Source organism: Drosophila willistoni (genome assembly GCF_018902025.1).
Source record: "Drosophila willistoni isolate 14030-0811.24 chromosome 2L unlocalized genomic scaffold, UCI_dwil_1.1 Seg168, whole genome shotgun sequence".
NCBI lineage: Eukaryota > Metazoa > Arthropoda > Insecta > Diptera > Drosophilidae > Drosophila > Drosophila willistoni.
This window is the reverse complement of record NW_025814047.1, coordinates 15,331,609-15,392,556: the sequence shown is the minus strand read 5'-3', so window position 1 is coordinate 15,392,556 and position 60,948 is coordinate 15,331,609. Positions and strand designations below refer to the sequence as shown.

The window sequence follows — 60,948 nt, the reverse complement described above, 5'->3', positions numbered from 1 at the left end:
TATGGCGTTTTAAAATCATATATATATTATATAGAATAAAAGTCCGATATATAAACTAGTTATTGATAAAAACAGTACATTTGCCAGAATCAGACGGATCAGAATACTATATCATATAGCTAATGGTAGCTAATGGACAAACGATGAAATGAACAATCATAATTGAAAGTCTAAACCAATCAACATTTTTGGTGAAAAAAAAGTTTTTTTATAAAACAAGTTTTTTAATATTAATCTATATTTAGTTTTTTTTTTTTTTAAATCGCTTTTTTTTATATAAAAAACTTGTAAAACAACGATGCGCCACATTGCCCCGCGATTTTTGACAACGCCAATTTCGGGTATGTTCGAAAAAACCGCTATAGCTTTGTAACGGTAAATTATATCGAAACGTATCTTTGAACAACAATTCGACAATGAATTAACCTTTCATTTAAGTGCTCATATGAGAGGATACGAGCTCCCGATCAGGATATATGAAGGGTTAAAAAATATGCGCCGATTAGCCCCACTCTCCCCTATGTATAGAATATATACGTAAACATAGGTTAAGCGAAATAATAATTTTGAGAATAAAATTAATCAGAAAACTACAATCAACTGACACTGGCGTGTCCCTATCAATATTATTTTCATCGACTGGAACCCTGTCATTACAGCAGGCCTCGCCCTTGCCATTGCCTTCGCCAATTGATGAGTGCTTGCATTTTGCGGAAGACCACGGCATGGTCGCTATATTGCGAATTCAGCGGTTTCGCAAGCCGAGGCACTGGGGCGGTTTCAAATTTTCGGTACGACGTTCCCCCGTGGCCCAGTGCCCTATTGTTTTAGGTTTCTCATTCGTTGCGCTTTAGAGATAGGTCAGTTTCAAAGTGAAATGTGGGTCCCTGCTCGAGCGCCTGATACGATTCCACATGTGCCAAATTCTATCTTACCATAGTTTTCCCTATAGTAATGAAGGATAAGACACTTGGAATTCAAGGTTATTAGTTTATTAATTCACAACACAGGTTTTACGTTATAAGACTTACTTTATTCACTTAGTAATTACCAGTTCTGTGTCCAACTTAATGCTGCCTTCACTTTGGAGAGTGTTCCTTTAAATATACCCAAGAAGCGTCTATTAGATCTTTCTGTAATATGAACGGTCTGGGTGCGTGGCAGAGCCCTGATTGTAAGGGGAATGATGCTCCACGGAGTGGTGTTGCATGGGATGATGAGAATTAGGTTTCGAGTGAAGATGCGTGTGCTAACTTACATTTGCACATACATACATGCATACAATATTTTATATAAATACATATGTACAAGTTCAATTTAGTTGAAACACTACTAAATAGATACTTATAGAAATATGTACATACATACATACATATGTACGTACAATAACACATACATATTCATATATATATATATACATGGGGATAGGCCTACAGATAAATGAATGTATTATGGGGCTATTTAAAATCTTTAAATATGCCAAATTTTTAAAGTTACTAATTATATATGTAATATATAAATTTTTATACCCTTGCAAAAAGGGTATATTATTTTGGTCAGAAGTGTGCAACGTATACAAGGAAGCATCTCCGACCATATAAAGTATATATATTCTTGATCAGCACGAGGAGTCGAGTTCAAATAGCCATGTCCGTCCGTCCGTCCGTCTGGATCAACGCAAACTCCTCCTAGACCGTTGGAGCTACAGAGCTGAAATTTTGCATGTAGGCTTGTATATACTGGTTGTATATCTCGGATTCAGCCGGATCGGATCACTATATCATATAGCTCCCATACAAACTTTTCTCAATAACTTCGTTATTTTCTGAGCTGTTGTCGTGAAATTTAGTATTGGTTAGTTTATTACACCTATAAACTTCTGTGCCAAATTTGATCAAGATCGGGTGACTATATCATATAGCTCCCATAGGAACGATCGTTCGAAAATAGTGACTTTCCGCAATAACTTCGTAACTTTTGACGAAATTAAACATTTGTTAGTTTAATATATCTGTTAATGAAAGTGCCAAATTTGATTTTCCAGGATCCAGTAACTATATCATATATAGTTCGCTCCCATAGGAACGATCGGTGGAAAACAGTGACTTTGATCAATATCTTTATTTATTTCCTATGCTAAGATTGTAGACCGTTCTTTCGCCTTTTTCGATAAAACGTTTTTCCACTTTGATGGCTATAGGTAAGGAAAAAGTTACCAAAAACGTTGAAAGGGTATACAAACTTTGACGCGGTCCAAGTTAGCCCCGGCCTTCTGGTTTTTAAGTTAAAACAATTGCAGAAATTAAAAGTTATTTATTGTTCTCGCTACATTTTGCAAAAAGTCTGCCTATGGCAGCTGTAAACTCAGTTAGACTAAGACATGGTGGATGGTTCCAGTGGGAATCGCTGTTTCACATCCTCCGCTGTAAAATCAGTTCATGGTGAAATAAGTACAAGGTGGTCCCGTCGGCAAATCGTACGGTCCTAAGCAGGATAAAAAAAAAACCGTCAACTGACAACTGTCGACGAAGCCGTACGACAACAGAAATAAGACCTCGTCGTGAGCAGCGCTGCTGCCGACGGGACCACCCTGTACTTATTTCACCATGAATCAGCTGTTAAAAGATTTTGGATGAAGGATGGTGCCAGCGGCAAACACTATTTGACATCCACCGTTAATACCATCCATTTCCCGGTGATGGATTTAGTGGGAATCGGGCGTATGTTTTCTATATGTTAAAATTTTAATATACATATGCTCAAAAACGAGTGTAAGGCCCTATTCGCAACCGATTCATCTCTTTAAAATGCTTGGGAATAACGGTGGATGTGAAACAGCGGTTTACACTGGCACCATCCTACTTCTCGTAACAGCTGATTTTACAGGTGCCACAGGCAGACTTGTAGCAGAGTGCTGCAAAAAAATGCATTGTTGCGCAAATGCAAGTTCTGCAGATGTTTTAACATAAAAATTATCTATATTTTACATATGTATATAGTTAGTAACATATTTAAAGACTTTAAATAGCCCCATAATACATTTACATATCTATACAACCCTTACAACCCTTTAGTACAAAAGTCGCCGGAGAAAAAAACGCCACATATTCCAGGCCACCGATGTCTGCTAGCGTATTTTATGCTGAAGTTCGCCGACGGCACCCGAACGAGCTACTGTCGTCATCGAAACTCGATCGGCTGCCGAAAAGAAACAATATTTGTTATTTCTGCACTGTTGTTATTGTATTCTTACATTTCTACACGCGGCGCTTAGTACTTTTCGTTGTTTGTTCAATTGCGATTGAGTTTCGTAAGGGCACGAGCTAGCTCAAATTTGTACATACATTTTATTGTGATTTTTTTTTTAATTCCGATTTCTCTAAATACTTCGCAATATAAAAAGAAAATTCTATTCCATCCGTGGCTAATGTTTTGCTTAGTATGAAATTTTTATTTATTTTCCAATTTGCGTCAATTTTGCATCGGCGCTGTTTTTCCACTCCTTAAAAGTTTTGGAAATGTTTTTTTCTCAATTGCCGTTGGTATTTAAGTTTGGAATAAGCAGGGCAAACCTAAACAAAAAATCTGAGTAGGTAGGGTTGAAACTTTTCCTAATAAGCAATTCAAATTCATTTAATGTCATCACAGTAAAAAACAACACATATTTTGCGATGATACTCCGATGATCACCCCACTTTGGTCAGAAAATACTAACTGGTGAAAAATTAAATTGCAGAACTTATTTTTAAACAGTCTCATACAAAAGGTTCATAAAGTTTGCTCAAAAGGTTCAAAAAGAAAACTTATTTTGAGACAGCAAGAATGTGGTAGAACCAGAACGTAGTGGTCCATATGTATGCTACTCTGTGGAAATAGGCTCTGTGGAAATTGACTACTTTTGGACTCTGACTCGTTAATTTTTGTTTACTAATGGCCTTAAGAAAACCATTTGCAGTTGGCATTATTGATAGCATGTTGTAAGCCGCTACAGTAATTTCGCCAATATAATCTCTTATAACTGTTAGTGTTTGACATTACTTTTATTGCGATTAATTATTGTATTTAACTCACGAAAATTTTTGCAAATATTACACATTCAGTAAATTATTTAAAATAGTTTTTGTGCAAAGAAACGTTTGGGTTTCTTGAATTTTTAAATATTACAGGTTTATATCTGCATATTTGTTGTAAATGAGTCAACGGACTATGATGACGGAAAAAGTTACTTCTGGTCATACCAATTTGTTAAATAAAGGGTTTGTATTGCTTATAGATTAACACCATAAATTACATAAATTTTATTCAAGTTGGTATATGCAATGTACAGTGGTAGTCAATTAATATGAATGTTTGTGCAATATTTGTTCCGAAATTTGTACAGAAGTATATATGTACATACATACATACGTACGTACATACATATGTATGTATATATGTACCTCTTTATGTACTACTACAAAAAAAGTTTGTAAATCTATGTATGTACAGTCAGACTGTATCTACATTTATCTATGTATGTACATATGCACAGTGGCTTAAAGCAAAACCTACAACTAAAATTAATTTCAATTCAATTAACGTGAACAAATTTTGGACAAATGGCCTCGGTACCAGATCACATGAACAAAGGGGGTTTTAAACAAAAGGGTCACATAAGGGGGTTTCTGTTATACATTCTTAACTTTTTCGTTAACACAGCTATAATTAAATGAAAAATTACATTTATTAAACTCATATATTATATTTAATCTTAAACAAAAAAAAAAAAATAATTTCAGCTTTGGTTCATTTGCAAAATACAAAAATGTAAATATAGGCACAAATTTTCATCAAAAAAGTTTTGGCACGCGAAACGTAATCAGTTTTATCCAAGGCAACTGAAACACGCTAATTTTTTGTTGTTCCTCCTTTCGACTGTAAGCCTGCAAACGTTTCCGAAGTGGTGATTTTGCTCCATTCAGCGCGTAGGGCCTCTTTGAGGGTATCCTTTGACGTATGTAGTAGGAACGGATTATTCGTTCCAATAAGTGCCACACATGTTCGATGGAATTTAAATCCGGTGATTGGGGGGGATTTTTGAACTTCTTGTAATGATATATGAGCCACTCCTGCACAAGATAAAACGAATGTTTGGGGTTATTATCTTGCTGAAACTGCCAATTTGTGCCTTGAGACCCAGTTTTTCAGCACTTGGTCTTAAATTCTCTTTGAGAATGTCTCTATAAAGGTGCTTGTCCATTGTTTCATCAATAAACACTAGGGTTTCAACTCCAGAGCCAGCAGAACTCCCCCAAACCATCTCATTGCCTCCTCCGTGTTTAACCGTTTTGAGCAAGTTATTTTCTTGAAGCTTTTTATTGGGTTTCAGCAAGATTTTTTGCGCTCCATCAGACCCAAATAAATTAAATTTAGACTCGTCACTAAATATGATTGTGTTCCAAAATGAGTCTGGCTTATTTACATGTTGTTTCGCAAATTCTAGCTTTTTTGCTTGTTTACCTTAGAAATGAAAGTCTTGCGCCGAGGAACACTTCCATGATACCCGGTCTTATGTAAGATATTTCGAACAGTTTTGGGGGGCGAAATTACAGCCAAAGTATGAGGATTTTGGGCAACAGTGGACACCACAATCCGTTCCTGGCGATCTGAAAATTTTTTTAGCCGGCCTGTCCTGGGTTCTGGAGCTATTTTTCCAGTTTGTGTGTAATGCATAATAATATTTCTTACACTAGACCATGAGCTGTCCACAGGAGTGCCAATTTCCCGATAAGATTTATTTTCCAAATAGAGTTTAACGATCAGTTTTCGGATCTCCAAAAAAATTTCTGCACCTCTAGCCATTTTGCTCTTGTCTTCTTAAATTTGTGAAAATTTGTGCCTATAATTACATTTTTGTATTTTGCAAATGAACCAAAGCTGAAATTATATTTTTTTTGTTTAAGATTAAATATAATATATGAGTTTAATAAATGTAATTTTTCATTTACATATAGCTGTGTTAACAAAAAAGTTACAGCTCTTAGAAATTGGATTTTTTAAGTGTACCAATACTTTTTTGACTCACTGTATGTAGATCGTCGGAGCACAAAGCAATAGCAAGAGCAAAAAATTTGCAATCTGCTATTTGTAGTTGTAGCAATAGCACAGGCAACAAATGTTGGGCTACTGCTACAGAGCATTTTCCTTTTCTGTTGCTCTAGTAGCAACTTCGTAGTCGCTCTCATAGTATTTTAGTAGTTGCTCTCATAGCAGATCTGTACCAAATATTGCCGTTTAAGCAGTTAATCTCAAATTATAAGAATTTATTTTTCAAAAATTGTCTACAATACATACTATACTATTGAAGACGAAAATAACAATGAAAATTAGAATTTGAAATAACTGCTTGTTTAAAATATAATTTTTTATTTTTTAATATACTTTATTCGTATACATACAAGGTGGCGAAAAGAAGTCATCCGGGCCAAAAGAAGTCATCCGATGTTGTTTGGCTCTCCTTTTTTTCTATATAAAAAAAACTTATGTTTATTTGTCCAATAAATTTCTCAATGTTTAAACAAACATAATTTGATATCATTTTGGGAATAGTCTTATCAATAGATTTTGTATCTCAACAATGTGATAGGAATTGTTGCTAATATTTTTTATGGCATTGAGGGAGGAGAAAGAATCTGAACAAATAACAAATTTTCTTTTTCGTTCTTTTAAGAGTAATATGGCTTCGTGTATGGCTAATAATTCTGAAGAAAACACAGTTGAGTATGTCGGAAGAAGGCCAATTTTTAAGACGTCAGTATCAGTGGTTATAGCGTAACCTGTCGATTCATTTATTTGCGAACCATCTGTATACAGTTGCGAACTTAAAAATAGCACCACTTGCTGAGGTTATGTTTCCAAGGTTTCTTGGCTTCAATTTAAGGCTTAAGGACCATGTGAATACGTTTTTGAATGTTTCAATATTTACTACTAATGGAAGCAAAACAAAATTTTAATAATATTCAACGTATTCAAAGTTTTTCAAGGATTTTCTTCAAATACCCAAAAAATGTGGGTGTTCCACGTGTGTTTCTTGTTAAATGTAACACCTAAAAGTTTCAAGAAATCTACATTCGGAATTTGAAAGTTGCCGGTAGATACTTTGCATGAGCAATTGTGTTTGTTGCAGATGTGCATATATTTACATTTTGCGGGCGCAATACTTCCCCCGGAGTAGAGACACCAATCAGCTATATTGCTAAATAAAGAGTCGAGGTCTATTGTTTTATTTTTTGTTTTGTATAATTTAATCATAAGATTAAAATAGTCGGCATATGCGCTTATGCTTATTTCCTTATGTAGATCAATGATTTCTGTAAGTTTTTGATATGCAATGACGAACAGAATCACTGAGAGTGGCGATCCTTGAGGAATACCATTCTCGAATGGAAGTGATTTTGAATAGAACTTTCCTACTTTAACTGTTATTTTTTTGTTTGTCATGAAGTTCTTGACGTAATTAAGTATAATTGGGCCAACTTACCACTTAATAAGCTGATCTTTTACGACATGTATTCCTATTTTATCAAACGCCTTAGCAAAGTCGAGAGATATTATTGAAATATGTTTTTTTGTGTCCAAAGATTTAGGCACCAGGTGATCTATAAATAGGAGACAGTCCATAACAGATTTACCTTTTTTAAGCATGAGTTAAGGGAAATTGGTCTATAAAACGAGACATTTGTTTTTTCTTTGTTAGGTTTTAATATTGGTATAATCATGCTCAGTTTGTATTGTTGTGGTATACTGCCACCCAGTATTGCGTGGTATAGGTTTATAAGTCTGTTCTGGACTTCTCTAGGTAGTGCTTTAATCATGGGGTAAGTTATTCGATCTAAGCCTGGTGTGTTGCCTTTTAGAGAATCAAGGGCAGAGGAAAATTCAATGAAATTTATTTCTTGTTCTATTGGGCAATAGCATTTTTTCCTGGGGCATACAATAAATCGTCCGCTAATATCCTACTTTTGTTGGACTTAAAAAGGTTGGTGAAGTTGGAGTTACTTGCTTCCATAGACCAGTTACTTGCGAAGATATCAGTAATTTCTTGTTGTTGCGTAATATTTTCAGTTGTTTTTGGTTTTTGAATACAGTGTAGTCCCTTTGAGGGGTTCAGACCGCAGAGTCTGCAAATGTTGTTCCAAATTTGTGGAATCGGTGTTAACGGGTTGATTTCTTCGGTAAATTTTGGTAAAGATTCTTTCTTAGTTTTTTCAGAGTTCGTCTAAAAAGTGTTTTTTTTTTTTTTTTGTAATCTATTATATTTTCGTTAGAAATGTTTCTCTTAAGTTTTTGCCAGGCTGTGTTTTTGTGTTTGTCTCAAGTTCCTTGCTCCACCAAGGCACGCAATACGATGTTTTGGGAGAGGACTTTGGGATACTTTCGTGCGCGCTTCTTAAAATGATTTTGCTTAGGTTGGCTGATTCTTTGTTAATGTTTTGGCTTACTGGTATGGAATAGTTGTGGCTGATAGAGAGAGTTGTATAAAGGTTCCAGTGAGCTGCATTTCTTTTAAAAAGAGGTCTATGGGTTGGTTTCTGAGGTTGGACTCTCTTAAATATATCACAAGAAATTGGCAAGTGGTCGCTACCAAAAAAGTCTGTTTCAATTGACCATTCAGATTCTAATGCAAGATCGGTTGTGCAAAGAGTGAGATCAATGTGAGTTAGTGTGTTGTGTGTGCTAAGGTGTGTTGGACTACCATCGTTTAAAATAATTAGGTTGGACTGAGTAATAAATTTCTCTAAAGTAACCCCTTTCCTATTATTAGTAGGGGAGCCTCATCTTCTATGCCAACAGTTGAAGTCGCCTGTTATTAAAGTCGGAAGGTTATTTGGAATGCTTAGAACTGAGAAGACGTTGTTTAGGTTAAACTTTGCACTAGGTTTAATGTATGCAGAAATTATTTGAAGCTTTTTCTTTGAACAGATTTCAACGCAGGTGGCATCAAAGTCCGATCTAAGAATTCTTTCTTTATATTCTATAGACTTATGGATGAGAATCGCTACTCCACCATATGATGGAGAGGAGTTAAGAGGAAGTTAAGGAAGTTTGTAATCATTACATAGTTGGTGGGGGTGGGGTGCATATTGTGTGCTAAAATATGTGTCTTGTAGGGCTATGACATGTGGCCTGTATTTTGTTATAAGGACTTGGAGTTCACTGTAGTTGTTGTTGTAGCCGTTAATATTCCATTGTATCACTTTCAGAGACATTGAGATAGTTAGAGAGTTCTATGGAAATGGGTATCGTAACACAGGAGTTACGATACGTAAAACAAAGTTTGTTTTTATTTGAGTTCATATTCTGCATTGGAGCATTCCATTTGCTCATCTGAGGACGAGCAGCTATCGTTATTTTCATTTGACAGAAGTTCTTGTGATAAGATTATGTTATTGTTTGGTTTTGTTTGTGTTTTTACTTTAGCTTTAAGTTGTGACTTAAGTCTATTTGAAATATTTAAATAAATTTCTTGGTAGCAGTCGATGTTTGCAGCTACCGCCTGGGATACCTTAAAACTTCTGTCAGGATCGTTTTTTATAAAAATCTCCATTGCTTCGTCAATCAAGCCAATTGCTTTTAAAATTTGTTTAGATGTTAAACACTGTTCTTCAAACATTTCTACTAAACCGTCACTGTCATCCTCTTCATTAACAACTGGTAGATCCAGTTCCAAAAGTTCTTCATTCGACAATTCTTGATTGTGCGAGGTTAGCAATTCTTTTATGTCAGTCTCCTCCATACCTTTAAAACTAGCCTCAACTTAGAGATTTCACGGCAAACAGCTGGTGTACCATCAATTTCTGCAGCGTATTTTCGGTAAACACATTCAGGCCATATTTTCGCCAAACACCATTCATCCTTATGGAAGCCCTACCGTTCGCACATGAAGTCTGATCCAAAAACGAAAATTTTTACTTAATACAGACACTTTTCCGCAGCGCTGGTAGTAGAACGTGCAAAAAAGAAATTTTTTAAATTTAATTTAGAAAAAAATTGATTTTTTGCTTATTTTTCATTACTAATTAATTTTTTAAATTAACAATTATGCCAATTCTACTACCAACGCTGAACAATAGCCTAAAGAACATGTGTAACAAATTTCATAGCGATTGGTTAATTTTTGCGCCCTGTAGGACTTCCATGAGCTCCAAAAATGAAGTTTTGAGAAAAACGCGTTTGAAAATTTGCGCTACGTCACAGCGCGCTTGGCGCCCTCCACTTAACGGTCGACAACTTTCGTAATTTTACAGATTTTAACTTGAAATTTGTATACAGTATTCTTGAAATAAAAATTCGAATAAAAATTCGAATTTTTTTATAACACAATGTAGAATAATTTATTATTTGAGACATAGAAAAAGACTTAAAGACTTCTTGGGAAATACACGAAAACTACGCAATTTATTAAAAAGATAAAAGCGTCACTTAATTAAGAATACTTTTATTTATGTTGTAAAACACTTACTTTAGTAAATACCAAATAATTAAAACAATGATTTCAATTTCGCTTTTCGAACTGGACTATGTGGCAACCATGTTGTTGTCAGTGGATTTATGTCTGATAAAATTTCTGGTGATCTGGTGTTAAAACGTTACAAAAATAATTGCATCAAACCTTTCATAATGCAGAATCATTAGTAACTAAACCATTTATCTTCCGACATTAAATTTTTTAATAAATATCAAAGAAGCAGAAGGTATTATGACGTCGCGTCGTAGGCAGCAAACAGCGCTGCCGGCAGCGCTTGAACCGATTTATATTGACTGTAACTTTTGTTATATTTATCCGATCACATTCAAATTTTGGGATCTGGGGTTTTATATCCAATATTATCACATATGTAAATTTCATAGCATACTCCAATTTTTATGAAAATGTTTCTTCTAGTTCTTCTAGAGCTATATGATATAGTGGTCCGATCCTGATGGTTTTCATACTTTATTTTTCCCGGGTAATAAAAAACACCGACAAAAAATTTCAGCCCGATAGCTCTTAAGACTGCTGAGTAAAACGCATACACACAGACTGACGGACGGACGGACAGACGGACATGGCTATATCAACTCAGCTTCTCATGCTGATCAAGAACATATACTTTATGGGGTCGGAAACGTCTTCTGTGCGTTACAAACATCTGACCAATTTTATAATACCCTCTGCAAGGGTATAAAAACGTTGTAAGTTCCCTGTAGTAGACCATTTACCCAGCACTTTTGAGACCGGATTTAAAATCGCTTGAACTGTCGGTCGGGGGCACCTAAATTTCAGCATTTACTAAAATTCAAGCTGAATCGAATTCTGTAGCACACCTGATAATCTTCCTTTTTCATTATGCCATTTATCCGGACCATTGGACCGACGTTTCACTAGGTAAAGCACCCCACCCAACCTGTTGTTTTTCGTTGTTATTAATGGATTCTTGTTAAAAATTTTGAATCGATGAATGCATTTATCTGGGTTTTGCAGCCACTCAAAGTCATGATTCTGCATGTGCTCGTCACTGCACAGTAATTAATTAATAACTTTTGTAAAAACGATGCTATTTTTGTACGGATAAATGTTCATTTGGAAATAAATGTATAACACATCAAAATTAAAAGTTACATTAATTTTTTTTTTTTTTTTTGATATTGTTTTCTATTCTATTCTGTTCTATTCGTTGTTTGTTCGAATTCGTAATTTTTTCCTTTGTATTATTTAGGAAATATACAGGTGTGTGAAAGCTCGAGCAATTTTCAATCCGCTCACAAAAGTGCTGGCTAAATGGTATATTACAGGGAACTTATGTTTTTATTAAAAGAATTAATGTCGGAAGATAAATAGTTAAGTTACTGATGATTCTGTATTAAAATAATGAAAGGTTTGATGGAATTATTTCTGTAATTTCACATTTTAACACTAGATCACAAAAAATTTAATCAGGCATAGACCAGTTCGAAAAGTGAAATTAGAATTGTTTTAATCATTTGGTATTTACCAAAGTAAATGTTCTACAACATAAATAAAAGTATTCTTAAATAAGCGACGCTTTTATCTTTTTAATAAATTGCGTAGTTTTCGTGTATTTCCTAAGAAAAAACAACTATTTCTCTGAAGTGGCAAACGTTCACCCGTAAACGGTAAACATTAGAAATTGTTGTCGCGTGTGCCCAAAATAAAAGCCCGCTATTTTAAATTCAATCTTGTTTTCTTAAAACAATGAGTAATTTAATAAAAACACAAATTTTTAAGTCTTATTCTATGTCTCAAATAATAAATTATTGGAGCTTTATAAAAAAGTAAAAATACTGGCAAAATTTATTGATAACCTAATGACAACCCTACCAAAACCAACCAAGTATGCTCGAGCAAATCCAATCTCTCGAAGTTCTGTAGCACCTCGTTTTTTTTGAAGCGATTTGAATTCCGTGCGAAATTGAAACTGACAGTGATTTCTGTAGCACACCTGATATACACATTTTAAAATTTATATGAAATTGAATCTCGGATCGGATCGAGCAAAAAAATATAATTGTAACTTTTGGAAAAAAAAAAAGTGGGAATATCAACAAAACAGCAAAAACAAAACAATTGTAATAGTCTGCAATAACGAAATCTCGTACGAAATCATACGGTACCCTCTGTGTTCAATTAAATTTTGTAAAGGTACCTCAAATGAATGGTCAATTACTACTAGACCAACTGGGATTACACATTTTTTTTGCAGACCGCAGAACATCGAATGCCGGAAATATATTTTTATTTCGCTGTTCTTCTTTGTGTAACCACCATCAATATACAGCGCTAAAGCTTCCTCTGGTGTGTATTTAAGTGGGTTTTATACCATGCACCCATAGGGTAAAATGATATATTAAAGTCGCCAAAATGTATGTAACAGGCAGAAGGAAGCTTCTCCGACCCCATAATGTATATATATTCTTGATCAGCATCAACAGACGAGTCGATCTCACCATCTACAGCCGAGACGATATAGCCATGTCCGTTCGTCCGTCCGTCCGTATGAACATCTAAATCTCGGAGACTAAGAGCTAGAGCCACCAAATTTGATATGTATGTAGATTCGTGTAGAATGTACGTTTATCGAGTTCGTTTTAATTTTTGCCACGCCCCCTTCCACCCCTTAAACAAAACTGATTCTCTCGAAAGCTAACAAAGCTCACCGAATTTTGTACTTAGATTTGTTTAATATTAGCGCATATTATGATTATTTAAAATGTTTGCCACACCCACTTCAGCCTCCATAATTTAGAAATAACCGATTGCCTCCCACAATTTTTGGGCTAACAAAATCAAATTCGAAACACTAGTTAGTCTTATTCATTTCTACCGATCTACCAAATTCTATTAAAACGGGACTCGAAACGCGCGATATATGCGTATGAAAGTATTTTACTAGGCGGTCCAAAAGGCTGGAGTTGGCCGTTGGCTAGTGGCGGCGCTATGGTGCTCGTGTGTCTGTAAGGGTGAGCGAGATAGCATACGCTATGAAGATACTTTACATTTGGTCTTCGAAATTGATCTTTTTGTATACCCTTGCAAAAAGGGTATATTAATTTTGGTCAGAAGTGTGCAACGCATAGAAGGAAGCATCTCCGACCATATAAAGTATATATATTCTTGATCAGCACGAGGAGTCGAGTTCAAATAGCCATGTCCGTCCGTCCGTCTGGATCTGCGCAAACTCCTCCTAGACCGTAAGAGCTACATAGCTGAAACTTTGCATGTAGGCTTGTATATAGTGCCCAGGTTGTATATCTTGGATTCAGCCGGATCGGATCACTATATCATATAGCCCCCATACAAACGGCAAAGTCACGAACAGTGACTTTTCTCAATAACTTCGTTATTTTCTGAGTTATTGTCGGGGAATTTAATATTGGTGAGTTTATTACATATACAGCTGTGTTCACGAAAATAGCAGTGCCCCTAAGCTTTGACTTTAAAGTTGATAAATCATATTAAAAAGACCAAAAATGCACCAATCTTTTATAAATTCATAATCTATATTTATATATAATAATATTAGTACTATTTTGGATGAACAAAGAGTCCCCCATTTTCAGAAACGAGCAAGATACTGAAGGAAGGGCATTTTGAGCTGTTCATTAAAATTGTATTGACAACTAACAATTAAAATCTGTCGATTCTAAATTATTTGAAACTTTAAATTCAGGTTACCTTTGATTCTTAAGACTTTATACTTAGTTCTGAACCAATTATTGGCAATAGTCGGTTGGCACCTGCGCCGCACCGACTCCAGCAATGCTGACCTGGGATCTGTAGCCATTTTTCATGAAAAACTTCCCAATGCTAAGCCTTATTGGACGGTTTTTTCTTTGTAACGCTTCTCTGAATGTTTCCCCATACATATTTAATGGGTTACCAATCCGACGACTGAGCTGGCCCTGACATAACATCGATTCCTTCGAATTGAAAAGAAATTTTTTGAGTTTGATCCTAGGTTTTGGGTCGTTAGACCGGTGATATGTCCATTTTATGGGCAGATTCCATATGATATAGGAGAGCTTAACCTTCCTTATAATGTCCACGTAGATATTTCGATTCATATTTTCATGAATCTTATGTATTGGACCAAGTCCTTTATATGAGAAACAAGTCCAAATCATGCCGGATTGCTTAACCGTTTTAGCGTGTCGTTTGAGTGGTATTTCGTATATTCTGGGCGACGTACATACTGTTTAGACCCTGCACCACCAAACAGGACTACTTTAAGGACGCGTGGCCCGAGAATATTACGCTACTTTGCAATATGAAGATTCATATGGACTGATTGAATCTGATGTACCTTTTAATGTGACAGTCGTCTGAAGCCATTTTTACGCGTTTTATGCCACGTTTTTCGGGTTTTTTTGGTAGTCTAGGGCAGCAGAGACCATCTTTGCAGAAGATCTAACTAAAATTTAGATTTTTTTTTAAGATTTACCTTGGTTTTTAAGGTTTTTGAGCCACTCCGTCTTCTCAGCATAGCAATGCGTTACTATTCCGACAACCATGAAAATTTTAGCGTTTCTTGTCTCAAATAATAGTAGAACATAATTATCTAATTAATTACACTTACTACTGACAAATTTTTTAACTTTTTTTTGCTTTTTTCGCAATTAAACGAAACACTGCTATTTTTGCGAACAGCGAAATTTGTGGGGTTAAGCACAAAAATGTGAAAAACAACTTAAAAATTAGTAAAATTAACGGAATTTTTTCAGTTTTCCTATGCCTACATACCATTTTACAAAACCAAAGTCAAAAAACTGAATGTGTAAAAAGGAATATGTAAAAAATGTTTAAATCTTTGTTAGCATCTACTGCACTGCTATTTTCGTGAACACAGCTGTATAAACGACTGTGCCAAATTTGATCTAGATCGGGTAGGAACGATCGGTCGGAAACAGTGACTTTCGTTAATAACTTCGTTACTTTTGCCGTGATTGCTTTCAAATTAAACATTTGTTAGTTTAATATATCTGTTAATGACTGTGCCTAGTTTGATAAAGATCGGGTGACAATATCATATAGCTCCCATAGGAACGAACGGTGAAAACCAGTGACTTTGGTCAATAACTTCGTTATTTCCTATGCTAAGTTTGAAGGCCGTTCTTTTCCCTTTTTAGACGCGGTCGAAGTTAGCCCCGGACTTCTGTTTTTTTTAAACTTTCATCAGGGCTCAACAACGTAATCATCTTAGGCGCACTTCGCTTTCCACAATTGTGCACACTTTTACTATCCGCGGAAACCAGTTGATTGCTCGGAACTCCTTTGACGATGTCATATAATTTTTTTTTTTTATTGTTTTTTCCCCTTGCAGAGGGTATTACAAAATTGGTCGGATGTTTGTAACGCACAGAATGTTCGTCTGTCCGTCCGTCCGTCTGTCTGTGCAAATCAACTTGACGTCGCCATCTTAAGAGCTCTCGGGATGAAACTTGATATTTGAGCTACTTATGAAAAATAAAGTATGAAAATTGTCAGGATCGGACCACTATATCGTATAGCTCTAAAAGAAACATTTTCATAAAAATTGGAGAATCCCTATGAAATTCACTACTATGATAGTATTGGATCCCAAAATTTGAATCTGATCGGAAAATAGAACACAAGTTACAGTTGATATATGTAAATCGGTTCAAGCTCTGCCGGCAGCGCTGCTTTCTGCTACATCATCATCAAATCAACAGAGCACATGCATACACACAGACGCAACGCTACATGAACTGGATGTGTAGTTGAGTTGCAGGGAAAGAAATTTTAATATGTAAAAATATAATTGCCAAGGACAGCAAGAGTATATAAACATAAATGCAATGTTAGCAGCGCATTGGCTGTATTCAAATTTATTTTTATCAATAACATTGGTGTAGATGTATGTCTCTTTCGCAAAAACATTTTTTTGAAGCATCAGAGGCTCCATATGCCATCCATAAAAAGTACTCGTTTTGGACACTGTCATTGTTGCTAAAAAAAAATATATTTTTTAAATAATATTGTGGGAATATGCAGCTTATTGTGGACGATTTCACCTTATAATACACAGATTAATTATAAAAAAATAACATTGATGGCGAACCCAGTCGTAAAAGTTTCACTTTAATAAAGTTAAGTTTATTAGTAAATGTTAAGACCTAAATTTTTCTGTATTAACAGCAAAAACTGTTAATTCATCAGAATTGGCGGGAAATTTGATAGCAAAAGCTTGTTACAAACCTTATAAAATGCTTATAAAGACATTGATGCCGAATCCAGTCGAAACTTAAAAGTTTCACTTTAGTTTCATTTTATTAGTATGTAAATGTTATTAGACACAATTTTGGGACGAAAAATAAACACAGGTCACAAACATTTTTTTTGTTATTAACTACACCTACATTTTTCATGAATTAACAGAAAAAACTTCAATTAAAATTCATAACACCAATTTATATGAAATTATTTTAGACGCGGGAAATCTGACGAAACATATGTTGTCTTTAAAGCTTCGCAGCTTTGGGAATATTAAAACAACATCGATGCGATTTAAAAAAACCTTTTGGGTCTTTACATATACATATTAGTAATCGATTGCAAAATTGATTTTGGCACCAAGATTAACATCAAATTAAAATTAAGGTCCGTAGCATACATAAGCACACGCAAATGAAAATTGACTGATCGAAGAACCGAAAAAGCAGAGGGCAAAGATGACTACCTTCAGGTACGAACGATGTCACAAGAATGGAATGGAATAAGAAGACTTCAAAAGTACCTCCTGTATTCTATTTGTTAGAAATTCTCGAACCCAAGAAAGAAAGAGAGGTTGAAACCCGATATCGTTCAGTTTAGAAAGTAATAGGGTATAATTAATAGAATCAAAGGCTTTGCTGAAGTCAGTTCAGTGTATACGACATCAGTTTGCTTAGCATTTTTAAACTCCTGGATTATCAAGGAGGTAAATTCTAAGGGGTTAGTAGTTGTAGATCTACGTTTTACAAACGCATTTGGGATGGCGAAATACTAAAGCTGCAACAATGTTGCAATTGCGAAGTGAACATTTTTCTTAAAAGCTTTTGCAATATCGGAAATAAAATTTTAAAATACCCCTTTAGTTAAAGGCTTCGGGGGCTTTCGTCATTTTTATGCAGAGGAACAATATACGACTCCTTCCAAATACATGAAAAATATGAAGATTCGACAGACAATCAAAACAGTTTTATAATGGGTTGACATAAAGCATTTGCACAGAACCTAAGTACACATCCAGATAAACCATCTGTCCCCGGAGAATAAACAGGTTTTACTAGTTTAAGTTAAGAAGAGAACTTTCCTCAATTACTGGATTAAAAATACAGTTTGACTTTTTTAACTGATAAGGATGCTCGATATTCCTTTGAGGAATAAGTTGCTTTGAAAAAACTCGCAAACATATAGGCAATGGCCTGATCAGTGTTAGCTTTTTTATTTTCAAAGGACAAAGCGTGGGTCTTAGAATTGACAAAATTGTTTAGGGTTTGGGGATGAGGGGTGAGGTGTATTTAGGGGTTATATCTAGTTCGAATTTTCAAAAAATCGATTATTTTTTTTTTTATATTTTGCGAATGTATAACAGTAGGCTCTTAAATTTTCATAACGATAGTAAAGTACTCTTAAAACTTTAAACGGTTTTTTTTTTCAAAACACTGTTTTCCCAAACTCGAAAACTACTGAACCGATTGGTCTGAAAATTTTACAGAAGCTCCTTTCATAAATTTATTGTAAAATAACGGGTTGATTTTTTTTTCGTTAAATACACTCAGCGAAATTCAATTAAAGGCAACCATATTTTTGTACTTACAACTGCAAAAAAAATAAGAAACATCAAGTAACGGGGCATTTTTTTTTCCTATTTCCCTTTGTCTTGATTTTCGTTTTACATTTTTACCATACCCAAAAATTTACAGTTAGTTCTGTCGTTAGAATAAGTAATTTTCGTGCACATTCATGATTTTTGGTGCATTTTGATGCGAAATTCAATTAAAGTCATTTTGTCTTTAGTCGTGGTAAGACGTCCGAGAAGGATTTGATGTCCGATTTTTGGTATAAAATTTATTTAACATAATCTTTTTTACCGTTTAGTTTAGTTTAAGCCGGTGTTTTGAATCCATAATTAAATGGGAAGAGGAGAGACGCTAACAAGCGAAGAAATCGCTAAAGTCCTTGCATTCAAGGATGTGGGTTGGTCTAACCGAAAAATTGCACGCGAGTTAAAACGCTCTCCTACTGCAATTAATAATGTTGTAAATTTAAAAGAAAATTACAACAAAAAAAGGACCAACTGTAATAATGAGAAGGTCTCAGCACGAGGAAGAGCTGCAATTATACGCGCAGGACTTCAAAAAAATGCCACTGCCTCTAAGATTGTGAAGGAATTAGACCTTCCAATCACAAAACGACGTGTGCAGCAAATTTTGGCATCTAGTAACCGACTTAAATGGAAAAAAATGAAGTCTAAGCCGGCTCTAACGAACGGTCACAAAGTGGCTCGGTTAAATTTCGCTAAAGCACACATGTCCTGGTCAGAAAATTGGAAGAAGGTGGTTTTCTCAGATGAAAAAAAGTTCAATTTAGATGGCCCTGATGGATTCAATTACTACTGGCATGACATTCGGCAGCCTGAACGTTATTCCACAAAGCGAAACTTTGGAGGAGGGTCGTTAATGGTGTGGGCTGCCTTTAGCTACCACAATCGAACGACAATTTGCAAAGTTTCCGGGCGCTTGAACTCCCAAGGCTACATAAATTTGTTAGAGAATGTTCTTTTAGATTTTTTGGAGGAAGAACCGTTTTCTGACTCAATTTTTCAACAGGATAATGCGGCCATACATGTTTCACGGGCTAGTCGAGCGTGGTTTCAGGAGAAAGAAATCACCACCATGTTATGGCCTGCTCGATCTCCGGATTTAAATCCTATCGAGAACATGTGGGGGAACCTTTCCAGGCATGTTTATGCTGGCGGACGAAAATTTCAATCTGTGGAAGAGCTTAGAGTAACGGTTTCACAAGAATGGGCTCAAATCCCACAAGCCGACTTTCAAAAAATGATTGATTCGATGTCAAACAGGATTTTCGAAGTAATTCAAAAATCTGGGGGATCGACTCATTATTAATGAAGATTTTTGAGATGTTATTTGTTTTTTTTTTTTTTTTTCATATTTTGTAAGGCTAGAACATTGTGCCTTTAATTGAATTTCGCGTTAAATTTGTTTTTTTTTTTGTTTTTCTTACATTATAAGTTTGTTTTTTGAAAAAAATTAAAAAAAATGTTTTTGTTTAACACACAACAAATAGATATATGTGATTTAATATAAAAAACTACATAAAAATGCATAAGATTCGAAATAAGCTGAAAAAATGGTGTGCCTTTAATTGAATTTCGCTGAGTGTATTTTCTCTTGTATTAAACAATTTAAGGCGTAAATTAACCTTTTAACTTTGATAAGCCGCCATTTTGTCAAAAAAATATTTGTTTGCGTATTCCAGCCGTTATTATAAATTTTATACATTTGTGAAACTAATGCCGTTTGGGTTTTTCATTTTTGATGATCCAGTCCAAAAATAGAGATAGAGGAACACACGGACATCGGCTACAGAGCCTTCCAAAACAGTTAATTTTTTGTATACCTTTGCAGCCGGTATTATAAAATTGGTCAGATGTTTGTAACGCACAGAAGAAGACGTTTCCGACCCTATAAAGTATATATATACTTATATATATTCTTGATCAGCATGCGAAGCTGATTCGATATAGCCATGTCAGTCTGTTAGTCCGTCCGACTTGGAGTATCCCCATGAAATAGAAATAGATAGTTTTGGATATAAAACATCAGATTCCGAAATTTCAATCAGATCACAGAAATATAACACTAGTTACAGTCAATATAAATCGGCTCTACTACGTCATTGCTTGAAACCCACAGAGCAGCTGAACACACGCATACACACACAGACGCAACTGTATAAACTGTATGTGTATGCGTGCCAATCGTAGCATTCAGCATGGGGAAGAGGAAGAAAAAGAAATGGAAATGATATTTGAAAGGTTTCGTCTGTGCATTGATGAATTGATGATACAGAAAAAGAGTTTGGAACATGTAAAAATATTATGGCCAAGGACTGCAAGGGTATATAAACTTCGGCACAGCCGAAGTTAGTTTCTTCGATATATTCTTTTAATATTAAATATGTATGTCAAAATATTGTTAAATGTATACAATATATATGTATAAACTTTCAAATTAATACATTAAAAGGGCTTTTCAGGAAAAATTTGTTAAAAATTTGATTTTTTGAGCTTCCTGACTAACCCCTTAAGCACTATGAATTTTGAACGAGAGACTGTATACAAATCGTAATCTGGCCAAGTCTGTCGTACGAAAGCACCGAGTTAGAGGGCAGATCGATTTTCGAACTTAATATAGGCTAAAATTTGTCTTTAAAAAGAACAAATGCTTCGGTCACAGAAACATCACAGTTACAGAAATCCAGTACAAACATAAGATGTAAAAAATTTTCATTAGAATCTAAAACAGGGTTGACTTTAGATAAGATAAAGTTAAGCCTAGAAGGCCATCAATAAAGTCATGTGACATAGATGGCAGCAATATGGTAGATTCATCCGTTAGTGACCATGCCAAAGCAGGTAAATTAAAATAACCTAAAACTATAAGCATGTCTTGACTGTAAGCTAAAGAAGGGACAAAATGAATTTATTTAAATAGACCACAATGTCTGACAATGGTGGAATATAGGAACAAATAATAAAAGCATTAAAGGACTTAAAATTTGCTGTAGAATTTTGCGTTCTGATAACCCAGGTTAAAGGACGAATGTAGTTTTTGGCATACCAGCAATTTATGATATAGCAGGATTAGTGTTGGCAGGCGAATTGTCGATGTCGATTGTTGTTTTTCAGATGTGACAACAGGGTTTAGTTTAGAATCAAATGGAATTACCCTAGAAATGGGTAATTGCCCGGATAAATCGGACACAACAATTGATACCGTTTTTGAGAGATTATTATCAGGTGATACCGGTAATACCTCACCGACCGAATTCACCACCAGGCTCTTAAACCATATCAATTGCTGTAAATTGGGTGGGAGTAGATGGTGCATGAGAGATACACCCCGATGACTGGTTCTTTTACGTTTTGTTCTGAGTCTCCACCGCAGTAAACTCTGCTTGAAGTTTATTAAAACCAGCCCTCAAAGTGTCTAAGCTATAGTCCGCCTCATAAATTACCAGATCTCATTCTCAAGAACACAGCAAGCATCACAACCATACTTCATGCAACCACCTTTAGCAATATAAACCTTCTTTCTACCTATGTAATCTGCACACTTAACGTGAACTGCATTGTCCCATAACCTACAAAGAATATAATCTTGGGAGTCAATTGTTTAAGTGGCGACAATGCAATCACTATTAGAGCACACAACCATTTTATAAAAAATTAAATTAAATTTAAAAAAGAGAAAAAATTTGAATGGTATCAAAATATATGAGAATTTACTGACCAGTTCTGTCACAAGGGTGCTGATTAAGCCTTCACAACTAAAGAGAATCACACTTACACGGGGAAATTCAGGTACTGCTCTAGTCACATAATTGGCAGAAAAAAAAATTTTGCTTTAAAAACCTTTTTTTCGGAAGGTTGGTCACAATTTTTTTTTTGGAATTTTTGGATGTATTATTTTAGTTTGCTTATGCTCTTTAAATGTAACTGACAATTGTTCTATTACATCTATATGTTTTGTTTTGATCTGCATTTTCTTAGCACAGCTTGGTTTTTTTTGTTGGATTTGGCACAAAACTTTGGGAAGCACGTTTTTGTTGTAAAAAAAAGTCGTGTTAGTCGAATATTTTTGGCTTTTTCGCTAAAATTTAACTAATTTAATATAAATTATAAAAAAAATGAGTAGTGGAAAGACTTGTACTATTGAGGAAAGAGGAAGGCTAAGTTTATCCGGTAAGAAGCTAGCAGAAATTGCTGATTTGATGAACTGTTTTAGAAAAATGGTATACAAGGCACTTGCCTTGGTAAAAAAAAATCTAAAATCCATTACCAAGAGGTAATGGTCGAAATCAATGAGGAATGACTTAAACGTATCCAGAAGACTGGTATCAAGACGACTAAAAGAAAACTGCGCCTGTCAAAAGCGAAAAACGATTGCATTTTGCAAAGGCCCACTAGGATAAAGATGGCCAATTATGTAAAAAAGTGCTCTGGAGTGACGAAACAAAAATAAATAGACGTCTTGTGATGTATCATTAAGGCGGACAACAGATTTTGGACATGTTTTATATCTATTTCAATAACTCGGCCAGTTTTACAGTATCGTATATGATTATCGTGAATTCGGACAGATTAGTAAGTGCTTAAATAGCTGCGTTGTTCCCATATTAAAATATTGCCTTCTAGCACGGGAATGTAATTCGCATTGGAGTAGTCGGTAATGCGTGACCCTGCTGCGGCTAGGACTCACAGTATTATCGTAATCAACCTGTGGGGAATATAAAAAGGGACTATAGTAGCTATGTGGTTTGATGTAGCTTTTATAGAAACTGGATCAAATTTACTTCAAATTGTTCATATGGACCACCCTCCCCTCATTTTGGTACACTTTGGCGAGTTTAATATAACATTTAACCGTATGGGTGCATGGTATAAAAACCGAAAATTTACAAAATATAGTGTTTTCATATAGTTTTGGACAAGTTTTTCTTAATATTCGTTCATTTATTTCTGGTGTCCAAGTCTGTCCAATTTGCTCAATATTTAAACCATTTTGTGCTATATAGCAGGGGTTTCCAAAATGTAAAAAAAAAGTATTGTAATCTGTCTAACTATAGATATGAGTATATTTTGAAAATACTGAAGAACAATTTTAACGACTTTTAACAACATATTAAAAACACCCTTGTTTGGTAAATTACGAAGACAAAAAATCATCGGTGAATTGGGAAACCCACTAATTTTTGTAAAATATAATAAAAACTTTTCCTATTTTTCGGTTCAATCTTTTTTCAGAGTTATAAACGATCATCAAATTATAAGTAATGATGATATGGGATGGAAATCAAAATTAAAACTTCCTCCCAAAGACAACAGATTTAAGACCACAGTAAGTTATTAAAAATGTAAAAACTTATTAGACCATTCTAACAGAAAACATATTTTTAGGATGTGACTGATACGCGAGGAAATGAATTTGAGGAGTTCTGTCTAAAAAGAGAGCTTCTTATGGGAATATTCGAAAAAGGATGGGAGCGGCCGTCTCCAATTCAGGAAGCTGCGATTCCTATCGCTTTAAGTGGAAAAGATGTGTTGGCACGTGCCAAAAATGGGACTGGTAAAACAGGAGCTTACTGTATTCCTGTTCTAGAGCAAATAGATCCTACTAAAGATTATATACAGGCGTTGGTGATGGTTCCGACCCGGGAGTTAGCTTTACAAACATCCCAAATATGTATTGAGCTTGCGAAACATCTTGACATTCGTGTTATGGTTACTACTGGTGGAACAATACTTAAGGATGATATTCTTCGTATATACCAAAAAGGTTTGTCATTGTCGTTTTGTATCTGTTCTTTGTATACCCTTGCATAGGGTATTATAAAATTGGTCAGATGTTTGTAGCGCACAGAAGGAGACGTTTCCGACCCTATAAAGTATATATGTTCTTGATATGCATGAGAAGCTGAGTCGATAAAGCCATGTTCGTCTGTCCGACCGTCCGTAGGTGCGTATGCGTTTTACAGCCATCGTAAAAGATATCGGGATGAAATTTTATATATGTACATAATATGTACTACATATGTATGAGTTAAATCAATTCGGCACATAGAAGTTGTACTCAAACAAATATGGTCGCCATTTAATAACAAGCTAAAATCATTTTTTGCGAAACTTCAAGTAAATAGATGCGAAAAAAATATGTTAAATTCGAATCTAGATATTTTCAGGTTGTTATATTCATGTTTTTCGTAACCACGGTAACATTTGCCATGACTGCGCAATCCATCTGTAATTAAGCACTTAATAGACATTTTGCTGCTAAATATCACTTAATCAGTGATCTCTTTTTCTCTTTTCTTTTAACCCTTGTGCTCCCTCAAAATCTTTCTTATTATTTCTAGACCTCTAAGTGAGTTACATATTTTACTACCAAAACATTTCTCACTTGTATTTATTAGGTTAATAATTCTTATAGGCTTATGATTAAATTTATTCCTCTAATTACCTCTCATAATGCCAGTCTGTTCTGTTAAAAGATGTTTGCTGCCAACCTCACCCCTGATTAGTTTTATTTACTGTTGGCTGTGTCAAACTGCAGTACATGTTAGGTGCGCCGGCTTCACATGAAGGGTAAAGGATCTTTTAGATCAAAAAAACGGTCTCAAATGGGGGTCGTACCGAGTCGTGGACTTTTCATGCGGCAAACAAAGGATAACCTGATGAGTCTGTCCGCCAGTTTTCTTGTCGAATCTCGGTTTAGTAGTTTAACGCTACTGATTGAGTCTCAAAAGCGTAAGAAGGCGGGAGAAATGGCTTCTAAATGTCTTTGCATTTGGCGGCCTCCACTACTTCATCGGTTCAGACCACTGTAGATGTCTGTAGTGTCCGATTTGTCTCGGCAGGAATCTACATTCATGGTTATTGCCGAGAGGGATCCCAGTAACAGTAATGTCGCTACAATTAATGCGGTAGCTGATGCAATCTATGAATGCTACATCTTATGACGTCATGGCCCACATTCGGGCTAAACTCAATGTCTCTAATATATCCGTAGAAAAATTTAAATTTTATTCTACGTAAAATTTCATCTTTTAAAATCAATGTTTCAATTGAGTTCTTTGACAGCATCTGCAATTCTATCTTCTGTCCGAAAAGCTTTATTGTTAAGGAGCTTACATCTAGAAAAAGGAAGTCATGAGGCCAAACTACGATTCCTTCCTTCATCAATTTTTTTTTCTTAATCTATTCCCATTCCTTCCATTATTATTCCCTTTTTTACTCTATCAAAAAACAAACAACTTCTCTGTCGGCTATTAAAATTTCAGGGGCCTTAGTACTAAACTCTGTAGATAGTCAGTCTGTCTTTTGATTTTGACCTAACTGTCTTTACCGAGACTTGGTTAAAACCTGAAATTCTTGACGTCACAATAATTTTAGACGTAGAAGCGAGCCCATTTCCGAGTGTAAGTCTACGGTACGCACCCGATGTATTCGGAAGACTGACTAAACACACTTTTACACTTGTACGGATCCGAATTCCGCCATTTCTTTATTTTACACTGGCGGTCATGAAAACCGCCACTTGAAAATTTCATGTTTTTTTGTAATCATTCGAACAAAAAGAAAAGAATAAGATCTCTTTTTTAACTAATTCACTAGAAAATAGACGTTATGGAGTAAAAAATGTATTTCTATACTATGGATATCCTCGATTTTTGCCCCAAACAAAAACACAGTAAAATTGACCAAACTTCAATGCTAAGCGGAAAAAATTTTTTCTAGGCTCATCTCCGATGTAGGTCTTATAACTCATTTCATTTTTTAAAAAGTAATGTTAAATGAAAATAAAAAAAATACTAATAGCCCCCTTTAGCCTGTATAACTGCCATTATTCGCGACGGCATTGAATCAACAAGAAGGACCCGCAGAGTATCCCCGGTGATAACGTTGTGCCAAACATTTTCCAAGGACGAAATCAGCTGCAACTTATTTTGTGGTTTCTGGTCTGCCACTTTTGGTGTCATTTCGAGCCATAACTGCCCAATAGGGTTTAAGTCGGGCAAATTTCCCGGCCAAGTCAAACGTGGAATTCCTGTGTCCTTAAACACTTTTGTTAACTGAAAAAAGAGAAAAATTTTGTAAATATTTTTTTTAAGTAATTTCGTGTTAGGAAAAGGTGACAGCATCAAATAAAAACATTACTTACACATTTGGCTCGATGGCAACTAAATACATTTTGTACTCCATAACGTCTATTTTCTAGTGAATTAGTTAAAAAAGAGATCTTATTCTTTTCTTTTTGTTTGAATGATTACAAAAAAACATGAAATTTTCCAGTGGTGCGGTTTTCATGACCGCCTGTGTATACGTATACCACTGTTGACTCAATCTTTCATGACTGAGTACCCCTAATGTCTCCTCTGGTGACACAAAAATCACCATGGTTTACCCGGGGCTGTCAAAACTGAAGAATCTTAAGTCTAGGTATTAAAAAAAGTATAGTCACGGGTTTATCATCGGATCTTTCTCGTTACTTGGTTGCTAAATCGAATTTTACTATTTCTAATTCTGAATGCTATAATAATTACTTACAACGTTGCAGGTTGCACTTCCTATAGTTTTGCTAACTCAAAGCGAAATTCTATCTCTCTTGCATCGTGTGCAGTTTTTTTTTATACCCTTGCACAAAGGGTATATTAGTATAGCTTCCATACAAACGTCAAAGTCAGAAACAGGACTTTTTTTTAAATCCTTCGTTATTTTCTGAGCTATTGCCGTGAAATTTAATATTAGTTAGTTTATTACACGAATAAACAACTTTGCCAAATTTGATCAACATCGGATGAATATGTCATATAGCTCCCATAGAAACGATCGGTAAAAAACAGTGACTTTTATGAATTACGTTAATTGTCAGTTTTAAACATCTGGTAAGGTCTACGCCAAATTTGATCAAGATCGGGTGACTAAATCATAAAGCTTCCATAGGAACAATCGGTGGTAAGCAGTGACTTTGATCAATAATTTTGTGATTTGCTATGATAAGATTGTAGGCCATTCTTTCGCAAACATTATCCTTTTTAGGTAAAACGTTAATTTTAGTTTGATGGCTGAAGGTAAGGAAAAAGTAAAAAAAAAACTAGCAAGGGTATGCAAACTATAACGCGGTCGAAGTTAGCCCCAATTTTGTTAAGACTTATTTAGGATCTTTTAATGTTATGGTAAAAGTAAAAATGTTCTAAAGTTAAAGTTATTTGTTTGTAAAATGTATCATTTCCATCGTAAATCGTTCTTAAAATTAAGAAGGTGTCCACCATTTTTTATGGCAGTGTAAATCGAACGAAGCTTTTGGGTTGGTTTTATGATGGCGGGATTTGTAGTTCGATTTATGTTCTGATGGTCTAGGGTATTATAAAAGTCAGAAGAAAGAAAGGTCTAGAAGAAGACGTTTCTGACCCCATAAAGTATATAGAGCTGTGTAAAAATATTTATTAGCGACGTGTTAAACATCAAAAATTAAACTTTTTAATGTGTTTAAAAGAATAAGATACAAAGAAGGGATTAGTGATAAGACTCCGTTTGTTTTACATTGGATTTTCTAATTTTTTTTTATGACTTGCGATATACATCTGTATCTTGCTTTCATCTGTTCATTATGTATGATCATTTGCAAATCTGAGTAGTCTTTCCACATGCTTCAAAAGAACTACTTTTGTAGTATTTAGATTTTGTTCAATTAGACAAAGACGGAGTACGAAATCACTGACTGACAAAAGTACGGAGCATATATGGGGAATCTTAAGCTCTAGGAAGTAACAATTGTTCTTAGAAGATCTTATTCTAGTGCGAATCAAACCCACATATTCGGGAATTGAAAAATTATTATTAATTTAGGCACGGCATCAGCCACTTAACATCCTGCCGTTGGGATCTTTTGGGTTAGCTTAAAATTACAAGTGTTTTTCCACAACGTGTGCTAGATAAGTTGTTTGTAACAACAGTACAGTTGTATTATATTTTCTTTAGTGCATCTGATTTAATGAAGCCGCTTCAGTAGAACACGATGTTTATTTTTAAACAATATCTATTAGTTATATACAAAGAAAATAAGTAAAGGAGTTGGATTATTACTACGAAATGAAACTAATATTATAGTTTTTAAAAACATAATTAATGTCCCCGAATTACAAAATGATCGGATATATAGATCACAAATTACAGTCAGTATAAATCGTATTAGCTTGAACGCTGCCGCTACTACTTCATTGCTCAAAGCCACAAGAGCAGCAGAGCGCACACACGCATATACAGACTCAACGCTACATAAACTGTATGTGTATGCGTGTCGAGACATGACGTACATTTATATGCATGTACACAAACATAATATGAATTTTAGGCTTAGTTTTGTTAAAAGGGTGTTTTATTGGCTATTTTTGCTTCATCATTATTGTAACATGTATAATCTTTCGGATACTTGGGGGACATACTTGCAGACAAAAACTTCTTTTATTTGTCATAAATTTCTTGTCTATTGTCTGGCTTTTTGTATCTGTTTATTAATGTTTTAATTACAAGGAAAATCGTTATCCTTTCAAATATTTCTTATCTCAATTTTGTATTTTTTTTTTATTGCGTCAGAAATGTTTAGCATCCGATTTATACAACCTTTTGCTGTATTTAAAATCCTTGTACTTGTCCGTTTTGAACGAAAATTAAAAATACTTCCTTGTGTGATTATCATTGAGTCTGAATAGGGTAATTTTCCGTCTTCTTCCAATTCCATTGTACATTTGAGATTTCTTTCGAAATATTGTCAAGGGTATTTTGAATATTATCCTCCTGCATTATTGCAAATTGATCGTCTATATATTTTGTATTTTGTAATTACTCTTGGTGCTCTGTTCAGTTATTCATTTCTTTTAATTGGGTATTGAAATTATCCTTATATGTGATAATTCTGTTTTCTTGGATACCCAATTTTACTATGTCCATAAATATTATTTTTGGTATCTTTGTGTGTTCCTTTATTTTATTTCATTTTCCTCTTATAGTGTCTAAAATTTAGACTCTGAATAGTAGATAAAGATACTACGTCGAACGAAATTAATTTTTCATCGTTACATATGTATGTATATAAGTATTATTCGACTTGTAAATGATTTCCATTGCGGCTTTTATGTTATATGCCGAGTCCACCTTTATGTTATTTTTAAATATGTTAAAATGTTTCATTTCTACCCTTTTGTTTCTTTAGTCAGAAATTGAAATTGAAATATCGGGATTCTAACTCGAGAACGACAGTTTTGGTTTTCTTGCCTCTACCAAAATCTAATTAACATACTATCGCCAAAGAAACTAAATTTTATACTTTTTGTTGACTTGTTTGCCTTTGATGGCGTTCTATAGTGAATTATAAAGTAGATAAAAGAAAGTGCAAACCATCCCATTTGCAAACCACCCCTTGTATGTATACAATTGATGTAGCGTTGCGTCTATATCAGAGAACTGCAATAAGTGTGATCAGGCTCAATAAAACCTCATAGGCTCCGATCATTCCAATCAACAGCTCTGCTAGAACTTGTTTACTCTGCTCTCCCACTGAAAAGAAAAAAATCATTCAAGATATCGCAACCAATCGGTTGCAATCAAATGCGGTGGTATTAGCTTTTCGAGCGAGTCGCAGATTAGCAGACACGATCGATATGAATTGCAGGATGATTGTGCGGTTTGAAGGCAGAAGGACGCACTTTTTCAAGATTTACGTATAAGGGGAAAAAAGTTTCGCGATCTCGAACAGGCAACTAATAGGCAGAGGGAGTGAGGGACAGATGGGTAAGAAAATAAGGGTTGTTGAGGCACGTACTCGAAAAGTGTGATTGTGAGGAAATATTGCTGAGGGAAAAGGTCTCGATCCGGTCAATGCAAAGCAGCACCGCATCGAACAAAATCAAACTCAATGATCGAGTGCAGCTCAAAATTCATCGCTGTCTTTTTGTTTTTTTATTTTTTATTTTCATTTAATAAACAACAATAACATAGTCGAAAAATTTAAAGGGATAAAAAAAGAAAAGAAACATAGATCAGACATATAGACAATTGAAACAGCCTTACAATAAGATAGGAGTTGAAAAGAGGAAATTAATGGGGATTTCGTTGGGGGGCCAGTTTCCTGCGAGGGAATTGCTTCATTGGCAATTGCTACCGTTCTCACAAAAAAAAACGAACCATATTTTGTCTGAAGCTCTGTCATGAGAGTAAGTACATGGTTCAACCGATCTTTAAGACCCAACATCTCACCGACACATTCGGTTCAGTTACGTTTCAGATCACATAATTTTTATTACGACCTAGGACCTACATTTTTAATTTTTTTTTCCTCTCCAAGATACGACTTACGGGCGAGTAAGAACATCATATTTCATTAGCAATTTGACAGCAAAAAGTCGGTCCTTCTGGCACCAAAATGAACTTTTCTTTTCTTGTCAACTGCTTATAATTTCATACCATTTCAGTAAAATCACACGCAAGTGACGAATTTTAGATGCTCATCGGGAACTCTTAAATCAATAGAATTCCCTTCTTTTCTATGCAACCCCATATGTAAATATCCAAAAATTTAGATTATTTGCCAGTGGTGTAGTGTTCATAACCGGTCAAAGTAATTGTAAACCAGAGGGCCGGGCCTAACTTCGACCGCGTCAAAGTTTGTATACCCTTGCAACTTTTATGGTAACTCTTTCCTTACCTATAGCCATCAAAGTGGAAAAATGTTGAATCTAAAATGGCTAATATTTGCTAAAGAACGGCCAACAATCTAAGCATAGGAAAAAACTAAGATATTGCTCAAGTCACTGTTTTCCACTGATCGTTCCTATGGGAGCTATATGATATAGTCACCCGATCTTGATCAAATTTGGCATAGTCGTTTATATGTGTAATTAACTTAACAATATTAAATTTCATGATAATAGCTCAGAAAATAACAATGTTATTAAGAAAAGTCACTGTCACGAACAGTTGTATGGGAGCTATATGATATAGTGATCCGATCCGGCTGAATCCGATCCGGCTGAATCTGAACGCCTGCAGTATATACAAGCCTACATTTCAGCTCTGTAGCTCTTTCGGTCTAGGAGGAGTTTGCGTTGATCCAGACGGACGGACGGACATGGCGATTTGAACTCGCCTCGTCGTGCTGATCAAGAATATATATACTTTATATGGTCGGAGATGCTTCCTTCCTGGCGTTGCACACTTTTGACCAAAATTAATATACCCTTTTTGCAAGGGTATAAAAATTGCAAAACAATAAAACCTTACGGATTTTCGTCCCCCCCCCCCCCCCACGCATTTTTATCAACGTTTTATCAAAAATTACAGCGGGTTAATAATTAAAGTAAGAACGTAAAATGGAACACATAGTTGCATTAAAACTAAATAATATAATTTTTAAGGAGGGGGAGTACTCGGCTCTATTTTTTCAAAATTTGTTGTTTTATAAATATAAATTTTGTATTGAAAACTTTGCAGTGGCAGTTGTCGTTCTTTTTTAGCTTTATTTAGTTTGTGTTATCATCTACTTTCTTACAACTACTTTGAAGATATGGATTCTTTACTAAACTCTGCTGATTATTGAACTTAATGGTTCTTGTAAAAGACAGACAGCCTGCACCTATTGTGCTGCCTATGATTAATAATCTTCTAAATTAGTAAGATATATTGATATCATTTTGTATTTTATTTCTTTGCAGTTCAGTTAATTATTGCAACACCTGGACGAATTTTGGATTTGATGGATAAAAAAGTTGCCGACATGTCTCATTGCAAGATTTTGGTTTTAGATGAAGCTGATAAACTGTTATCACTTGATTTTCAAGGCATGCTGGATCATGTTATATTGAAATTACCAAAGGATCCCCAAATATTACTGTTTTCTGCAACATTTCCACTAACTGTGAAAAATTTCATGGAGAAACATTTACGTGAACCATATGAAATTAATCTTATGGAAGAATTGACATTAAAAGGAGTTACTCAATACTACGCTTTCGTCCAAGAACGACAAAAGGTTCATTGTTTAAATACATTATTTTCCAAACTGCAAATAAATCAATCCATCATATTTTGCAACTCCACGCAACGTGTTGAATTATTAGCAAAAAAAATAACGGAGCTTGGATATTGCTGTTACTACATTCATGCTAAAATGGCGCAAGCACATAGAAACAGAGTGTTTCACGATTTTCGTCAAGGACTCTGTAGAAACTTGGTGTGCTCTGACTTATTTACCAGGGGTATAGACGTACAAGCAGTAAATGTCGTAATTAATTTCGACTTTCCCAGAATGGCGGAAACATACTTGCACCGAATTGGTCGCTCTGGACGGTTTGGACATTTAGGTGAGTATTATACCAATAAATAAATACATTTGTGATCATATAATTAAAACACTCTTATTAAATGAAACATTTATGTAAGTATTTTATGAACGATTTATATTTCATAGCAGCCGTTTAGAAATTTTATATCGGTTTGGTTCTAAAAACTAAAATTAAATTTTGAATTTCGATAAAAAAAACAACTAGAAAGTTGTATGCATTAGATTTAAAAAATTCAAAATTTCAAATATGAAAATAAGAATCACAAATACCAAAATAGCACTATTCTAGTGATATGTTAACTGCAAATTTTTACTAAAAAATATGAAAAATGAAATTTTTGATTACTTACAATAATTTTTTGTTATTTAAAATGTAATTACTTGTTATACCCTTGCAAAAAGGGTATACCAATTTTGTTCAGAAGTGTGCAATGCATAGAAAAAAGCATCTTCGACCATATAAAGTGTATATATATTCTTTATCAGCACGACGAGACGAGGTCGAATAGCCATGTCGGTCCGTCTGTCCGTCCTTTCGACCGCCGTACCCTTGCAGAGGGTATTATAAAATTGGTCAGATGTTTGTAACGCACAGAAGGAGGCGTTTCCGACCCCATAAAGTATATATATTCTTGATCAGCATGAGAAGCTGGGTTGATATAGCCATGTTCGTCCGTCCGTCTGTGCATATGCGTTTTACTCAGTCGTCTTAAGAGCTATCGGGCTAAAATTTTTTTTCGGTGTTTTTTATTACCCGGGAAAAGTAAAGTATGAAAACCATCATCGGACCACTATATCATATAGCTCTAGAAGAACTAGATGAAACATTTTCATAAAAATTGGAGTATGCTATGAAATTTACATATGTGATAATATTGGATATAAAACCCCAGTTCCCAAAATTTGAATGTGATCGGATAAAGTGTATGTGTATGCGTGCGTTGCTTTGCTTTGGGAATGAGGGAAGAAGAAGAACAAATTGTAAAATAGAGCTTAAAATTGTTTTGTTTGTATATTGATGAATTGAGTTGCAGAAAACAAACATGTAAAATTATTATTACCAAGGACTGCAAGGGTATATAAACTTCGGCATAGCCGATGTTAGCTTCTTTAAAATTTTTTTTTTAATAATAAATATGTATGTCGAAATATTGTTAAATGTATACAATATCTTAATATATATAAATCTCGTGTCACAATGTTTGTCCTCAATGGACTCCTAAACCACTTAACCGATTATAATAAAATTCGCACACCATGTGCAGTTCGATTTAACTTGAGAGATAGGATAGTTTAAATCTCAAATTATAGTCCCGATCGCGAATAAAATGGGTTTTATAACGGCTGTCCGAGTATCGACCGCAGTAGGCGGGGGCAGTTAGGAAATTCATTCATTCCTGTTTTAGTTACAAACGAAAAGTTACTAACGAAAAATGACAAGAAAACGCATAGGAGCTGATTTGAGCCGCAGTACAAGTAATGCTCGGTACTTGCGAAATAGCAGATCCGAAAGAACAGAAGTACAAATCCAGCAACAAACTACTGATTCACGTGTCAGAATGGTGCAATTGCATCAAGAAGAGCCAGAAAATACACGAATCTAGCATTCCAGTATGAGCCCGATATTGAATATTATGCTCATTCAAAAGTGGTAATTGGTGCTATGGACAAGGAATGGCCGCACTGTCATGCTCTGAAATTCAAAAATGAGCCAGCTGCGATGCACATAGGTAGATTTTGCAAAAGTAGGCGGCCAAAAGTCAAAAAAAAAAAATCATTTTAAGAACAAACTATTGATGCACATTGTTAGGAGATACTTCCGAGAAACTAACCTCATCATTCCCACCTTTCAAAATAGCGCCCGCGCCGAATTACAGGTAGTCAAACTTCGATTATCATTCACAGTGTTCATATTTAATTCTCGCCTTTTTCAGTGATACATTTTTTCAAAGTCAATATTTATTTTTGCAAAGTTACTATCAAAGTAATTGTGATGGATATCAATAGTCCAGATATGTATCTTTATGTGTTATGTAGTACTCACCAATTTTAACAATGTTTTGCATACACTAGCATTGTTATAAAAGACCACATCTTTTGAGACAGATTTTTCTAAAAATAAAAATTTCAAAGGGGCTTATAACTACTTTCCCTGTCCGTCCCTGTAATATTTCTTCATTTAATAATTTATGCATAGTTTCAATAATTATAAATAGTTATAGTTGGCCACCTATAGCCACCTATAGCCACCTATTCACGAAATATACTTATTCAAAGTTTTTGCGCGCCGAAAAAAAAATTCGAGACCCTGTGCACAGTGGTTGTGGCCGTAGCCTAAAAATCAAAATATCAATCAATCACAATATTTTGCCGAAATGTACACAAATTGTATAACAACCTTGATGGCAAACCGTATTTTTCTGGAAATCTAACGGGACTTGCGTAAAATTCCATTGAAAACATGAACACGTGTTTTTAAGGGAAACCATAAATATGCTCATTCCTGCTGAGCCAAATGATAGTGCTGAGCATCACGATTTGGACTCAGAAGCAGAATAAACATATTCGTTTTTTTTTAAATAATATTATGTAACTCTGAATTTAAAAATAATAATATAATCTAATAGATAAAGCCAACTTTTGTAATGTTTCATTTAAAGTTAACCCATATTCAATAGAAAACCTTGCTATTTTAGTATTAGGTTAAAAAAAATTAATGTATTTTAATAGAAAATTAATGTATTTTAATAGGAAGTGCATGTATTTTAATAGGAAACAATAATATTTAATTATTTTTTCCATTTAAAGTGTATTTTATTGAACAAATGTTTTTGGCCGCCTAATTTTGCAAAATCTACCTATGTGCGATGTGTAGCGCGTTAGGAAAAGTGCAACTACCTGAAATTGAAACACCACCTGAACCATTGAACGGCTTATCGGCATGGATCCAGATTCTAACGTGTTCCTGAAGTCAATTCGAAAATTCAATTTATGCTTTCAAATGACATCGTTAGGAGCAACAGAAATAGTTCGAAATACTAATACAAATGGTCAACAATTTATTTCTACATTCAAAATCAGAGGTCAATTTTATCATAAAATGGGCTCACTTCTGCCAATGCCAAACGAACCACATAAATTTTTACAAATCTCCTTTATGGGCGGCGAGGATTCCGGAAGAGCACTTGCCAATCGCGTGAACGTTGTGATTATAATAACCTTGATTTACTTAATGCCAATCGCATCGTCAGCGAGCTAGATGCTCTTTAAAACGAGCACAACGAGTTGTTGAAAATATTCAAATCACATATGCACCAATTGCAAAGTGTTAATTACACTATCGTCATTAATCCTGATAAAACACCAGCTGGAGGGCATTCGAATATCCAATGCACCCGTTGTTGATTTGATAACACCAGGTTTTTCGTACGGACAATTATACGTGGCATGCTCTCGAGTGGGTAAACCATCCAGTGTTAGCTAAAGATGGACTAACAAAAAATATTATTCACGCTATAGCATTAAGAGATCGATATTGTTTTAAGGGATAAATTATAATCATTTAAAAATAATGTTTTGCCTAGCTATTTGTTATCTACACTAGAAATAAGTAGAAAATTATTTATATGGCAAAACAACGTTTGCCGGGTTTTCTAGTATATGTATAAATTTTTAAATTAATACATTAAAAGGGCTTTTCAGGAAAAATTCGTTAAAAATTTGTTTTTTTGAGCTTCCTGACTAGATACAGTGGTGCTCATAGACTTAAGCCACTGCCACTACCATAAACTGTTTTCTTCATAACTTTTTTAAACATATTTATTTCGCCCCGAAATTTTTACATTTTGTAACAATATTATTGAGGCAGCTGATCACAGAAAAAAATTATCAGTAGGAATTCGAGGGTTCCCAAAAAATTGAGTAAATGTCAAAAAGAGGTTTCCGCCCTGCTCTCATACTTAAGCCACCTGGGAAAAAATGGTTGAAAAAGTTAAAATTTGCCCAATATTTCTTATAATTTTAATAAATTTACTTTAATATTGAGTTGGATGACCATTCTGCTTAAGAACAGTGGAGCAACGCTTTGGCATTGGGTCCACAAGACGTGCGCACTGTTGAGGGGTAATTTTCTTCCACTCTTCTTGCAAAATTAGCCACAAATCCTTTTTATTTGCTGGCCAACGACTTGTTTGATAATTCCCCACAAGTTCTCTATAGGGTTCAAGTCGGTGGCCGTTGCAAAACTTTGATTGTCTCTTGGTTAAGCCATGACTTGACTATCTAGCTGCAGTGTTTCGGGTCGTTGTCCTGTTGAAATATTCAGGCAAGTGGCAAATTATCGGCATGTTCACCAGATAAATTGTTAATAAGGATGTCCCTGTACATTTCGCCGTAAATCATGCCTTCTATCTTCACTAGCGGACCTACGCCCGATGAGTTGAAACAGCCCCAGAACATAATCAGAACATTAGTTGTTGGGACGACGTCCTACATATGGTTTACCATCACTCCCAAAGACATTAAACATGGATTCGTCGCTCCAACCAATCATGGTCCAAAAACTGGGACCTTTTTGAATATGCTCTGTGACGAATTGAAGGGGCTTTTTAACATTTTTAATTGACAGCAATGGTTTTTTCTGGGATATGCGTCCATATAGTCCAAACTCATTTAGTCCTCTTCTTATGGTCTGAGATGACACATTCAAGCCATTATCTGCCACCATTTGATCTCTGATTTGCGTAGAAGTCAAGAAAGCATCGGTTTAACTGATTTTGGCAAACAGTCTATCATCGTTTAAAGTGGTATTTCTGGGCTTTTCACGTGGAATATTTTCCCAGGTTGCATGTTTCTTATAAAATGCAATACCATTTCTGACTTTCCCACTCGAAAAATGTAAAGCCTTACAAATTTGTAGAGTACTTGTGATTTTTTCGTAATATTCCCATATTAGCTTCCTTTCGGCCGGGCTTCTATTTTTATTTTTAGCCATAGCGGTCAAATTGTTTTGGGAAACGTTTTTAGTATTCAATATTTTAGTGTAGAAAACAAATAAAACAACTTTCCCTGAAAAAAACACATGTTTCACGATTTTAGCTCAAGGTGGCTTAAGTATGTGAGCAGGGCGGAAACCTCTTTTTGACATTTACTCAATTTTTTGGGAACCCTCGAATTCCTACTGATAATTTTTTTCTGTGATCAGCTGCCTCAATAATATTGTTACAAAATGTAAAAATTTCGGGGCGAAATAAATATGTTTAAAAAAGTTATAAAGAAAACAGTTTATGGTAGTGGCAGTGGCTTAAGTCTATGAGCACCACTGTATAACCCCTTAAGCACCATGAATTTTGAACGAGAGACTGTATACAAATCGTAATCTGGCCAAGTCTGTCTTACGAAAGCACCGAGTTAGAGGGCAGATCGATTTTTGAACTTAATATAGGATAAAATTTGTCTTTGAAAAGAACAAATGCTTCGGTCACAGAAATATCACAGTTACAGAAATCCAGTACAAACATAAGATGAAAAAAATTTTCATTAGAATCTAAAACAGGGTTGACTTTAGATAAGATAAAGATAAGCCTAGAGCAAGGCAGCAATATTGTAGATTCATCCGTTAGTGACCATGCCAAAGCAGGTAAATTAAAATAACCTAAAACTATAAGCATGTCTTGACTGTAAGCTAAAGAAGGGACAAAATGAATTTATTTAAATAGACCACACTGTCTGACAATGGTGGAATATAGGAACAAATAATAAAAGCATTAAAGGACTTAAAATTTGCTGTAAAATTTTGCGTTCTGATAACCCAGGTTAAAGGACGAATGTAGTTTTTGGCATACCAGCAATTTATGATATAGCAGGATTAGTGTTGGCAGGCGAATTGTCGATGTCGATTGTTGTTTTTCAGATGTGACAACAGGGTTTAGTTTAGAATCAAATGGAATTACCCTAGAAATGGGTAATTGCCCGGATAAATCGGACACAACAATTGATACCGTTTTTGAGAGATTATTATCAGGTGATACCGGTAATACCTCACCGACCGAATTCACCACCAGGCTCTTAAACCATATCAATTGCTGTAAATTGGGTGGGAGTAGATGGTGCATGAGAGATACACCCCGATGACTGGTTCTTTTACGTTTTGTTCTGAGTCTCCACCGCAGTAAACTCTGCTTGGAGTTTATTAAAACCAGCCCTCAAAGTGTCTAAGCTATAGTCCGCCTCATAAATTACCGGATCTCATTCTCAAGAACACGGCAAGCATCACATCCATACTTCATGCAACCACCTTTAGCAATAGAAACCTTGATTCTACCTATGTAATCTGCACACTTAACGTGAACTGCATTGTCACATAACCAACAAAAAATATATTATCTTTTTATTAAAAAAATAATGTCATCATATAAATTGTTTAGTTACTGACGATTCTGCATTAAAATAATAAAAGGTTAAATGCTATTATTGGTTTTAATTTTAAGTTTTATTGGTTTTAATTTTAAGTTTTAGCAAATCACTAGAAATTTTTATCAGGCATAAATCCAACATGGTTGCCACCTAGCCCAGTTCGATAAGTGAAATTAAAATTAATGTTTTCATTATTTGGTATTAACCAAAGTAAAACATTAAAAAGTCTTGTTAATTAACTGACGCTTTTAGTTTTTTAATAAATTACGTAGTTTTCGTGTGTTTTGCAAGAAAAAACAACTATTTTTCTGAAGTGACAACGTTCACCCGTTAAACGTCAAACATTAGAAATTGTTGGCGTGTGCCCAAAATAGAAGCCCGCTATTTCAAATACAAATAATACATTAATTGAGGTTTATGTAAAAGTAAAAATACAGGGGAAATTTTTTGATACATAATAGTTTTGATATTTTTGACCACTTAAAAAGTTTTTTCTTTATTATTTCCCTGTTTTCATGAACTAATTTTCATGCATCGTGGATAGGTATATTTTTAATCAGCATGAGAAGCTGAGCTGATATAGCCATGTCCGTCGGTGCGTATTCGTTTTACTCAGCCGTCTTCAAATCAAGTATGGAAATCTCTCTGATTGGATCACTATATCAAAAAGTGACATTCGAAAAGTATGTATGTATTAAAAAAAAAGTTTTTTTTTAATCTTTAGCATTTGAAGAATGTTCCCTGAAAATTTGAAGTAAATCGGAATAAAACTGAGAAAGATATATCGCTTTAATTGTTTGGCCTTCAGTGAAGCAGTTCGAGTATAAAAAACTTTAAGTCAATTTTGTGACATTTTCCAAGTCTGTGAGCACTCTCTAATTTGGCCAAAAAACGAAATGTTTTTACTTTAAAACCGTGCCATAAATAAAAAAAAAAACCACAAACCCTTTTATATAGAGCCTCAGCAGATACAGTGAAACCTCGATATAACGAACTTCGTTATAACGAAAAACCCAATATAACGAATTTTTTGTTAAGTCCCTTGAAAGGACTAAGGTTTTACATTTCAGTACCTATAGCGAATCAATAGATATAACGAATAATTTTGCGATCCCCCTCAGATTCGTTATATCGAGGTTTCACTGTATATATTTTAGGGGTGTTCTTAGTTGTATGGGAAAAAAAATTTATATATTTTTTTAGGTGGCGGGCCTTTTTTTTTTCCTATTAGTCTAAAAGAAATCTCAACAAAATTTGATGCTGATCGGATAATGTTTAATGGGCGCGGAACTCACCTAAAGTTTTCATTGGGATACTCTCAAATAAACATACATAGGACAATACAAATGTCATTGGAGTGAGCGAGATAGCATGCTATGAAATAAAATGTTAGTACATTGCTAACACTATTGATGTTATATTATAAAAAGAAAAGGATAATGTTTACGAAAGAACGTTATATGTGAATCGATAATTTGATTAATAAATAATTTCATTAACTTGTTTCAAACATATATAAAACGCCCACAAGCTTGGCTTCGATCATATGGAGGCATACTCAATGCTCGGCCCTCTCCGTTCAGCTTGTATGTATATACCCCGCACCAGCCACCAAGATTTTAGATAAAACCTTTTTTCACTTGGACGGCTATATGTAAGGGAAAAGTGAAAAAAAGAAATAAGCGACGGCCCTCTTGCTAAATTTAAATCTTTTTAATCTATGATTTTGAAATTTTTCGGTGAACATTTTTTTCATTTTAATACAAACTACCTAAACTTCTTTTATTTCAGGTATTGCAATTAATCTGATAACGTATGAAGACCGATTTGACCTTCATAGGATTGAAAAAGAACTTGGAACAGAAATAAAGCCAATACCAAAAGTTATAGACCCTGCCTTGTATGTGGCAAATTCTGGTGTATCGTCTGGAGACACATGTAACAACAGTGATCTTAATAACTCTACGACTGAAGAAGGCAATGTTAGCAAATAGCAATTCAAACGTGCTTCACAGCTAGGTTTGTAGAACATGTATGCTGAATTAATGAATTGAATGAATAAAACAAATGAACAGAATAAAAATATACAAATTGAAGTTAACAAGATCCAGATTTTTCCCCATTTGGATATAAAACCATCAATGCCGTTTGTATTTATATTGCATTACACACGTGGTGAAATACTTTAGAGCATCGCCTCAGTATTCAGGGAATTACTTTAATATATTTTTTTTCGTTAAAGCAGACATACTGATGTGATATATTTAAAAAACAAACATGCTTTTTGGTACCATCCAATAAAAGGCAGTTTTATTAAGTTTTACATGGAAATAGAGGAATTATACTAACTTGGACAAATAAGTAACAAGTTATATAACATGACAAATTACATTCATATTATTATTAAAATGATTAGTAAGCCAGATCAGGGCTGATAAAGCTAACATTCATATATACATACGCATTTCTTTACATATTTATAAGAAGTGAAATGGATAACAGATTAATTATGTGCTGTGGATATGAGCTGGATGTATTCTTGATATGGCATCTTCCCCGGCATCAGGCGTATTGTAAAGGGGCTTGTGCGCTTGCGTTCGGGTAACTCGTGAGACGTGTGAGATATTGCGTTTCGGACTCTTTACCTTTTTTATAAAGAGGAATAAAATATCATTCCTTCCAAATAGATTGGAAAAATAAAGATCTAACGGATGTTAAAAATACCTAAGGTATTGGTTTAGGGGAACTAATCAAAATCATACGATTCAAGATGCAATTGACGAGTGCACTGGTGTCTTATAGGATGCATTGACGAAGTTATAAAACAGCTAAGGATAGCGACAAAACCTAAGTTTTCAACGCCAAATATAATCTTTATAGCATTGTGAATTTATCACCAGAAAGATCGATTAGGCGACTACATAAAGGGGAAAATTCAATGATTCAATAGATTTTTAAAATCTTTTATAGCATCCCGATTTAGCGTTCTTTAAAGTACAAGACTTGTAGGAAAGCAAAGAAGGTCTATCAAGGTCTAACATACGAGGTACACAAACATCGAAAAACGATTAAAAGACAAGAAAAGAAAGATTCAAGTATACAGATAGGACCAATCATTAACTAAAAGAATTTTAGTAAAGTTTGTCTTGCAAAACAGTCGTAATTGAGAAATTTCAGGCAGGTTAATTGTTAGATCCAGAGTTGGAAGGAAATTGCCTTCAGGGATAACTAAGGGATCTTTCCTGGAGACATCGCAGTTGGAAGAGTCCAGCACAAATACAAGATATGTATAATGATATGAAGAAATATTTAATTGAGTTAAAGAAAATTCAATGTTTACATTTAAGTTTCCGTACATTTTGATAGGTCAGTGTTAAGGGCGAAATTAGTTCTTTGTCTCGCCCACAGATGCTGATGAGGTTGAATAACATCTTAATAATTAATAATAATATGTTCTGGCCGAAAATTATTTTAATTTATTTTTACCTTGTTAAATCCAAAACCGGAATATTCACCAAGTGATCAGAGCTTTGGCAGAAGCTCTGGGTAGCGCTTTGTTTCTCTCTGACATCGTCTTGCTGCCAGCAACTTGACGAAAGTACAGGTACACTAGCAAGAACTATGAGTGTAGCCTTGGATCACTTTTTATAACAGAGGAGACCCGATAACAATGCCTCCGATTTCTGGGTCAAAAAAAAACCCACAATGCAGTGAAGATGTACACCGATAGATAAAAAATGGATGAAGGAGTGGGGGCAGCGGTGTACTGCCCAGACAAGCTATCTAACTACTGCAGTTTTAAGGAAGAGTTGGCATACGAGAATCGCTTGAGGTTGTTAGTGGTTGGTAGATCTTTGTTTTTTTAAGCCCATGTTGGGCTGATGAACTAATAGGGTACAAGAATTCTGCAATTGAGATGTTATTCTGATCTGACTTTTAATTTTTTATATTTTTTGTTAAATAAATATAAAAGAAGCTAACTTCGGTTATGCCGAAGTTTATATACCCTTGCAGTCCTTGGCAATAATATTTTTACATTTTGAAATTTCTTTACCTGCAACTGAATTCATCAATACACAAACAAAACATTATTACTCTTTTTACTACATTTTTTTCTTTTTTTTCCATCATTTCCTAAGCAAAGCACGTCACGCATACACATTGCGCCTGTTTTTTTTTTTTTTAATTCATTTATTACATAAATAACAACAAAATATATATATATTACAAATTTAAAGCTGCAAATACGTATAAGGGGGGTTTCTGCGGGACGTCCCATGGGGAATTGCTTCGCAAAAACCTATAACCCTTTACGTATGGCCATTTCTTTCACGCTCTGCCTTTCTTAGGCTGATTCCCACGAAGCCTGTAAAGCTGCTCACTGCTTCCCACGCCGCCGCGTCTGCCAGCATTGTGGGCACCAGGTTCTCGGTAGTCAGCACAGTGCCGACCGTTTCCTCCAGGAGCCGCCGTTGACTAGTGAATCGCCTGCATGCGAAGAGGGCGTGTTCCGCGTCCTCTACCATTCCTTCACCACATGTCAGGCAGTACGGCTCAGCCTCGTGTCCGAATCTGTGGAGATAGGATCTGAAACAGCCATGTCCTGTGGTGAACTGTGTCAGATGGAAAGTGGCCTGTCCATGCTTCCGTTCAATCCATGGCCTGATCGTGGGGATAAGGGTGTGGGTCCACCTACCCTTGCTAGATGAATCCCACCGCTCTTGCCAGATGGCTAAGCTTTGCATTCTTGCGTCGTCGCTAGCTGTCCGCTTTGGTGTACCGTTCCTCTTTGCGTCCGCGATGTTCCTGGCCTCGACCGCAAGTAAGTTGATGGGGATCATGCCTGCAACCACCAGCGCAGCATCCTCAGAGACCGTCCTAAAACCGCTGCAGACTCTTAGCGCGCAGAGACGGTAGGTAGCGGTAATGCCCCTACTGTACGCCGTAGTGTGTATGGCGTTGGCCCAGATTTGTGCCGCATACAAAATGACCGATTTCAGCACACTCATCAGGAGTAGTCTCCGCTCCTGTTTCGGTCCTCTCGTGTTCAGCATTAGCCTCGATAACGCCTGTCCTGTGCTCGCTGCTTTCCGTTGAACGTTCTCCAAATGCTCTATGAAGCATAGACGGGTGTCTAGCCACACGCCCAGGTACCGGATGGCTCGCTTTGAGGTGATTGTGGAACCTTCTACTTGCACTGAGGCATGCTCAACTGTTTTCCTACTGCTGATCAGAACCGCCTCCGTTTTTTCGGCTGCCAGGGCTAGGCCAACCGACTGAAGCCACCGCGTGATGCTGGCTATAGCTTGCGAGGCCACTGATTCTGCCTTCTCCAGCTCCTTGGCAACAACAACAATAGCCACGTCGTCAGCATATCCGATGGCTTCGCAACCTGGCGGGAGTGGGAGACGCAGCACTCCGTCGTACATCAGGTTCCAAGGAAGCGGACCCAGAACCGAGCCTTGTGGCACTCCAGCAGACGCATTACGACTCTTAGGGCCGTCGGAGGTGCCGTATCTCAGGATCCTCTGCCTAAAAAAGCTCCGAATGAAGGCAAGGAGGTACGGGGGGACGCCGAGATCATGAATGGTACTGAGTATGCAGCTCCAATCCGCAGTGTTGAAGGCGTTCTTTACGTCAAGCGTGACAACAAGGCAGTACTGTTTGGAGCCTCCTTTCCATCTTGTTCCTTCGATGGCGCTGGTGGCAATGCCAACTACCTTGCTGACTGCGTCAATGGTGGATCTTGCCTTGCGAAAACCGAATTGGTTGGCTGAGAGACCGCCGCACTCGCTGACGTAAGCGTTCAGTCTCGAGTTGGAGCGACTTGGCCGCCACCAGGACTTCATCCGACGAGATCGCATCAATGGTGTGTGATGCTGGAACTGGATGCTGAGCTATGCTTGGGGAAACCGGGCGATTGGGGAATAGGCCGTCGATAATTTGAGAGACTTCTTCAGCGTCAGATGGGATGAGCTGGCGGTTTGCATGTATCCGCTTGACCACTATTTTGTATGCTCTTCCCCATGGGTCGTGTTCTGCGGAGTCACACAGCTGCAAATAAACTTCCCTTTTCGCGGAAAGGATGGCCTTCTTGAGGGACCTTCTAGCCGAGCTGAAATGGGCGTGGTGGTGTGTCCAGTCCGAGTCCATGCGCTTCCTTGCTCGTTGGTATTTCCTTCTTGCAGCCATACAGGATCTCCTCAAAACTGCAATTTCTCCGTTCCACCAGAATACCGGTTTGTGGTGGCTTCTGAATGGTCTGGATTGGGCCATACTTGCCGTGCTGGCAGCAGCCAACATACTGCAGGCTTCGTTCGCCATTTCTTGTGCAGTGGTTGCTGTGAGACTTTGCCGGGTCAGCATTGAAGAGAACGCCTGGGGGTCCAGCGTGTCTTCTTTGAAGGGCATGTCGATAGGGAGGGGGTGCGCTGCGTGCTGTCGTCTGACCGTTTCACGGCCTATAGTAACACAGATCGCCTCATGGTCGCTCGCCGTGTAACAATTATCCAGTTTCCAGGCTGATGTCCTCGCAAGGCCACTGCTTACGTACGTAAGATCTATCACTGATCCCCTTCCAGCCCGATTGAACGTGTTTTGGGTGCCAATGTTCGACAATAGTTCGACGTCTAGGGAGGCAAAAGCGTCGAGCAAAGCGCGGCCTCGCGCGTTTGTGGAGGAGCTTCCCCATTCCTGTGCCCATGCGTTGAAGTCTCCCGCGATTATAGTGGGGCTGTGTGTCCTTACGTCGGTCGTCAGTTCATCTAGCGCCGTGCAGAAGTCCGTAAGGCACAGACTGGGCGGCAAGTAGCAACTGTACAGCCATATCCCTTTGACCTGTGCCCTGATGAAGTGCTCGCCAGCTAGCCTGGAAAGGAGCTGCGAGGGCGGGTTGCCACATGCCCAGATAGCGGCCTTGCCCGACGTGCTATACGCCCAATTGGGTGAGGTTTTCCTGCGGAATGGTTCGCTGATTACTGCCGCGTCAGATTTGGTCTCTCGCACCCGCTGCTTAAGTAGTTCATGGGCGGCCTCGCAGTGGTTTAAGTTTAGCTGGGTAAAGCTAAACATTTCGTCTTGGTCGAGACGACTTCATGGGCCCAGCCTGCGTTAATGAGGGGCACCGCTGGCTGCCTGCTACGTGTTTTCGCTCGGTGATCCCTCTTGACTCGCATATACAGCAGTTGAAACCATTTCTGCATTCCTTCGCTTTGTGGTCCTTGCCGCCGCATCTTATGCACCAGTTTGTCCTGTCGACGGGGCTGTTGCACGTTGCCGCCATATGTCCAAATTCTAGGCACCTGTAGCATCTTGACGCCGAAGTGCTTACGCGTACCCTGCATACCGAGTATCCAATCTTCAGGCGGGCTGCTTTCAGGATTGCTTCTGCTACCGCTCCTGGGACACAGATTGTTGCCCTCTGATTTCCTCCGTGCGCTGGGCGCAAACTCTTAACATCTGCGGGAACAATTTTCAGACTCAGCTGGTCGGAGACGGCCTGAACGATTTCCTCCTTGGTGGTTCCGCCATCCATGTCCAGAATCTCCAATCTGGTCAGATTCGATAGTGCCCTTGCCTCGACTTGACCTTCAAGCGCGGATCCTATGTCCTCCTTCAGCTGGGTGACATTCTCTGCTCCTGCTGCGTTTAGTTCCAGTAGGAGGTCTCCTTTCGCGGTACGTCTCACGGAGCGCACGCTTTCGCCCACTGCCTGCAGCTTGGTATCCTGGCTCCTTGTCACCAGCTTTAGCATGTCGCTATATGTCATCCCACTCTTCCGTTGTACCAAAATAGCGGCAGGACGCTTCTTTGGTAGAGTCCGTGTCGGTCGCCTCGTCGTCACTGTCTGCCATGCAGGCTCTGTTTGTGGCACAATCCCCTCGTTGTCGTGCGACGAAAAAGTTTCTCGCGGCCGTCGATTTTTCGGCGAAACGGTTTCCGAAGTGTTGGCGGCGGGGGCGACTGCTCTCTGGCGGGGCATCCTAGGCTGCTGTTGCGGCTTCTCCGTTTGTTGCCCTCTGGTGACGAGGGACACTTTAGTGCACTTGGGGCATGCCGCTACTGTTTCCGGGTCGCTATCGCTGCACAGAATGCTACTCACTGCCTGCTGCAATTCTTTAAGTCTGTCGACTTTCTCTCTGAGAGCATTCGTAATGGCTCGCTTGCCTCCCTCCTTTTCTGGCTTGATGCGTTCGGCTATTTCCTCCAGTAACGCTCCCATTTCTGCCAACTCGCTCTTGCCCCTTACTTGTTGCAACTTAGATTTCTTTGGTTGCATCGCGCCGCCTGCTGGAGGACTCTGGGAAACTTCACGCAGCCTCTTTGGCGTATCGGTCACGCCAAACAACTCATTTACTCCTACTCGCTCATGACCGAACAGAGCCTCTATCGCAAGCTGACTGCATGGACTGTCGGCGCAAACAGACTCAGACCATAGAGCCGGTGCTGAGGCGAGCGCCATTGACTGACGCCGCCCACTTGGCCCCGCCATCAAGGCAGCCGATCTCAAGCCCTCAATGCTTGAAGCCAGGTATTTCCCCCTGGGGTTTTTTGGGAGTTATGCCGCTCCCTGCTCGGCTTTACACAATTCAAATGTCGGTCCAAGTTAATTGAAAATTTAAAAAATTAATTGAATAATTTAAAAAAAATTAATTTAAAAAAAAATTAATTAAAAAAAATTAATTAAAAAAAAATTAATTTAAAAAAAAATTAATAAAAAAAATTTTAAAAATTTTCCACAGGGCGGATTTGAACCTGGTGTTTTCGCCTCCAAGACAGAGTGCTTGTCTCTGACAATTAATCTCTATACAAAAAACAAAAAATACTCCAATTGAAAAATTTTCTACAGGGCGGATTTGAGCCTTGTACTTTCGCCTACAAGGCAGAGTGCTTGTCTTGGGGCCCACAGACCGAGTTTACAGCTGGAGGGCTAAAACACAGCTAGATACTATGGGGGCCCTAAAAGTATGCCGCACTTTGCGCGATCGCTTTAAAGCTCACTTTAAGCTCCGCTTTAAAGCTTTCAGCGATTTCGCGGAGTTGGCAGGTGCCAATGTTGGGGCTTTTAAGCCCGGGTTGGCCTGACCAGTGCACAGCTGATACCTGCACCACGAGTCGGCTGTCCAGCTGTGGAAAAAAAAAGGTGGAAGAAAAAGAAAAACAGAGACCAAAAAATATTTGTGTATGTACGTATATATGTAAATATATACAATCGTGGACAAAAGTATTTTGACTTCACGTTGTCAAGTGTAAAATCGCATTTTTCTGGAAACTAAGAGGAGTAACGGTACCCTTTAAATTTTTAATAGAGAGATAGTATCAAAGCTTATAAGAAACCAAAAGCTTGCAGTGATAACGGTAAATATGAAGTTGCTGTATTTATTTGAGTTAAAGATTATGCTTATATGGCTGGACAAAAGTATTTTGACATTTCAATGTTGCTTAATAGAAAGTGAGATAAAGTAAACTTTGCTGAAAAATAGGTTTATATTAATAAAAAGTAAACCCTCCTTTGGCATCAATGACCTTTTGTAAGCGTACAGGAACTGATTTGACCAATTTTTGTAGCGTTTCCAAGGATATGTCCTGCCAAAGTCGTTGAATTTCAGCAATCGTCTGCTCACGCGTTCTGGATAAGTCAGCGCTGCGTTTTCTTTTAATGTATCATATGCGCCTTGTGGCATGAAGCGTTGTCCTGTTGCAGCACAAATGCCTGTCCAATGAGCCGGTCACCGGATGTAAATGCGTTGTCATTTAGTACACGCAAATATTTGTCCTTGTTCATTGTTCCATCAACTGGAACCAAATCGCCCACACCATTAAAGGACACGCAACCCCAGAACATAACCGATCCTCCGCCATGTGATACTCGCTCGACCACAGGCCTTATTTTTTTGCGAATATTTCTGGGCAATCTGCAATAAACTTTATTTTTCGAACCATGATACTCAAAAGAGCTTTCGTCTGTCCATAATACTTGTGTCCAAAACGATTCTGGCTTGTGTAAATATGTTTTGGCGAATGTTAACCTTTTGAGCTTATTTTTTGGTGAAATAAAAGGAATTGGACGAGCAATATAGGTTGAAAAATTGGCCTCCTTTAGCCGTCTTTCGACAGTTTTTCTACTTATTGGTATGTTTAATTGCTCACTTAGTTCAATGGATGCTGCTTGTGGTGTAATTAACACATTTTCCTTAAACTTTCTCAATATTATGCGGTCTTGAATAGGCTTTGTCTTACGTGGTCTTCCTGTTCGGACCTTATTTTTAAGTGGTTGATTGTTTTTTTGCTTATTTATTTGATAATAAATAGTTTGTTTTGGCACTTTGTATAATTTGCTAAGGTAATCCACAGAAATACCTGCATTATACTTTGTGACCATTTCATTTCTAATGAGTTCACTTAATTCACGTGTTTTTCCCATATTTTAACAAAAAAAAAATTCAAATATACAGAAACACCAACTAATATTCATAAAGATAATTAAACTCACTTAAAAAAATTAAACACGTGATATGTAGCGCAAAAGCATCAACGAAAATCAATATGAAAAGCAATGTCAAAATACTTTTGTCCAGCCATATAAGCATAATCTTTAACTCAAATAAATACAGCAACTTCATATTTACCGTTATCACTGCAAGCTTTTGGTTTCTTATAAGCTTTGATACTATCTCTCTATTAAAAATTTAAAGGGTACCGTTACTCCTCTCAGTTTCCAGAAAAATGCGATTTTACACTTGACAACGTGAAGTCAAAATACTTTTGTCCACGATTGTATATTAGAAGCGATGGCTCAAACCAGGAGACACTTCAGTTGGTGTTATCGATGTCGATGATGGTGATAGGGGTGCGACCACCCCACTACTACACACACGCGCGCGAGAGCTGCGAGGAGAGCAATTTACGCCCCTCACCCCCCTGGACGGATGACCGCAGCAGCCCCAGCAGGTTTTAAAACGAAATCGCGACCGGGTGCCTGACGATTCGGGATAACCGTGAGTAGGCCTGCGTAGCCAACACCGTCTCACACTGTCCGCTTTACTTTGCAGATAATACACGTCCCGTAGACTAGCGAAAAAACCGGATTGCAACGGAGCGTCGAATCAGCGTCGTTCCTCTAGCTTCGATGTTTTTTCTCATTTGCGTTGCGTTGCGCCTGTGTGTGTATGCATGTGCTCTGTTGATTTGATGATGACGTAGTAGGCAGCAAACAGCGCTGCCGGCAGCGTTTCAACCGGTTTATATTGACTGTAACTTGAGTTCTATTTATCCAGTTCAAATTTTGGGATCTGAGGTTTCATATCCAATACTATCATCATATTAGTAAATTTCATTGGGATACTCCAATTTTTTGAAAATGTTTCTTTTCGAGCTACATATATAATATTTTTTGATGAAATTGAAAAGAGTTAACGCTATTAAAACACGTCAGTTTGGTTTGGTTCTTTGTGGAGTAAAGACGTGTCAATAGTCGTCACTACCTATAGTACCATTACAAAAACAATTAATTTTCAAATATCGGAAGCAAAGAAACAAGTACACAAGAAAGCCCAAAAATAATTTCTTTTTCTCCCAAAAAACAAAAACAAAATACATACTCCCTTCCGTCAGACGCGGAGCGGGCGCCAGCCAGCCCGAAAACATCAGCTACGATGCGATCTCCCGATCTGTCACAGTGGGACAAACGCACAATTCTCGAGCCGAAATTTATTGTAATCTGCAGAAGCGACAACAGCAACTTTGAAAAAGTGTCACCTTTCGTCATAAAGAAAGTAATAGACAAGGCTTGTAACGGAGAAGTAGATTCATGCAATAAAACAAGAGATGGAAATTTTCTGGTCAAAACGAAGGGCCTAGCCCAGGCGTTGAGACTGTTGAAGATAACGATGTTTCATGACTTATCAGTGTGCGCAAGCGAACACAAGTCACTGAATTCCACAAGAGGTGTCATTTACTCCAACGACCTTCGCAATGTCGAAGACAACATCTTAACCTTCGCCACGACGTTTCTCCCTGAAACGTTGATGATTGGTTATGAAAGAGTAAAAGTTAGACCCTACATCCCATTACCACTCAAATGCAAGAATGCTTCAGACTTGGTCACACAACAAAAAACTGCAACAAGGAAAATCAACACTGCCACAACTGCTACTCGGACCTGCACCCTGAAAATGTACAATGTGAAAAACCGAAGTTTTGTATTAATCGCAAGTACGACATCAATGAGCAATTTAACCACAGCCCCATAGACAAAAACTGTCCTGCTTTTGTTAAGCAAAAAGAACTTCTCGCCATTAAAATAATAGAAAGAGTAGACCACAAAACTGCCTCAAGAATATACCACACTCGCCACACACATCAACCCACGCCGTACTCAAAAATCATACCAACCCAGCAGACTCCCAATCCTGAAACAAAAGAAAAAACCAACAATAGCAACAACAACACAACAGCTTTCGTCAACCAGAGCAAAAGCCAACCTCGCCAACTCAAAAACTACAGCGACGTCATGGTAGAAGACTCTGTCTCAAAACCTGGACCACACCAACACATTCTGGAGAAAGACGATGGCGAAATGGAGATAGACTCGATCTCAACACCGAGCTCTAGAAAGATGAAGAAGTCCATACCAGAATTGGACCGGAAACTCAGAAGTCAGACCAAACCTAGTGGTCTCGCGAAAACTCTGAAAGCAAAAACTGATAAGTCCACAGCCAATCCTAAAAACCTAGCCAACCAATTAGTTAATTAGTAAGCTCTACTAATAATCTTTAAGTGAACTCTCTCTTTTTTTTTCTTTTCACTGTTATGTTATCTATTATTCAATGGAACTGTAATGGTTATTTCAACAATTACATACTACTCCAATTAATTATTAAATCTGTCAGTCCAAAAATATTATGTTTGCAAGAAACCCATCTACACTCCCACCTCAACATACCTACTCCTCTCAATTATACACTCTTACACAAAAACTCAGCAAGCAACTCTCATGGTGGTGTTGCTATTCTAATTCACAACTCCATTCAATTCGACTCTCTACAAACAATGATTTTGATGCAATCACAGTCATGCAACATTCTAAAATGAAAATTCGTTTAATTAACACATACTTTCCACCAGACAAAAGATTCAACTTACATAATTTAGTAAATATGTTTGGTTGTACCCACAACAATACGATTATAACTTGAGACTTCAACAGCTAGCACCAAAGCTGGGGATCCCCAAGAAATAATCTTCAAATTCATTAATCGATCAAACCTCATCACCGAAAAGACGGGTCTCCAACCCACTACTCAACACACCATTCTTTGACCCATATAGACCTCACTTTTGCCACCCCAAACCTAATGACACACGTTAAATGGAAAACAGATTGTGACCTCCATGGAAGCGATCACTTTCCCATACACATTACCCTTTTTGACGAAGTAAAAATTGAAGAGCAAACTAGATCACCTAAATTTAAATTATACCTCGCCAATTGGTCAGAATTTACAGCCCTGACAGAAAAGTACCACTCAGAGAGAACAGTCAGGAACGAACCCAATAAGGAAGAGCGCAAACATAGCCATCCCCCAATCCAAACCTAATTTCAATCATAAATACACTGTCCCGTGGTGGAGTAAGAAGCTACAAGATCTCAAAACTGCAAAGAATAGAGCATGGAACCAACTAAGAAGAAGCATCAGCACTGAAAACGTAATACAGTTCAGGAAAGCTAAGGCAATTTTTAGAAAGTAACTTAAAGAGGCTAAGCGTATTTCGCTGCAGAAAGTCACAGCTGAAATTAACCCTAGTTCTACCCTTCCAGAATTTGGAACAATATTAACTTATTTTGTGGTAGAAACTTTGCGTGAAATACAATGCCTAACATTGACATCCTACCAATCAGAAAGTATAACCAATAAAACCGATATCGCTCAGCCATTTGCCTCCCACTGGTCAGAAGCATCTGCCGATCACAAATTCAGCACGTCTTTTTGTGTACACAAAGACATATCAAAATCATTTCAACCCAACCTCGAAGCATCTTCAGAAGCCCAAATGTTGGAATGTGACATAAAATGTATGGAATTCACCGCAGCCTTAAATAGTCTGAAGAGGAAGACTCCAGGTCTTGACCGAATCTCCTACCTAATGTTAAAAAACCTCTCTCCAGGCATCTCTTATCGCCTTATTAATCTATACAACAACATCCTAAACAAGTATATCCCACAAAACTTCAACAATAGCCTCGTAATCCCCATCCATAAGCCCAACACCCCCAAAATATCAATCAACTCCTATAGACCTGTTTCACTAAACTTGTATCTCAAAAGTCCTTGACAAGATCATTTCAAATCGACTTTGGTGGCATGCTACAAATAGCAAGCTGCTCGATAGTCGACAACTAGGTTTTCGAAAGGGTATATCGGTATCTGAATGTCTAGCTATGCTAGAATATCAGACTACCGCGGCCCTATCCACCAGAAATTTGAGAAGGCCTATGATAAGATAGGAGTGCACGCGGTAATTGATGAACTTGCCAGATGGAGAACAGGCCCAAAAATCTTAAACTACGTAAGAAACAAGCTGCTAGATAGTCGACAACTAGGTTTTCGAAAGGGTATATCGGTATCTGAATGTCTAGCTATGCTAGAATATCAGACTACCGCGGCCCTATCCACCAGAAATTTGAGAAGGCCTATGATAAGATAGGAGCGCACGCGGTAATTGATGAACTTGCCAGATGGAGAACAGGCGCAAAAATCTTAAACTACGTAAGAAACTTCCTAACAAACCGCCGAATCAAGGTGCAAATTAATAACCACTCATCAGAGTTCAAGCCTCCTACAACGGCGTACCGCAGGGTTCTCCTCTGTCAGTGATCCTATTTCTAATAGCCTACAACAGACTATGTCGTACCATCTCTGTCCGCAAATGCTTTGATTTTTTCTCTTATTCCGATGACTTTAAAATAATTAAGAAAATTAAAAAGAACTCAAATGCACTAAACATTAATCCTTTAATCACTGATATCTTAAACTGGTGCAAGTATTCGGGAGCGAAACTCTCAGTACATAAATGCAAACATATGCATGTCTGCCGTAAAACCAGATCCAATTTCCAATTATCCTCCCAGACCTACAGACTAACGCCAAGCAAAAGTAAAAGAATCCTAGGGTTAACAATCTCTGAGAAATACAGGTGGAAAGAGCATATAGACATGCAAATGGCCCAAAAATTGAACATAATAAAGTGGCTCTCTAATCAAAATTATAATTGCGACACTAGATCTCTCATCAATACTATCAGCGCGTTGATTATGTCAAAGATAGATTATTGCCTACATTTCTATAGAAATTGCCCCTCAGCTGCTAAGAATAAGCTGAAATCTTTGTACCATTCCGCACTAAGAAAAGCATTTGAAACATTTCGTTCAACCCCTATCAACAATCTCCTGTATAAAGCAGAGATATTGCCTTTTGAATCGAGATTTAAACTATCAATAGCAAAAATGTACAAATCTTTGATGCTAGTATCGAACACTCATTTACAGGAAATTGTAAACAGGATTAAGAAAGCGAAGCAAACTCCCAGAATCCCATCCTCATTGCATAAAGCAATAAACTTCTGCATCGAAAATGGTTTAATGTTTACGCCACCAAGACAAAGAATACAAAAAAATCCCCCATGGCTCTTTATTATGAAAACCCTAAACCTTTCTTTACACTACACAACCAAGTCATCAACTCCGTCCATAATATACCAAAAGAAGTTTCTCAGCCTTAAAGAAGATCTGAGGGATTACAAGTTCATATACACAGACGGGTCAAAATCCAACCTAGGAGTGCCCTATAGCATAACAACAGAGACCGAGATTATTAAAACCACCATATTACCACTCCACTCCTCGAACTACACGGCAGAAGCAGTAGCGATTTTAGCTGCCTGCACTTACGCCCAAAGCTTGAACCACCCGAATGCAATAGTAGGGGTCAAACAAGTAATCAAAACCCGTATATAACAACGACCCGCGATATTCTGACACACCAATACCCAAAAATAATCCTAGTATGGGTCCCAGGTCACACAGGTATTCAGGGAAACGAAACAGCGGACTTGGCCACCAAACAAGCTCACCAATTCCCAAATATAATAGAGTCCAATATGAATTACAAAGATGGAATAAACTACATTAAGAGTACTTTCAAAGGATACAGTAGGGATGTATGGCTAAAAACATCAGACCATTACTGGACAGTCAACCTAAGTGAAACCACAGCGAAGGACTCACAAATAAAAATAGAAAACCCCATCACTCGGGTCGACTTCGTCAAATTCCAAAGACTCCGGGTTGGACATACACGCCTCACCCATGAGTTTTTCTTTAAGAAAGAACTTCCACCACAGTGTGCTGAATGCAACAGACACAACACAGTCCTCCACATAATCATAGATTGTACCAAATACAATCCAATAAGAAAGAAATACCTTTCCTCTAATCCTCTCGACTCCCTTAACAACTCCAACGGCCGCCTTTCCATTAAACAATTCCTCCAAGAAGCAAACCTATCCCATCTTATATAATCATCTGGTTCAAAGCTACCAAAATATAAACTTTCAACAATGCAAATTAGACTTTGTACATATACACATATACATCTAGTAAATATATTTCTAACTAATTAGCACAATTTTAGCTTAAGGCCTAGTAGCTATAGCTAGATTTAAGAATTAATAATTTGCAATCACGGTTTCAATTCAGAAAATAAATAAATAAATAAAACGTTAAATTGTTGAATTGCACTGCTAAATTGAAACTCTGTGTTTTAGGTTATGCCTCATGGAAATAAGTATATGTGCACAATGTTTTTTGTTTATAACGCGTGTTTTTTTAAGCGTTTGGTTTTTCACGTTGGCAACACTGACATACCGCATGAAAAATGCTCAGTTTAGTTTGCCATTTCATCATGGAAAGACTTACGCCCGAACAACGTTTACAAATCATTGAAATTTATTATCAAAATTCGTGTTCTGTGAAAAATGTGTTTCGCAAATTACGTCCATATTATGGTCGACACAACCGAGCAAGACATAAAGGCAATTGTGGACAAATTTCGCACACATTTTATTTTATTGGACATTCAACCATCGAATCGTGTACGGAGAGTGCGCACAGAAGAGAATATTGCATCTGTAGCGGCCAGTGTCAATGAAGATCGCACAGAAGAGAATATTGCAGCTGTAGCGGCCAGTGTCAATGAAAATTCCCTTAGACATGCTGGAAAAAGTGGTGCAAAATTGGACCTTCCGTGTTGATCACTTGAAACGCAGTCGCCGCCAACATTTAAATGAAGTCATTTTTAAAAAGTAATTGGCAGAGATTGTTTTATCATCTCAAATAAAAATTTAACAATAATATTCAAATTTTGTGTTTCATTTCAATTTTAAAAACCAAACGCTTAAATAAACACCCGTTATCTTAATTAAAACTAATCAAACAATTATTTTTGGAACGCACAATTTTTATATTTGGGCCTACTGCAAGAATGTTCTTGAAAAATTCTTCTTTCGCCACCATTCGCGGTACCGTTATCACCGTTTTGTATGGCAGCATACTACTTTTCATAGGAAAGATGTATATGTGCAATATGACATTAGTCGGTATTTGGCAGCGATTGCGGTCACATAAAAAAGATTGGCAGGTCTTTTTATTTTTTTTTTTATAATTAAAAACGTAAGTAAACAAAAAAACTCGTGGGCAACTAGAAATTAGTGTATTGTTGTTAAATTGCCTTTAGGATGCCACGTGGGACACATTTAAGCGCTGAGGAGCGTGGCTTGATTCTAGGCATGAAAGAAAGTGGGAAAACAATTGCAGAAATTGCTTCCCGAATGAATCGTCATAAAAACACCATAGCAAACTTTTGCAAAAATGTCACCAATTATGGTAAAATCAAGCGTACCGGCCGACCGACGACCATCCAAGAACGCTGTAAACGGGAACTTTGGCGTGTTGCTGCCAAAAAGAAGATGTCCTGCAGCGAAATTTGCAATCATCTGAATCTCAACGTGAAAGACGGATCAACCAAATAATTTCCGAAAACAAAAACATTTCATATGCTTTGCGAGAGCCTGTCCCGAAGCTACTACAACGCCACCTTAAGGCCCGTTTTGGATATGCCGGAAAGTCCCGAATATGCTTTATTCCGACAAAAACAAATGCGGCAATGTATATTAAACTTCTTGATATAGAGCTCATTGATTTTTAGGAAAATTTTTAGCTGAGTGGCTAAAAACTCCACTCCACTGTAGAGAAATTGGTAGACTCAATGCACAGTCGCCTAAACAAGGTTATTTAAGTAAAAGGCCATCATATTAATTACTAGTCATAAATAGATTAGTTAAAATCATTGAAATCGGCTAGAATTTCGCCAAAAGTGAAATGTGCACATATAATTTTTCCTATGAAGATTTTTTTCTTTCAATATTTTTATGTATGACGTTATGTAATTTTACATTTATTTTGCGTCCGTCGTATTCGAGTTCTCTTGGTACAGTAAATTCTTAAATTCTTATATGATACGAGAGAGTGTAATTCAAAGTCAAATGTAAAGGGAAATGCAAGAAGAGAGCCAACAGTGATGCTAGATTGAACTCTCTTTGAGCTTGCGATATATCGATAGTTTAGCTATTTAACCCAATGGTTAATATTTCAGAATAATTAACTGAATGAGTTTAAATTTAGGAGTTTAAAGCAGGTAAATTAACATCACTTAAAACTATGATCATGTCTTGACTGGACACTAAAGAGGAGACAAACTGAATTGCTTTATTTTCTTTAACACCGGCAAATTTAATCTCCTGGGTACTAAAAAATTGATTTATTTCAGATGATAAAGCAGCATCAACAGCTATCAGTACGCCACCGCCTATGCGAGAAATTTGATCACGTTTGAATATAAAAAAGTTTGTGAAAAAACAGATGCATCAGACGTGCCAAGTTCTAGTCACGTCTCGGTAAAAGCTAGAATGTTATAATGAAAAGAGAAAGATTTCAGTCCTCTAACGTTCTGGTAACCCAGGTTAAGGACTTAACTAGTTTTTTGACACACCAGCAGTTGCTGATGTGGCAAGAATAGAGTTAGTTGTTGTTGGCGGGTGAATCGGTTGCCGGTTTTTCCTTTTTACAGTATATGCCTTCACTATTATATGCTTCGACCAAAATTCTTCTCGACATATAATGTCCAAGTATATTAGCAGAAACACTAATTTTAAAGGTCGAAATGTCCCGAAAATTAGAAATTTTAAACTTTTCCAATATCAATTGCTGTAAATGGGGAGTACACCGGTCGGGGACGATAAGGGACACTAGCGGATCTAGAGATACACTGTAGTATATCCATACCAAAAATCATTCAACATAAAGGGCTCAACTTGTAACACTTTGTTGCAAGTATAAAAAATATGATATGTACGCAATAAAACATAAGTGTGCATTTGAATATGTTTATGTGTATACATTAATATATTTACATATATTATATACTCACATAAATATACAGCTAAACATGTTCATATATGTATGTACATATATAAATGTACATACATATATGAACATATATAAATGTACATACATATATTCACATGAGCAGCAATGCACAGGCGTAACATGAGCTAGGGCCAAGCCAGCGTGTGAACGCTGACCAAGCACCTTTATGCAAGCGCCCTAATATGTATGTTTGTACTGACACTCGACCTCCCTTTTGTAGCTGTCGCCTAAGTCGCAGAATAAGAATATTTAAGTCCCAAAAAAGTTGGTTTCCTTGATGGAAACACGCATTAAAGAGCTCATTAAACAAAATGGGGGACACACCAAATACTAGTTTAATTTGTTTAGAATAAATTTTTAGGGTTAAATGCATTACACGAAATAAGCTGTGACATAGAAAAAGCCACTGATGTTCATTTTTTTAATTTTTAAAAGCTATTTTAAAACTAACAAAAACAATAAAGTAACTAAATATAGTATAAATGATCACTAAATAAAACTGCATTTAAATTTTTTTGATATCTTCAATAGTTTAAGAGGTACACGCTGTTAAAGTTTTACTACACCCCTGCACGAAATAAGCTGTGAGCCACTGCATGTAACAATAGGTTAAGCCAAAGAATAAGAAATCAATCGGAATAAGACCACAAAACTGAACTGACGTGTTCATTCATTTAAAATTCATCTCAGTGGAACCCGGTCATTACATGGCGACCGTGACAATAGGCCAAGATAAGGCCTAAGGACATCGAAGGACGAAGGACTAAGGACTTCGAAGGACCAAGGAGAGAAAATTTTGTGTACGTATGTGTGTGTTAAAAACAAAAAAAAAAATATCAAAGAAGCTAACAACGGCTATGCCGAAGTTTATATACCCTTGCAGTCCTTGGTAATAATAATTTTACATGTTCAAAATTTGTTTTCTGCAACTCAATTCATCAATATACAAACAAAACAATTTTACTCTCTATTTTACGATTTGTTCTTCTTCTTCCCTCATCCCCAAAGCAAAGCAACGCACGCATACACATACAGTTTATGTAGCGTTGCGTCTGTGTGTGTATGCATGTACTCTGTTGATGACGAAAGACGTAATAGACAACCGTGACAATAGGCCAAGATAAGGCCTAAGGACATCGAAGGACCAAGGACTACACAAACAAAACAATTTTACTCTCTATTTTACGATTTGTTGTTCTTCTTCCCTCATTCCCAAAGCAAAGCAACGCACGCATACACATACAGTTTATGTAGCATTGCGTCTGTGTGTGTATGCATGTACTCTGTTGATGACGAAAGACGTAATAGACAACCGTGACAATAGGCCAAGATAAGTCCTAAGGACATCGAAGGACCAAGGACTATACAAACAAAACAATTTTACTCTCTATTTTACGATTTGTTCTTCTTCTTCCCTCATTCCCAAAGCAAAGCAACGCACGCATACACATACAGTTTATGTAGCGTTGCGTCTGTGTGTGTATGCATGTACTCTGTTGATGACGAAAGACGTAATAGACAGCAAGCAGCGCTGCCGTCAGACCTGGGAGCAGAGCCGATTATTATATTCACTGTAACTTGTGCTATATTGTTATATTTATCCGATCACATTCAAATTTTGGGACCTGGGGTTTTATATCCAATATTATCACATATGTAAATGCTGATTAAGAATATATATACTTTATGGGGTCGGAAACGTCTCCTTCTATGCGTTACAAACATCTGACCAATTTTATAATACCCTCTGCAATGTATAAAAACAGATACTTTCGAACATATAGATACTTCAAACACAATTGAAATATCAGGAATTGGTGAAGGTTCAATTACTTCCAAAGGTCTAACCCTTATAGAACTACGACAAAATGAATTCATAATTCCACTCAACTTCCATATAGTAGACTGAAGTTTTCCAATTCCATTTGATGGAATTTTAGGACTAGATTTCTTCAAAACATTCAATTGCCAATTAGATTTCAGTGAACCAAACGGTTCACTAATATTAAGACCAAATAATTTAAATTTTGCAATAAATATCCCAATATTGCACACTTGTGACAGCAATACCACAATCCTCCCAGCAAGATCTGAAGTAATCCAACAAATAAATATTCCACATGAAAATTCAAATATCATCATCTTAAATCAAGATGTCGAAAATGGAATATTTATTGGAAATTTGATCTCAAGCCCGAACAAAACATTTGTCCAAATTTTGAACACAACAAAAAGAGTAAAAATTTTAGATTTAAAAAACATAAAATATGAATCATTTAAGAATTATGAAATTGTACAGAAAACTG

The 60,948-nt window shown here is 36.7% G+C and overlaps 1 protein-coding gene across 1 annotated transcript; it reads left to right on the top strand.

Annotated features, from left to right (window-relative positions):
* The first annotated feature begins 3,981 nt into the window (after nt 1–3,981).
* LOC6653162 (ATP-dependent RNA helicase me31b) lies at nt 3,982–41,241 on the top strand. Its single transcript, XM_002075513.4, has 5 exons — nt 3,982–4,256; nt 23,595–23,688; nt 23,748–24,126; nt 32,057–32,704; nt 40,891–41,241. Exons 1-5 carry the CDS (start codon nt 4,192–4,194, stop codon nt 41,091–41,093), a joined length of 1,389 nt encoding a protein of 462 aa, XP_002075549.3. The 5' UTR covers nt 3,982–4,191; the 3' UTR covers nt 41,094–41,241.
* Nucleotides 41,242–60,948: the final 19,707 nt, after the last annotated feature.

Excerpts from the sequence above, each read along its gene's own strand:
- LOC6653162 (XM_002075513.4), top strand. The coding sequence starts at position 4,192 with ATGAGTCAACGGACTATGATGACGGAAAAAGTTACTTCTGGTCATACC. Across the intron at positions 23,689-23,747 it reads ACAACAGATTTAAGACCACA|GATGTGACTGATACGCGAGG; the intron begins GTAAGTTATTAA and ends ACATATTTTTAG. Across the intron at positions 24,127-32,056 it reads TCTTCGTATATACCAAAAAG|TTCAGTTAATTATTGCAACA; the intron begins GTTTGTCATTGT and ends ATTTCTTTGCAG.